This window comes from Cupressus sempervirens, chromosome 10, assembly GCF_028749045.1.
Source record: "Cupressus sempervirens isolate cs-2001-9-10 chromosome 10, ASM2874904v1, whole genome shotgun sequence".
NCBI lineage: Eukaryota > Viridiplantae > Streptophyta > Pinopsida > Cupressales > Cupressaceae > Cupressus > Cupressus sempervirens.
Genome location: NC_143127.1, coordinates 535,055,168 through 535,127,256, shown reverse-complemented (window position 1 = coordinate 535,127,256; position 72,089 = coordinate 535,055,168). Strand labels below are relative to the sequence as shown.

Genomic DNA, 72,089 nt, shown 5'->3' with positions numbered 1-72,089 from the left:
TCTTTGAATCTCTCATTCTATGGTACACCTTGCAAGAGTTGCATAGTTTGGTTCATTTGAGAGCCACCATCTCATGGCCTTTGCATGTCATAGATAGAGAGCTATAAATTGCCTCTTGAGATGCCCTTCATCATGGGTATTCTTGAGAATAATGATTTATAGAATTGTTACACTTTTTGTACACACACCGACACACACAAAGTCCTTCCCAAAAATTATACTTGCTCTAGTACCAATATGATGCAAAGGTCTCAGATATCAAACATGGATATTCTTGTGCAACTAAGACACCAACCCTCTTGCAAATATCAAACATGAACATTTGACTCATTTATTATCTTCTAAGGCTCAAATACATCTTAAAAAAATCTCCCCAAATCCATCATATGACCATGATAATATTTTCTTACCAAGCCTTATATACACCCAAATCATCAACATAGGGATTACACGAAAAATTTGGATAAGTGGTTATTGAGACCATGGATATAATGTGAGATAATTCCAACTACTTAGATACTGTTGGAAATATAGATGGAGTAACTGAGAGGGGGGGTGAATCAGTTACCACAAAATAAATCCACAGATCCCTTAGATGTCTTATAAAACTAGTTACTATTGTCACTCAGTAGCTATATAGAAAAATGCTATAACTCAGTAGATGCAATGTATGTTATTTTTAATAGAACTTAAATATTCACAAAGATTAACATGCAATCATAAAAGAAATAACATGAACACATGAGACACCAGATTTAACATGGAAACCCAATATTGGAAAAACCACCAAGTAACTAGCTACTGATTTTCACTCCTCTGAAGTGAGCCCTATTAGGAGCCAACCCTGTTAAAGGTTACAAAACATACTAGAGGATTTAATCACCCTATTAGGAGTGGCCTTGCTAGAGTACTTTAGAACAATTCAATAGAACTGTCACCTTGTTAGAGGATCTACAAAATGGTTGTTAGACCAACTCTATTAAGATATTTAGAAATCACTGCTTCAATGGTGAGAAAGTAACAATGAATTGACCTAAATGAGATACAACTGAATTGTTGATATAGATCTTAGTTCTGCTTCACTAGATCCTCTGTGATCGAATAAAACTTTGTTTCTCGTTAAGGATACCTGACCATCCTTAAAAATTCACTCACACTTTCTTCTTCAATCAATACACTTGCATGCTTGCTTATACATACATACTTTATAATTCTTAGCTTGACTCTTCATTTATACCTCACAAATTGTCAAGTCAGCCCAATTACAAATTACAATTATTAATAATCATTACATTAGTCAACTACAGTTATTGCATGAAACAATTAAACTTTATTTTCAAAAACAATAAAATCCTTCATTGACCAACCTTGCTTGGTAAACACTACTCCATAAATGATTTCCAATGTTAACCAACTAAAGCTCAATTAACACTGCGAACTCTGCAAAATCCTTTGGAGACCGAGTGAACTTGGTAAACATTGACTTTCCTTTGCTAACCTTGTGAGCTTAGTTACCATTGACTTCTACCACAAAATCCTTCAATGCCTGAGTGAAATCGATAGACATAGTTTCCATAGAGTAATATTTAGGAATGCTTTGTAGACTTTGGAATTTCCTTTGCTGACCAATTGAGCTCAGTAGACTCTGTCTGCCAACTAATATGAAATTTGTGTAACATCAAAGATAACACAAAATTGAACAGTTGTATCCAACAATCTCCCTCTTTGGCATTGATGGCAACACAACATGTCATAGCACAATGAAATTTGAGAACTAGTCTTTTCTTGACAGGACATTTCTCCCTCTTAGATTTTATGCCACAAACTTCTCTAATGTAGTAATCTCCCTTTGTGAAGAATTTACATAGCTTCTTTTCCAAACAACAAACTCTCCAAAAAAAAATTCAAATTTCAGAAAGATATGACAGTAAACTCTCCCTCTTTAACAACACATGCCAAAGACAACACAAACCAAATCAGTAGCAATGTACCTTAAGTACTGATTCACATGCAATGTTCCCATGACTATGCTACATCAATTGATAGATCTTCAACTTGGTTCCTGTTGATGCATCACTAAAACTTTATTTTAGTGAGCTTCAGATAGGGGAATGACCCCTAGCTTACCTCTTAGATACAATAATGCATCCTTAGGTAATGGCTTGGTAAATATGTCAGCAATTTGTTCTTTTGTATGGACATATTCCAATCTGATCTCCTTATCCTACACCAATTCTTTGACAAAGTGATACGTTATTGCAATGTGCTTGGTTTTGAAATGCATTACTGGATTCTTTGATATGTTGATTGCATTTATATTATCACAAAACATAACAAATGGTTCTTTGATTTCAACCTTCATGCCTTCCAATAACTGCTTAAACCAAACAATATTAGAACAGTTTATTGTTGTTGCAACATACTCTACTTCTGCTGTAGATTGGGATGTACAAATTTTTTTTTTACTTGTCCAAGATACCAACCTCTTTCCAAGAAAGAATGCTCCACCACTTGTACTCTTTCTATCATCAATGTTTCCTGCCCAATCAACATCAGTAAACACTTTCAAGTCCAAATTTCCTCCAAATTTATACCACAATCCATAATCTTGAGTGCCTTTCAAGTATCTCAAGATTCTCTTGATTGCCATCATGTAATTTTCTCTAGGTTCTGTTGAAAATCTTACCACTATACCAACTGCAAGAGCAATATTAGGCCTTGTATGAACCACATTCTGCAACTTTCCAATCATTGATCTGTATAAGGTCTGATCTACCTCTTTTGATTCATCATCCTTAGCAAGCTTTAGTCTAGTACACATGGGAGTTCCAAATGGTTTATAATCTTCCATACCAAACTTCTTGAGTATCTACTTGATGTACTTAGACTGAGTGATGTAGATACCATTCTTGCTTTGTTGAATCTAAAGACTAACAAAGAATTTAATCTCACCAAACATTGACATCTCAAATTCCTTGTTCATTTTCTTTGAAAATTCTTTGCATAGATCATCATTCCCTATAAACAAAGTATCATCCACAATATTTCTACCAAAATAATCTTGTTATCTAGTCCTTCCTTGATGTACAAGCAACTGTTATCATTAGTTCTCTTAAAACCAATCTGAAAAAGAAAGTTATACAATCTTTCATGCCATGCTCTAGGGGCTTGTTTTAGACCATATAATGCTTTATGTAATTTGCAAACTATGTCATTTTTGTCTAGATCAACAAAACCTTCAAGTTGCTCAATGTAGACTTCTTCATCTAGAATACCATTGAGAAATGCATATTTGACATCCATATGATATACCTTAAATCCTTTGTGTGTAGCATATGGAAGTAAGGTCCTAACACCTTCCAGTCTTGCAATAGGAGCAAAAGTATCTCCATAATTTATTTATTCTTCTTGAGAGTAGCCTTTACATACCAGTTTAGCTTTTTTCCTTAATGCCTTACCATCTTCATTCAACTTATTTCTAAATACCCACTAAGTTCCAATCACATTTTTATCTTTACGCCTAGGTATGAGAGTCCATGTTTTGTTCTTCTCTATTTTCTCTATCTCTTCATTCATAGCTTCAATCCAAATTTCATTTTTCAATGCATCTTTGACATTTCTAGATTCAAAATTAGCAAGTAAACAAGTAATTTTTAGCTTACTTCTTGTCATAGTACCTTCTAATTTGTCTCCAATAATTTGATCTGGTGCATGATGTCTCCGACATACTTAACCAATACAAGTTCCTTGCCTTTTAAATGAATTGCATTGTCATCCTCTTGCACTTCAACTTCAAGTTCTGGCTACTATGGCTCGGTAGCCATTAGCTCGGTAGCATCTGAATGTAACTTAGGTTCCTGCAATTCAGTTTGAACTTCTTGTAACTCAATGACTGAAGATTCAGGAGTAGAGGTTCCCTAATTGATAGATGTATTTGGCACTGTCTCAGGTTCAATGCGAACAAATCTCCTATAGTCTTCTAGTTCCTTTTTGCTTTCTTCTTTAGTCCTTTCTACAAACTCATCAACTTTCACATGTGCACTTTCTATGATTTTGTGAGTAGACAAATTCAAACATCTATATGCCTTACTCTTGCAAGAATATCCCAAAAATATACCTTCATCACCCTTCACATCAAATTTTCCTTTTTCTAGATTCTTTCAAGATATAATATTTGCTTCCAAATACTTTTAGGTAACTTACATTAAGTTTATAGCCATACCATAACTCATAGGGGGTTTTGAATGAGTCCTTCTTCAGTTGTACTTGGTTCAAGGTATGAATTGTAGTGTTGATAGCTTCCTTCCAATATTTGATAGCAATGTTCTTTTCAATCATTAGAGTCATTGCACAATCCATGATAGATATATTCCTTCTTCAGCTATTCCATTCTGCTCGAGAGTTCTAGAAGCTGATACATATCTTTTGATTCCTCTTTCAATGCAAAAGTTGTTGAATTTATGGGAGATAAATTCACCACCTTTTTTTGATCTCAAACATTTCAATCTTTTCCCTGTTTCCTTCTCTACTCTAGCCAAATACCATTTGAACTTCTCAAATGCTTCTGATTTCTCTCTCAAATACATAGCAGTCATCATTCTTGAGTAGTCATCAACAAAAAGAATGAAGAACTTTTCTCTAGTATAGCTCTCAATTCCAATAGGTCCACACAAATCAGTATGCACAATTTTCAAAATTTCTTCAGATTGATAGTTTTTACTTTTAAAGCTAGTCTTTCCCATCTTACCAATTTGACAATTCTTGCATAGACCAACATTAGGTTTCTTTATACTAGGAATGCCTCTTACTTTCCTGAATTTTCTTATCTTTACCATGTTATCAAAATTCACATGACATAGCCTTTTGTGCCATAACCAAATTTCTTCAACTTGATCAATAAAACATGAGCACTCACCAAGTTCAAGATAAAACAAGTTACCTTTTATCTGTATGCCTGATCCAATCAGTTTTCCTTTGTCATCCAGCAATCTTGCCTTTCCATGCATGAATTCCACCTTGAATCCAATATTGATTAGTTCTGCCACACTCAACAGATTATGTCTTAGTCCTTCAACCCAATAAGCATTATCACATACAAGCTCTTTGGTTAGTGAGATTCTTCCTCTTCCTTTTATGCAAGAAGGTTTATTATTACCAAACCTCACACTACCACCATCATAGTCTTCAAAATGTTCAAACTTAGTTTTGTCACCAGTCATATGATGAGAAAAACCATTGTCTATGATCCATGTATCATATTTTCTCACATGAGAGATCAGTGCCATCTTATCTTCCTCAGCATTATCAGATTCATCTTTTACAGCAATGTAAACAATTTCATCTTCACTATCATCAAAATCCTTAGAATCCTTAGCCATGAAACATGTTTTCTTACCTTTTTCCTTGAATGATTTGAAATATTTCTTGCCATTGCACTTATGACCTTTCTTTTCATCCTTGTTTTTCTTGTTTGGTCATCTAGCAACAATATGACCAATTTCCTCACATGAAAAACAGATTAGGGGAACCTTACCTTTGTATTTTCCTTTGCCTCTAGAATATTTCCTTGCTAGTAGAGCTTCAACTACTTCAAGATCACTGTTAGAACTTTCTTCTAATTCTTCTTCACTTTTCTTTTATCTTCCTGCCCTTTTCTTTGAGTGAAAGCTTGGCTTCAAATGCTGATTCAATGTTCTTGGAAGATGGAACATAATTGTCATAGTTATCTAGCTCAAATGATGTCAACCTTCCTACTATGACCTCCAAGTTTATCTTATGATTTTCTTCACATCTTCTTTCTTGAATTACAGAGACTCTAATTGCATAAATGGGAAGCAATGTTCTAAGAACTTTACTTACAATTGTTTCCTCTTTGATGTCTCCTCCAGAAGCTTTGATTATACTGACACTTGCTTTGACTCTTTCAACATATTTGGCAAATTTTTCATCCTCTCTCATTCTCATCTGATCAAATTGTCCTCTTAGACTTTCTTCTTTGGCTCTTCTTACATTATCATCACCTCCATATATTTTTGTTAGCTTGTTCCACATTTCAAATGCACTTTTGTAGTCCTTGATACCATCAAATTCTTTATAGCTTAGAGTAGATGCAATGTGTATCATCATGGTATTATGAATCTTCTTCTCAACAATGTCATTAATAGATAATGTACCAGAAGGAGTTGTATATTCTTCATCAAGATATTTCAATCCTATGTCTCTAATAGAAGCTAGATGAAGTCTCATCAGTCCTTGCCATGCTAAAAAGTTATCCCTGTTAAGCCTTGGAATTGCCCTCTTGTAAGACATCTTGATCTTTAGCGTAGATCCTTGAAATCCTTCTTGCAAGCACCAAAAGCTCTAATACCAATTGTTGGAAATATAGATGGAGTAATTGAGGGGGGTGGTGGGTGGGGGGTGTGGGGGGGGGGGGGGTGAATCAGTTACCACAAAATAAATCCATAGATCCCTTAAATGTCTTATAAAACTAGTTACTGCTGTCACTCAGTAGCTATACAAAAAAATGCTGTAACTTGGTAGATGCAATGTATGTTATTTTTAACAGAACTTAAATATTCATAGAGATTAACATGCAATCATAAAAGAAATAACATGAACACATGAGACACTAGATTTAACATGGAAATCCAATATGGAAAAAACCACCAAGTAACTAGCTACTGATTTTCACTCTTCTAAGGTGAGCCCTGTTAGGAGCCAACCCTGTTAAAGGTTACAAAACACACTGTTAGGTGTGACCTTGTTAGAGGATTTAATCACCCTGTTAGGAGTGGCCTTGCTAGAGGACTTTACAACAATTCAATAGAATTGTCACCTTGTTAGAGGATTTAGAAAATGGCTGTTAGACCAACTTTGTTAAGAGATTTAGAAATCACTGCTACAATGGTGAGAAAGTAACAATGAATTGACCTGAATGAGATGCAACTGAGTTGTTGATACAGATCTTAGTTCTACTTCATTAGATCCTCTATGATTGAATAAAACTTTACTGCTCCTTAAGGATATCTGACCATCCTTAAAAATTCACTCACACTTTCTTCTTCAATCAATACACTTGCATGCTCGCTCATACATGCATACTTTAGAATTCTCAACTTGACCCTTCATTTATACCTCACAAATTGTCAAGTCGGCCCAATTAAAACTTACAATTATCAATAATCATTATATCAGTCGGCTATAGTTATTGCATGAAACAATTAAACTTTATTTTCCAAAACAATAAAATCCTTCATTGGTCGACCCTGCTTAGTAAACATTGCTCCAGAAATGATTTCCAATGTTAACCAACTGAAGCTTGGTTAACACTGTAAACTCTGCAAAATCCTTTGGAGACCGAGTGAACTCGATAAACACTAACTTTCCTTTGCTAACCTTGTGAGCTCGATTACCATTGACTTTTGCCACAAAATCCTTCAATGCTCGAGTGAACTCGATAGACACATTTTCCACAGAGTATTTTTTAGGAACGCTCGGTAGACTTTGGAACCCAACCATGGTTATGTGATGGAATGCTCTATGTAATGTTTGTAATTACTAATTTTTATAGTTGAGATTACCAATTGAGCTTGGTAGACTCTATCTACCAATTGATATGACATTTGTGTAACATCAAAGACAACACACAATTAAACAATTGTATCCAACAAGATACAATAATCAATCACTTGTTCAACCCCAAAATAATATTTTAGTTAGATCTTGCTATTAGCCCATATTAGGCCGAATAACTATAATTAGCAATATCAAGTGGGTTTTTGGACAATAATATTTGACCTCCAGATTATATTTATAGACTAAGGGCCATTTAAGATATCCATCTAGGGATTTTAAAATATGCTCCAAAACCAAATTTGTGTCTCTTCAACTATTTGGTCAACCTGGTCCTAATTGTTAGGACCTAATAAGGCATTTGGGTCTAATATATGAAACAAATACTCTTTAAATGTTTCAAACAACCCAATATCCACTTGTAAACCTTTTGTCTAGTCTCCAAACCATCAAATCCAACAAAAATCTATACGTAAAGCTCTCAAATTTAGGTTCATGACTCAACCTTCACTCAAACCTGTACTACTCAATCTACCACATATAGATGTCACACCTTAATTTGTAATTTTGGTTGTGGAAACCATAAGAGTTTTCTCTATAATCTTTAGAATCTTAAACATAGCCCCAAACTCTAACATTTCACCAAAAAATAGAATCTTCTACTAGTGGAATGAAGAGTTAAGGGTATTTTTATGTCCAAATCCTAAACAAATAGGGTTTCAAATTTGTAGTTGCTAATTTTCTTATAGCTCTTGCACATGTGAATGAATTTCATTCAAACCAACACCAAATGAACTATATGTTAATTATCTACATATTCACGTGGGTCATTGTCTCTTGCCAATCTATACTAAGTTGGATAAGGAACTGATTACAAGAAAACAATTTTAATGCAATAGAAAGCAAAGAAAACTTGTGCACCTCAACCAAAAGAGGCTTTTATAACCTTGCTAGAATTAGTTCAACTAAAATCAACCTCTTTTTGAACAAGGTGACAATTGGATCTCCAAATTACAACTTTTTGCAAGAAAACTTGCACAAGCAACATTTTGCAACTTTGATAACTTTTGTCATTTCTTGACATGATGACTTCCTAGACCCCTAAACCTTTGCCAATATTAAATTTAGGCTTATAGATATGGAAAACATAAAAAGTGCTCTATTTCCACATTTTAAAGTTTTTAATCATAGTTTGATCAAGTATGTCCTGATTAGGTATATTAAGCAATTTGGCTAGAAAGTCTTAAAAATTGATTATACAATGTTTAGATATGGTCCAAGGGACATTCTTACATCAATAGACAACTCCTACACATTCCTAATCCATCAAATTGAAGAATTATGGGTGCTCCTGCACCACTCTCCTTCCTTAATAGCTATTGAAACCAAACTAGGTACATGTTTGTGGTACCATTGATTGTCTTAATATTTACACAAATGATCATTCAAATAAAAAAATACATCCAAAAATAATCTTAGATCATTTGAACATATTCAATAATTACACGAAGTTCATTTAGTTTAAAACTCTAAAAGGAATTGACACATGCATTGAAATTCACATTTAAGCCATTACATGCTTACTATTTGTCAACACTTGTTATGATTGTAAAGATAATCTTGTAAGGAACAAAATGCAAAGGACTTGAATTCTTGAAATTCAATAATGCTCTATATCCATATTTTTAATACTACTAGTTCTAATATGTCAATAAATAAAAATATGCATAAAAAGTCCCCAAAAAGGTATTTTTCCCCTAGAATCAATACCATGCATCAAAGATCAAATCTTTATATCATGAGATCAATCCCAAGTTGCAATATCAATTGACATATAACTTTAAGTTTGTACATTTTTCATGATAATTAACACTTGTTCATGAGTGTCTTAAATAAAACTTTACAATAAATACATAGAGTGTAACAATGTTCCTCTGTAATTTTGCCTTTTCTCAAACTGAGAAATGTGCAAGCCTATACATTTGCCAACTAGAATCTCACAAATCAACTTCTAATCTTCGATGATTAAAACATGATTAGTTTCTTATATTAAATATTTCAATAAAATTTAACAAAAACAAAAACAAAATTGACTACACCATAAAAAATCAGATATTGGCCACCCTATTATAATTCTATTGACACGAACACTATCGTGAAAAAATGAAACAGGAGTTGCATGTAGTTGGAGGGCCATCATTTGGTAAAAAATATGGAAGAGTTGTGTTGCTACAATAGAGATGCCTATTTGTAAACATAATTATAAAATCAACATGACTCCTCATATACATATATACATATACATATACATATACACATACACATATACATATACAGATACACATATACATATACATATATACATATACATATACACATACACATATACATATACATATACACATATACATATACATATATACATATACATATATATATGTATATATATATGTATATGTATATGTGTATGTGTATATGTATATGTATATATGTATATGTATATACATATACATATACATATATACATATATATATACATATACATATATATATATATACATATATATATGTATATGTATATACATATACATATATACATATACATATATACATACACATATACATATACACATACACATACACATATACATATACACATACACATACACATACACATACACATACACATACACATACACATACACATACACATACACATACACATACACATACACATACACACACACACATATATATATATATATATATATATGATTACTTCTTATGTATGTTCAATGCAGACATGTTTAATAGAGCATTTGCTTATTTATTTTTTTGTAGCTTTTGAAAATTTTATGGAAAATTTCATGCTTACTATATATCCAGAGTATCTAGAGTAGGTAAGATAATATGTTCTAATTTTGAGGAAACAAAAAATAGAGTTGCTTTAAGCACCACAACTCTTGTGTATCTCTTAACATATTGAGATTTCATGCATATAAATTATTGCATAGTCAATGCAATGAATCTTAAATTTGAGTCACTCTAGCAATTGACAGATAACTAATCTAGTAGTTTAAAGTCTTGACCATAAATTGTGGCCTAATCAAAGAATGTAAAATGAAAATTTTTATTTTACATATTGAGCATGCCAAAAGTTTTCTACTACCAAACAATAGAGCATTTGAAATGTTGGAAGATATATTTAGAAGTGTTGCGAGGTATATCCCAAAAGCCATTCATCTCCAACAAAAGTTAAAATAAACATTTAAAACAAAAACACATTTTCCAAAACATTTATAAATGCAGTTGCAAAAATAATAGATCTCCAACTTTACATAAACAAGTTGTTTTTCATGTCTAAACATCCAAAATACTACTCCAAACCCTTGGAAAAACTATAAGCCATATAGATTTCATGAAAATCCTCATACAAATCAACAACTAAGTAAGTAGGTAAAACATTCAAAACTAAACCTTGAAATGGTTATAATAAAATGACTAACCTATTTCTGTCAGTTTTGTCCCATATTTGTGCTTTACTACTTTTATCTTCAATAACAAGCGTCCTCGTCTAAAATTCAACTTTCCAAGATGAACTCATTCCTCACAAATCTCGATAAAATTTGTGACTTTTCAAGGACAAAATCTCCTATCACAATAACCTTAAACATAATAAATTTTATGACCATAATATCCATATGCACTTGCAATCTTTGAAAACAAAATAACCCCAAAAGTACTCTCCATAAGAAAAACCTTGAACATTATCTTCCAAAAGGCAAATAATCTAGAGAACATTTTGAAATTTATCAATCTTGAGAGCACCACTGAATTCTTCGCCAAAATAGTCAAATTTGCAAAATGTTTTCTAAATCCATAAGAAAACATACTCATAAGCACTCGTTTAACATTAATGCAAAAAATCAAAGGTATAGGGAAATGCAAGTATCCTACTAAAAGTCCAAAATTTTTGCTAAATTTAGAGTTGTTCTGCAAAAATGAAAGCTCACTAATTTTAATGCAACAAAATTGATAAGAACCAATTTTTTTAGAGAATTTAGGAACAAATATTCAATAACTCAACCTTAAATTGGTATATTTATTCTCTAGAGACTTACCACTCTAGCAACAAAAAAAGGATGATGTTATTTCACTTCAATGGACACTATGAAGAATCTGAAACTACTTCTGCAAATAATCAGATAAGCATCCCATTGGTTGATTAAATAGGTCATCAAGTCATTTTTACTTGAACCATACACTAAAACTTATTTATTCACTAATTAAATGAAATTAATTTTCATGATAGTTTTTTTTAGTGTTGCATAGGTAGGAAGGAAAAATATAACATAACAATGGAGCCCAAGCTGTTTTAGAAACTAAATCCCCATTTTCCTGTTGTCACATATAAACAATAACCAACATTGTGATATTGCTATCAAGATTTAACTGTGTGATTTTGAGTTAAACTCATTGACCCATGTTTCATGAGTAGTGATTCAACATGAATCCATCTCTCATGAGAATAAATGGAACACTTAGCACTCAATGGATCTAGGTGATGCTCACAGGGGTGAAGCATCGGGACTTCCCGAGAGGTCATACATCTCAGTACTACTCCAACCTGAGCATGCTTAACTACGAAGTTTCCTCCATGGTTTAACCCAAAGCTTGCAAAGCCATTTGCAAAACCTTCACCAAGTGTTGTGCCTTATGAACCATTCATTAGAAAGCCCCTTAAGCTCATCAATTGATAAGTAGGAGATAATTTCCACAACAAGTCAAATTGTGATATTGCTATCAGGATTTAACTGTGTGATTTTGAGTCAAACTCATCGACCCATGTTTCATGAGTAATGATTCAACATGAATCCATCTCTCATGAGAATAAATGGAACACTTAGCACTCAATGGATTTAGGTGATGCTCATAGGGGTGAAGCATTGGGACTTCTCGGGAGGTCACCCATCCCAATACTACTCTAGCCTGAGCATGTTTAACTACAGAGTTTAAGGGGCTTTCTAATTATCAATTGATGAGCTTAAGGGACTTTATAATGAATGGTTCATAAGGAACAACACTTAATTACTCACTAATTAAATGAAATTAATTTTCATGATAGTTGTTTTTAGTGTTGCATAGGTAGGAAGGAAAAATATAACATAACAACGAAGCCTTAGTTGTTTATGAAACTAAATCCCCATTTTCCCATTGCCACGTATAAACAATAGCCAACATGTGAAAATAAAGTTAAGACACGTGGGTTGGAGAATAAATGCCATTTTTCAATTTTCTAATCTTACAAAAAATTCATTTTTTTTCTAACTTTTGTACGAGGAGAAAGGAAAAATACGATTGACCAAAAGGAGGACAACTAATAGGAAAAAAGAATAAAAGATAATAATTTTAGGTTAATTAAAAAAAGTGCAAAAACCATAGGATAAACATAAGAATTGGGATTTCTCATGCACAATTTTTTTCTATAATCACCCTACATGACAATCTATGCATCTTTCTTGAATTTCCCAATGACTTTGGCATGTTATACTGCAAATATCTATAATCCTCATATGAATATTTCTTGATTTAAAAGGTCTGTTAAAAAAATGTAAAATGAGAATTCATATCTAATTCAAACATTAATAATTGGAGGTGGGCTTATCATACTAAAGTTAGAATTATGGGAACAAAGTTGATAATAGTGTTACAAAAGCATCATAAGTAAAAAAAACCTATAAAATCAAGAATTTATAGAAAAAAGTACAACACATGTAGAGGTAATATGTTTTGATATCTATAAATTATCATCATTAGCACAACATAAGTGTGAAAAAACTATTTATTTCCACATGGGTTTTCCAAATAAAGAAACATTAAAAAGATCAAATAATCTACACAAAAGCATTATAGAAAATTTCAAACTCAAGAAAAATCACCTCATGTATCATCATAGGTTGATGCTTAGTATAAGTGAAATGAATGTATTATTCAACAACTTTACAGTAAGTCATTCTTTTAATGAAATGCCTGGTTGTTTTCTTACCATGAAGAAATGATTGTATTTCACAAAAATGGATGCCGAAGTCTCTACTCCATCTTTTTCCATGTTGCAACCACATAATCAACTACACCTTTTTTGTCAAAATATTGGAAGGAAATATAATGAAGCAGACAAAAGTACAATGCTTGTCCATCTGTCATCTTAAACTTTTGCCTCCTTTCAAGAGCATGCACACTAAATGACACGTGAAGGTTTGGCAAATGCTATTTACCAAATTTTGCAAAAATCAGTCTTGAATTTTGTCTAATTTTCCAAGCTAAAATTAAAAAATGGTACCAGAAAAATTCATTGAAAATAATAGAAAAAATAAATTAAAAAATTTAATTTAATTTAACAAGAGCTCTGGAAGAGCTTAAGTCCCTGCCTTATGGTATGATTATGGTTAAAAGATAGTTTTTTTGATGTCTTAGTTACTCATTCTATTTTGTTTGAAATGTAATAGTATTCTAGAAAATATATATTTATGTTTTAATAACTCAAAATGAATGTAGTAAAGGAATTTGTTTATGAATTTTGAAACAAAAGTTTTGGAAAAGGAAAAACAATTGTGATCTAATGCTTACAATTCATATTGTAAGGAAAGCATTTGTCATATTTGTGTTGCAAAGGTTAGTATAGTGAGAACGGATATTGGTTTTGAAAAATAGAGCTTAGTCTATGAGACTTTAATATTAGAAATTAAGATAATAAATTTGTGCCATACAATAGCTATAAGATTGAAAATTTTGATTTCATATAATTTTTTTATATAAATACAATAATAAAAATATATACAATTTACTAATTAAAAGCCTTCTAAAAAAGAATCAAAATTAAGAGCTACATTATTACATGTAAAAAGATATGTAAAAACTTGCAGCAAATATATACAAGGGATCTACATTATTACATGTACAAAGATATGTAAAAAATTGCAGCAAATATATACAAGTGATCTATCGACTATATCTCATTCTTAAAACCTTTACACAGATATTTTTACAAATGATAGAGTCATTTATAGAGTCAATAAAACATTTATAACGTAGCTGTGACATTTAATGTATTGCCTTGTTACCATGTTGTCATTGTGTGAGAGGGAAAATTGATTTACAAATAGAACTAATTTTACCGATATTGCTGTTAAATAAATTGTACATTGAATAATGATTTTTTTACTCCAACGCAATCTCTCGCGTCATTAAAAAGTGAAGAATATTTGTTAGTGAAGAATATTTGTTTTTGCATGGACATGGAGTTCTGTATAGTTATTCAGCATATGCTCAGACCTGTTCAGGTAAATGCGCCTCATAAAAATATTAGATTTTCATGCCAATCTGAATGCTTTGTTCACTATGCATGTTTAAAGTCCTTCCCACATATGTATATTTCACATGCGTATTTTGTATTTTGAGGAAGACGAGGCATTTGGGGAAGATTCTAGAACACCACAACCTTTTAATTTTTTTAATTTTTTACTTAGAAAAATCAAAATAACTCTCAAGAAATGTCGGCCAATCAAAAAATAAAAATTTGTTCATTGTAATTGATTTTTTAAATCATACCTTAAAAACTTTTAATTATGACTTTGGTTTAATACATGAAAAAATTAATATTGATAGCTTGAGAGGGGCTATGGGGAACATTAGTTCCATGCCTTATAGGACTAATAATAAGAAAAAATGTATAGACCATAGTATAAGAAAGAATTGCACAATTCTCAAAAGACAATTTGGAGCATGTAACCTTCAGTCTCCGCCTCTAGTAGGCCTCTCGTAGGCGGGACTACCAATTCAAGACTCGAGTATGAAAAAATTGCATACTAATCTAATGAAGAGCTTAAAAAATTGCACGCTAATTTAGCTAAGAGCTCACTATTCCAGAACCCTTAGCCGGACACATGAGTTCATTCAATCTTGGAGGGACAAATGGTAATTTACCCACAAACACTTTGAGCTTATCACAAGCCAGCGGACCACTCACAGGAGGTAACTACATCTATGTGAATGCCAAACAATATAAAAGAATAATTAGACGGAGAAAGATACGAAAGTTTAAAAATGCAAAAAGAGGGAAGTTAGCAGCTTTACTTCCAAAATCGATTCCACAAACCCCAGACAGCACAAGGGAGGGAGAACAAAGTCTGAGGCCGACTGAAATCTCTAAAACAATTAAGCAGTTTGATAATATCAGAGATATTAACGGTAAAGGGAAGCCAGATAATTCTCAGGTGATAGACACAGTGGAGGAAGGGCTACCGAATAATTACAGCCCCACAAGGACACCTATGATGTGGTATCCAGACATTTTCGTGAACGATTTAGTAGCTATGAAGGAAAGGGTGTGGGCACTTGAAGAGAGGAGCCAAATAGAAAGTATCACAATGAAAAGAGTTACTGAAGATAACTGGAAGCTAGCAGCGGAGGTCAAGTCACTTAGAGAACAAATTCAAAAATTGCAATTTAATATGGAAAAAGGAGAGTATGAATTAATATTGTTAAAGAAAGAAGTAGGGGAAAAGAGGACGGCAACAAGTACTACGGGAGAAGGAGAGGCTACAGAAGCAGACAAAAACTCGCAAATGAAAAATATACAAGATGCCATGGCCAATATGGAAATAAAAGAGAATCAACTCAGAGAATAGATCGAAGAAGTTAGATCATGGGCCAACATAGTAAAGGGGCCAGCAAACACTCCTATTGACAACATAGAAAAACAAGTTCGGAGACAGATTAGAGAGGAAAAAGAAAGAAATGAGAAAGCAACAAATATCGTTGTCAAAGGGCTACGAGACTATGGAGAACAGGAGAAAACAACGGATTTAGTTAAAAACTTCTTTAAAGACCAATTAGACTGGCATGGAACAACCATACAAGCTCAAAGAATCGAAAAATGGATTAGAGGAGGCAAAGATAGACATGTTAGAGTGACAATGAGGAATATAGGAGATAAAAATAACATTTTCAGCAAGAGGAAGTTTCTTAGAGGCACACACATATATCTTGATGATGACCTCACTATAACTCAGCAAGAAGAAAGGAGGAAGGAATGGGAAAAAGTGAAAACAGCAAGAGGAAAAGGCAAGTGGGCGTGGCTACAAGATGGCAAAGCCCAAATCAGCGACAAAATCACACGCAATAAATAGGAACTCGGGCCCACCCAGGAACATTTAACTATAGTTAGCTGGAACTGTAGAGGTTATCCTTGGAGAAAAGGACCTGGGTTAGGGCCGATAGCTAAAGATAATGACATCATTATGCTTACCGAGACTCATGAACACGATGGATGTAGAGTTCCAGATTTTAAAGGGTATAAGAAGGTATCACTGTGGAATGAAAAGATAGATAATGGTAAGGGGCATGGAGGCATCACCGTTCTAATAAAAGAAACTTGGAGTAGATTTGTAAACTTAGAAAAAGAAGATGTAAACAAGCAGTATATTTGGATAAAAATAACAGAGAATCAGATTTCTACAAGGGTGGCTATATGTTACTTCGCTCCAAAAGGCTAAAAAATATATAAAAAACATAGATTGGATCGAGAAGATCCGTTCATTGCGCTAAAAAAAGACATAGCAGCCTTTAGCTCTTTAGGGGAAATAATGTTAATAGGGGATTTCAATGCTAGAACAACAAACAACCAAACTCTCAATCTTAAGGAGAGTGACAATGAAGGCAGAGATCCAGTTTGGCTCGAAGAAGAAGGGACACAAAAATGGGAAAAATCTTCACAAGATAGCATGGGAAAGATTAATCATTTTGGTGTTGAATTACTAGGCTTATGCTACCTATACAACATGGTTATATGCAATGGTATGGAAAAGTGGCCTAAATCAAGAGGCATCACATGCAAAAGACACAATGGACAAAGTGTTGTTGATTATGTTATATGCTCGCAAGACTATGTCGCAAAGATTATTAACTTTGAGATAGAAGATTGCCCCATAGAGTTAAAATCTGATCATAACCCCATCTTGATAAGGGTGACTACTCACTTTAAAGATCAACATATTGTTCCAAAACTTTTACAGAAAAGGAAGATGATTCCGACTGACAAAGTTTTAATGACACAAGAAAACCATGATACTTTTCAAGACTCTCTTTTGCGGCTGTCTAGGGTTCCAGGAAACCATCTAGAGTCTGAAAAACAACATTTTATGGACAAGGATAATCTTGTTCTTACTATCATTAAAGCATTGGAGGAGTGTAAAAGATCTAGGGCCACAAAAGAAGCCAAGAACACTTTTTCGGCCAATCCTTGGTTTGATGAGGAGTGCAAAATGGCAAAAAGGAATTGGAAAAAGAACATGAACAAAGAAAGTAGAAAAGAGTATGATCAACTGATTAAAAAGAAGAAAGAAGAGTATGTGAACAAGAGAAGAATAGAGTTGATTAATCTTGGTAAAAACAACCCCAGAAAATTTTGGAAAGAGCTTCAGCAGAGAAAAACTCAGATAGTGAATAACATAACAGGAACCAAATGGCTGGAATATGCCAAGACTCTCTACGAATGTGATCTAAGAGAGCATAGTACCATGAAAACAGAGACTACAGGGGAGTTATTCAGCGAAAATGATATTATTCAAGGCATTAGGAGGTTAGCTGCCGGTAAAGCGCAAGATATAGATGGGCTACAAGCGGAATACTTAAAATGGGGTGCTGAAATCCTCACACCACACATCACTAAGATTTTCAATAGTGTCAATAGAGAAGGTTTCCCTATAAAATGGACTACAAGTGTGGTGATCCCACTCCACAAAAGTGGAGATATAAACAATCCTTCTAATTACCGAACCATCATGATCAATCCACTGTTTGACAAGTTATCTGGTAGTTTGGTAGAACAAAAAATCAGCAACTGGGCTGAAACAGAAGGCAAACGTGCAAAAGGGCAAGTAGGCTTTAGACCAAAACACTCTACTATAGATCACGGCATCACTCTCAGGCATTTGATAGAGAAAGTTTGGGACACTCTGGGGAACGAGGCTTTTTGTTGTTTCGTGGACTTTAAAAAAGCTTTCGACATAGTGCCACGTAATAAACTATGGGATAGAATGGTAGAGCTGGATGTCCCTAAAGAACTTAGGTCAGCGGTTTACAGATTATATGAGCAGGTCAAAGCTAAAATTAGAATGACAGAAGGGATATCAGAAAATTTTGACAGCAACATCGGGGTTAAGCAAGGGTGTCCGCTTTCTCCAACGCTATTCGGGCTCTATATTGACAAGTTAGAAGAGTGGATAAACAAGACCAACGGTAAAGGGGTGCAGCTGGCCCACTTCGTGATAAGATTGCTCTTATATGTAATGATCTCATAATTCTTGCCAGAACAGCTAAAGGTTTGAAAGAGCACTTGAAAGCTCTAGAATTTTTTTGTCATGAGATAGGAATGCAAGTTAACACTAGCAAAACCAAAATTATGATCTTCTCACTAAAGAAGAATAGGGGCATACAAGACAAGTTTCTATTTGAAAATAGCCCCCTTGAGATTGTGGAAGAGTACAAATACTTGGGCATCGATTTTCATAAAAAACTCAAGTGGGATACTTGTAGATCGAAAAGGATCCAAGGGGGCTGGAAGGCGTTATACTCTTTACAAAACAAGTGCAGGAACGCAGAATTATGGGATTGGACGACCATGAAAACTCTGTTTGGTTTGCTGGTCACTCCGGTTATTCTATACGGATGTGAAGTGTGGGGCAGTAGTATGTCCAAATAGAAATGGCGGCAAGTAGAAAGAATTCAAAAACACTTTATCACATGCAATCTTAAAGTCAAGACCACAGTTCCGTATGAAATCCTTTTGGTGGAGGTGGGTTCCTTTCCATTAGAAGCCGTCACATTGATTCGAATGCTAAGCTATTTAAAGAAAACCCAAGGTCTAGAAACACATCGTTGACCCAAGTTGGTAATAGAGGAAAAACTTGTGAGGCGGAAAAGCACATGGATGAAACAAAATGACAAATGGATGCAAAAATGGGATATCAATATCCAAGCTTGCCCGGATAACATTAAAGAAATAAAAAAGTTTGTCAATGAAAAATTTCGCAATATTCTGTGGACAAGACACATAGGGAGGAAAAAATCTTATTACATTAAAGAATTTAATCCCACTTCTAGTCATGATGAAAAGGCCTATATAAGGGCACCTATTAACTGGAAAGCAAAAATGTTGATGGCACAAATTAGAACTAGTTCACATCAGCTGCGATGTGAAACTGGTAGATGGCAAGTTCCAAAGGAAGAGTGGGCAGACAGAACATGTTTATTCTGCAATATGGGAACAGTGGAGACAGAGCAACACTTTGTCATGGAATGCTTGGCTTACAACGACATCAGATCTGATTATACAAAAATTCTGCAGAACAAGGACTTCAACTATTTATTTGAGGAAGATCAAGTGAAGAGAACAACGGATTTGATTATCAAAATTCAGAGAAGAAGAGACAAGTTTACCAAAATTTTGCAACTGACTAGTTTGGCTCTTGACTCGGGAGGGCGATTGCATGGGTCCCACAGACTACTTTAGTCTCGTGGACGTCATTAAAATCTATCATATCATCCTATCATTTCTTCATTTTGTTGATTTCAGTAACACGAACCCCTCAATATTTTATCCTTCAATAAGAAAAACAAGGCACATGGCGATTTGAGCATGTTCAGATAACACGCTTGAAGGCCAAAGCATCGACGAGTAGAGGGGAGAACGCAAATGGTTTGGTGGGCTCAAACAGGTTTTGTGACTTCCGGGAGAACATTGAACTTAAGAAAAAGATGCTTGGCCGCGCAGTACAGACGGGTTTAGATTTGACAGTGGCGATATTGTCACTGTGGTGCGCCCTCTGGATTTTTGCGTTTATCGCATCCATTTTTTGCTCTATCGCCTTCTTTATCAATGCCAAGGATGCTTCCTGATCGCTCTTCATTCTTCACTTTTTGGGTATTCAACAGTTACAATATGCTATTTGTTTACTCCCTCCAAGCACATAATATTTAAGCTGCTTTTGTTTTGATTGAAACATAGGCGTAACATTTTGAAAACTAGTTTCATTTGGTTTCAACTTTTCTTTTATTGTTTTGAAAATGCAGCAGTCCTATAATGCCATGCAAATGATGTTTTCTGTAAATGAATAACAAGATGCAGTTCCTTCTACTGTTAAATAAGTTAGATTATTGAACAAAGGATGCATATTATGTCATCTTCTTTGAAGATACGGCAGTTGGCTGGAGCAAATTGACAAAGTTGTCAATAATCTACCCTATCGATTTGATACATCTGCATAACCTTTTAATCAAAGCATCCGTTTTGACATAAACTGGAGGGATACTGACCATCGCAGGAGAGGTTGAATTTACACCAGCCGAATGCTGAAAACACTCCAAAGCCATACCGGCAACAATTGTAGACCACGAGGATATATTGCAAAAGATTTTTGACAGTTAGTTCTTACTACACGAGTCATAAAGCTAGGGGATCTTAAGCCATTCATAATCATTACACTCGATGCCTAAGATCTCACTTCTGGCTATAATTTGGACCAAACCGGGACTAGTAAATATGTGCGCTGTCCAGCAATTTGCTGGTTTATTAGCTTCCTAGAAGCAATTATAAAAAGAAATCTAATTGGATTGGGAAAGGCAGTGTTTCGCGTCACCCAGAATATCGACTTGTTTCCAGCTCGAATTTTGACCCTAAACTTATAGCCCGTATCACACAGAGCGGTCAGAGCACTCCTTTCCAATGAAAAGAGGGATTTTGAGTTTGGCCCATTATTCATAGCCTAATCATCAACAAGATCAGATCAAATTTGAATTTTCCTTCATGAATTCATGCCTCCAATGCATTCTGATTAATCCTATAAACAACATAATGCATTGATTTGCACCCAATACTATTCGCTAAAATCTATTGTGTGATCTCTTAGAGTAATTGGCCAAACTCAAAATCCCTATGGTGAAGGACCATTTATGCAATCTTGCCATGTTAGGGGAGGTGGTTTGCCCTACACAATCTCTATGAAGTATGTGATGGACATGTTTGAACATGTATATAAGTTCAATCATTTGCAGATCTGTACATTGTGCATTGACCAACATATTAACAAAAAATGCTGGGCATAAAAGTGTATAAGGTGGCTAGTTGTATCTAATCTGATGGCCATGACTTGGAAATTCGATTGCTTATGAGTTGATAGGGAGCAAGTGTGCATTTCACAATACTGTTTGTAGCCTTTAAAGTGAGAGCTTTGATGATCATTTTCTTCACAACAAATTGGAAAGATAAGCATACACATTTATAAGGATGAACCACCTCCAACAACAAAGGAGAGAGCCTGAACAGAAAATGACAAGGAGGTAGAAGTTGGTGGAAGGATTAGAGAGTTTGATAATGGGTGCTTATATTGGAAGAAGCACCATTGATGTGTGTAGACATTGCTTCAATGTAGCACATTTCTAAGACAAGCCACATTGCCTAGGGATGTTATGCAAGAGTGGTGTGATCAACACTAAGCAATTTCAAGACAAGAGTGCAGAACCAATGGTCTAAGCCTAGAAGGCTGTGAAACCACGCAACTGATTCCAACAAATGACAAATTGACATTGTCTATGAGGCAAGAAAAATGAGGCAGTACATCTAGAGAGATGGTAAATGGGCCAACAAAGCCCAAAGTAGAAGTAGGTGGAAGGAAAAGTAGATATGGAAATGGGTGCTTGCATTGGATGGAGGACCATTTATGCATGTAGACACCACACCATTGTAGTGCATTTCCAAGACAAGTCACATGGCCTGGGGATGTTATGCAAGATCAACACTATGCAACTTAAGGATGAGTCTAGGGAGCCAATGGTTTAAGTCGAGAGGGGTATGAAACCAAGGCCACTATTCCAACAAATGACAAATCAACCAAGTTTTTGGTGCAAAAAAATTGAGACAACCCAACAAGGTACATGAAGAGAGATAGTAGATGGATCAACTAAGTCTATGTGATGAAGTACATGGCATGTCAAAGCCAAAACCAAAAATAAAGGCAGTCACAAAGTTTAGGGTGTTCAAATGAAGATGAATGACACTTGAATACGAGAGGACATAAGGAAAAAATTTGCAAGGGATATTTTTTTGAGAAACAAAGACTTGCTATGAAGCCAAAGTGGTTGGTTTTGGCTCTATGCAACAAGGGATCCCATTGCAAAAGGAGCAAAAACAATGGGACCACGCCTTCTAAACACAAATGCCACTTTGGTGACTTGCATAAAAAGTAAGTGAATGGGTATGCATGTATAACATCCAACATTCAAGATGCTTATATAGGTATTTGAGGAGGCAACAAATGAATAATGTGCGGTAGGTTGATTTGATGCATCCTCTACAATAGGTTTTGTTGGCACTCACAAGATATAATCAAAGCTAGTTTGTGCTTCCCACAATATTGCAATCTAGCACCTTTAGGACCAAATTACATAACTTAGGCTATAGAAGATGAACACAAAGACACAACCTTCAGTGTCAAAAGGAGCTGTGCACAACATGTGTACAGTTTTGGAGATTGTGAGGCTAAATCTGCGGGAGGACCTAGACATGAGTGGGTTGGATTCACTTCGACATGGGTTGTTTTGAATTAGTTTATAGCATGAGAATGACAAAGGATGGTGGGATGTGTTTCCAGGTCAGGTAGGTTTCTTTTAGGGCCATTCTTAAAGGATGGTAGGAGAACATTATCAAGGAAATTTTTAAGTATAAGGAAATTTCAAAAATTCATGTGATAGTATTTATCAAGCATCCGTCGTAGACAATATATAACCTTTGCAAGCATGCATAATTGAACAAGATTTTTGGTTTTCTTCATAGATACGTGTGTACGTATTTATTTATATACATCATATATGAGATGCTTAATGTGTGTTTGTGTGTATACAGATGCATATATGTTTGTGCCTATGTATGTATATGAGCATGAGTTAAATAAAAACGTGTAAGGTTTGTTTATATAGTTAGTTTAGGGATTTATTTTGGAGTTATCCTAAACATTTCAGGATTGCATCTTTCTTTGTCAAACTCATTGACGAGGAGGAATGATTTAGTAAAAAGATAATTGGTTATGTTCCAAATAAACCTCAACCAGGAGGCTAACATATGGGAGTGTTCTATGAGTTGTTTGTGTAGGGCGTGATAGATACCTTTTTGCATTATGAAAATGCCATTTCCTTTTAACTATTATTTAACTTGTATTTGGTAGTATAATAGCTATAGCATGCTAACTTTGTTTGTGTAGTGCTTGTAAATTGAACAAGTTTTTCTTGATTGCGAAGATGCATAGATCTACAATAAGGGATAAGCATATGGTAGATTTAGTGATCATGATTAATCATTGGTTGATTACTTCGATATTTGGCAGGGGTGGCTGCGCCTCTTGTGGGTTTTGGAGATAACAACTTGGCTATGTTGCTTTTCATGACAGATGATATTGTCAAAGGGTGGAGACCCACTACCCAAGCCAAATGGCGAAATTCAAAACTACATAGACCTTTGTGGTGCACACCATTTTCATAATATTCGTAAATCTTAAATGGGAGTGTCTAAACCAAATAGGCAATTGAATGGTTGTAAGCTTAGAAAAGGAACAAAAATGTGTATGATTATGGTAGGGGATGGCTAGCTCTCCTTGCAACATGTAGGGGATGGTTGAACATCCCCCAACCATTCCCAAACGTACCTAGGTGCATCCTACAATATGGCTGACATCCTAGGATGTATCAGAGATTTTGAAAAAAAAGGGTTCAAGGTGGGGAAACTTAGAACTTGACCCCATGGGCTTGCAATGTTCCCTATTGGAGATGGGTCATTTTGGGTAAGGAATGTTTTCCTTGGGAGCATAAAATTAAATTTATTGGGGACCTATTTCCTCATTTCCTGTAGGTTAGTAGCTAAAAAATTATTATACTAATATTTTAAGTTGGGCCCAATAACTTTATTTTTTAAAGACAATTAAATATTATTAATTTAATAAAGTGACCTTCTAAATTGGATATAATAAAACCTCATGTAATATTTAATTTAAGATTTGTTTTTTAACACTTCTGGAGTGAGTTTTTGTAGGGAACAAAGGAAATATAGAAGCCCAAAAGGAATTTTTACAAGGAGGGAAAATTGATAGAAGGGACCATCTTTTATTTTTTGTCATGAAACCCTTTTTTAGAGATTGAGCACTTGTGTTCATTGCCATGCCCAAGGATGAAGGCCCCTTGGTACAGGGAATTTGGAGGACAAAAACCCTCATGGTATTTTGGAGTGAAGCACAAAAACTCTTCTTGTCCATTTGAGGCAATTCCATCTAGGGATTGCTATGGTGTAGAAAGATTGAAGTTCATTCCGAGGTTCAAGGGCATATGAGATTCTTTGGATAGTGCAAAGGATTTTAGGTCACGTTTTAGTTTTGGGGAGTTTTTTTCAATATATTTATATTCCGTTTTTTGTGGAGCAGCAAATCATCAATGATATAGTTGGTATTATCTGGCATTATAGATTCCAACAAGGGTTTCGTACATCTATGTACTGTCATACCTACCTATTTTTACTTTGCAGAAATTCATAATCATTATAGAATGGTCTTGGACGTTTATTATTATTGTTGGGTTCTAGGTTCATGCTGCTGTACTTTCTTTTGGGTGCCATATCTTTCATGAAGTTTTTGATACTATCTTTGGTGTTGGAGATTGTAGCTGCGATAGAGATCTTTATCTTTGGAAATATGGATGTTATAAAAACATGTGCCATTCGACATGCATTGAGGCATGGAAATACGAAGAGTTGTATTTGAACATAAAGAATTATGTTTTGGGAAATTAAAGAGACCTTCAATTAGAATGAGAAGAGTCTCTCTTTATGTTTTATATCTCGCTTCAAGCAAAAGGCATTGTACACTTGAATTTCATTATCAATAAATTATAAAATGATATTTTGTTGTGTGCTAGGTTTTTCCCTTCATTCTTGAAGGGTTTACCTAGGATATTTCTGTGTGTTTCTTGCATATTTTTTGGCTATTTGTTATTGTTGATTATCTGATTTCTGGGTTAAAATCTAACATATGGTATCCATTATCTTATAAATATCAATATTGTACTTGCTACTGCGTAATAATTGTTAGTCTTCAATTCAGACAAACCTTGTTGTTCGAAATATAAGAGGAGTAACTGAGAGGGGAGGGGTGAATCTATTACTATTAAAATAAATCCTAGATCCCTTAGATGTCAAATATAAAATTTAGATTAATAAAATTGATTATTGTTGATACTAGGTAAGCATACATAAATTGTTGTAACTCGGTAAATACAGAATGTGTTTAAGTTAGCAGATCTTAAGATATTGTCAGTAATTTACTTGCAAGCATGAAAGAAACTACATGAGCACATATGACACCAAGATTTAACATGGAAACCCAATTTGGGAAAAACCACTGATTGTAACTAGTTACTGTTTTTCACTCTGCTGAAGTGAGCCTTGTTCGGAGCCAACCCTGTTAAAAGTTACAAAACACGCTGTTAAGTGTGACCCTGTTAAAGGATTTGATCACCTTGTTAGGAGTGGCCTTGTAGAGGTCTTAAAACAATTCAATGGAATTGCCACCTTGTTAGAGGATTTACAAATGGTTGTTAAACCAACTCTGGTGAGAGATTTTAGATCACTGCTACAATGGTTAGAGAGTAACAATGAAATGACCTGATTGAGATGCAACTGAATTGCTGATTACAAATTTTTGTTCTAGCTTATACTTGATCCTTCCTGATTGAATAACACTTTTCTGCTCCACAAGGATACCTGCTTATCTCTCAAGTTTGCTTCCTCTCATCTTATCTCTTCCAATTCATTCAACTTGCATACTCTGAAATCACAAATTGACCTTTTACTTATACCTTCTAGATTGTCAAGTCGGCTCAAATACAAATTAGAATAACCAATATTCATTACCATAGTCAGCTAGAATCAATAGGTAAAATAATTAAGCTTTATATGCCAAAATAAGAAAATCCTTTGGTAGCCGACCCAACTTGGTAGAAACTAATTCTAAAGCGATTCCCTGTGTTAACCAACAGGAGCTCGGATAACACTGCGAACTTACAAAATTCCTTTGGTAACTGAGTGAACTTGGTTAATACTAGCTCCGTGCAATTTTCCTTTGTTAACAGAGTGAGCTCGGTTAACGTTCTTTTCTACATAAATTCCTTCGACGCTCGATTGAGCTCAGTAGATACTGCCTTTTGTACAGAGCAGACTCAAGAACGCTCAATAGATAAGGAAAATTGTCTTCACTGACCAAGTGAGCTCGGCATGTACTGACTGTCAACTGATATGACATTTGTGTAACATCAAAGACAACACACAATTAATCAATTGTATCCAACAATCTCCCTCTTTGGCATTGATGGCAACACAACATGTCATAGCACAATGAAATTTTGAGAACAAGACTCCCTCTGTCAGAAAGTTTATCTCTCTTTGATTTTACATAGAAAATTTTTCCTATAGTATTCTCCCTCTGTGAAGGAACTACTTAACTTCTCCTTCTTGGGATTACAAAATTTCAGAAAGATATGATAGTAAACTTCTCTCTTTTTGACAACACATGCCAAAGACAATTTTGATTAGTGTCAATGTACCTTGAGTAGAGATTCATCTGCAATATGTCCTTGTCAATACTACATCAACTGATTGATCTTCAACTTAGTTCCTGTTGATGCATCACTATACTTTATTTAGTGAGCTTCGGATAGGGAAATGACCCCTAGCTTACCTCTTAGATACAAAAATGCATCTTTAGGTAATGGCTTGGTGAATATATCTGCAATTTGTTCTTTTGTATGCACATATTCCAATCTGATTTCTTTGTCCTATACTAGTTCTCTTACAAGGTGATATTTTATAACAATGTGCTTTGTTTTGGAATGCATAACTGGATTCTTTGATATGTTGATTGCACTAGTGTTATCACAATACATGACTATTGGCTCTTTGATTTCAACCTTCATTCCTTCCAACAATTGTTTGAACCAAACAATGTTAGAGCAATTTATTGTTGCAGCCACATATTCTGCTTCTGTTGTGAATTGAGATGTGCAGTTTTGCTTCTTGCTTGTCCAAGATATTAGCCTTTTACCAAGAAAGAATGCTCCACCACTAGTGCTTTTTCTGTCATCAAGATTTCCTGCCCAATCAGCATCAGTAAATACTTTTAAGTCAAGATTACCTCCAAGTTTGTACCATAAGCCATATTCTTTAGTACCTTTTAGATATCTCAAGATTCTTTTTATTGCCATCATGTGGTTTTCGCTAGGTTTTGCTGAGAATCTTGCTTTTATCCCAATTGCTAAGGCAATATCAGGCCTTGTATGTACTACATACTGTAATTTTTCAATCATTGATCTGTATAAGGTCTAATCTACTTCTTTGGAGTCATCATCTATGATAAGCTTAAGTCCAATACACATGGGGGTTCCAACTGGTTTTGAATCCTCCATTCCAAAGTTCTTGAGTATCTCTTTGATATACTTAGATTGAGTGATATAGATACCATTTTTATTTTGTTGTATTTGTAATTCAACAAAGAATTTTATTTCACCAAATATGGACATCTCAAATTCTTTGTTCATTTGTTCTGAGAATGCTTTGCATAAGTCATCATTTCCTGTAAATAGAGTATCATCAACAAATATTTTTGCCAATACAATCTTATTATCTGGTCCTTCCTTGATATACAGACTACTGTTATTATTTGTTGTTTGAAAACCAATCTGTATCAAATAGTTATGTTATCTTTCATACTAGGCTCTAGGGGCTTGTTTTAGACCATATAGTGCTTTGTGTAATTTGCAAACCATGTCCCTTTTGTCAGGATCAACAAAACTTTTTGGCTGTTCAATGTAGACTTCCTCATCAAGAATTCCATTCAAGACTACAGATTTAATATCCATTTGATATACTTTGAATCCTTTGTGAGCTGCATATGCCAGTAAAGTCCTTACACCTTCTAATCTTCCAACAAGGGCAAAAGTCTCACCGTAATCAATACCTTCTTCTTGAGAATAGCCTTTACATACCAACCTTGCTTTGTTTCTTGACATTTTTCTATCTTCATTTAGCTTATTTCTGAATACTCATTTTGTATCAATCACATTTTTATCTTTGGGCCTAGGAACAAGAGTCCAAGTTTTATTCTTTTCTTTTTGTTCTATTTCTTCATTCATAGCCTCAATCCAACTTTCGTTTTTCAGTGAATCCTTAACACTTCTAGGTTCAAATTCAGCAAGTAAACATGTACCTTTTAGTTTGCTTCTTGTCACTGTTCCATTTGATTTGTCTCCAATGATTTGATCAAGTGCATGATGCCTTCTGACATATTTAGCCAATATAAGTTCTTTGGCCTTTGGTTGAATTACACTCTCTTGATTTTGATTCTCAACTTTAGGCTTGGGTCGTTCTATCTGTGGCTTGGGTCCTTCAGACTCGGCATGCATTAACTCAGTAGCCTCTGAATGTGATTCGGGTCCCTGTGACACAGTTTGCACTTCCTGCAACTCGGTAAGTGTTGGAGACTTGGAGAGCTCGGGAGATGAAGTCTCCTTTTTGTCAAATGTGTTTCGCAGTGTATCAAGTTCATAGTAAACAAATCTTCTATAATTTTCTGGCTCCTTTTTGCTTTCTTTTTTACTCATTTTTGCAAACTTATCAATTCTCACATGTGCACTTTCTATGATTTTGTGAGTGGACAAATTCAAACATTTGTATGCTTTACTTCTGCAAGAATATCCTAGAAATACACCTTCATCACCTTTTACATCAAATTTGCCTTTTTTAGATTCTTTCAAGATATAACATTTGCTGCTAAATACTTTTAAGTAACTTACATTGGGTTTGTAGCCATACCATAGTTCATAGGGAGTTTTGTTTGAGTCCTTCAACTGAACTCGGTTCAAAGTATGAACTGCAGTACTAATAGTTTCCTTCCAATATTTGATAGCAACATTCTTTTCAATCATAAGTGTCCTTGCACAATCCATGATGGATTTGTTTCTTCTTTCAGCTATTCCATTTTGCTCAGGAGTACTAGGGGTTGATACTTGTCTTTTGATTCCTCTTTCAATGCAGAAATTGTTGAATTCATTTGAGATGAATTCACCACCTCTATCTGATCTTAAGCATTTTAATTTTTTTCCAGTTTCTTTTTCTACTCTAGCCAAATACCATTTGAATTTTTCAAAAGCTTCTGATTTTTCTTTCAAATACATAATAGTCATCAACAAAAAGAATGAAATTTTTTTCTCCACTATAAATTTCTATTCCAATGGGTCCACATAAATCAGTATGCACAATTTCCAAGACATCTTTTGATTGATAGTTTTTGCTCTTAAAACTAGTCTTTCCCATTTTACCAATTTGGCAATTTTTGAATAATCCAACATTAGGTTTCTTCAAACTAGGGATACCTCTTATTCTTTTGAGTTTTTTTATCTTGACCAGATTATCAAAGCTTACATGACATAGTCTTCTGTGCCATAACCAACTTTTTTCTACTTGAGCAATAAAACATGAGCAATCACTAAGATCAAGATAAAATAGGTTACCTTTTGTTTGCTTGCCTGATCCAATCAGATTTCCTTTGTTATCCAGCAGTCTTTTCTTGCCATTCATGAACTCTACCTTGAATCCAATGTTGTTCAACTATGCCACACTCAGTAAATTATGTTTTAGTCCTTCAACCCAATAGGCATTGTCACATACAAGTTCATTGGTTAATGAGATACGGCCTTTTCCTTTTATGCAACCAGGTTCATTGTTTCCAAACCTTACACTACCTCCATCATAGTGTTCAAAATGTTCAAACTTAGTTTTATCTCCAGTCATATGGTGAGAACATCTACTATCTATGATCCAAGTATCATTTTTACTAACATGAGAGACAAGTGCCGTCTTATCTCCATCATTAGATTCATCTTTTACAGCAATATACACTATTTCATCTTCACTGTTATCATAATCTTTAGCTATAAAACAAGTTTTCTTACCTTTGTCCATGTAGGATTTGTGACCTTTGAATTCCTTCTTGCCTTTGTACTTATGGCTTTTCTTCTCTTCCTTGCTTTCTTTGTTTGGACACCTAGCAGCAATATGACCAATTTCTTCACAAGAAAAACAGATTAGAGGAATTTTACTTTTGTACTTCCCTCCGCTCCTAGAATATTTCTTTGCAAGTAGGGCTTCAACAATTTCAAGATCACTATCAGAACTTTCTTCAATTTCTTCCTCACTTCCTGATAAATTGTCTTTTATTTTCTTGCCCTTTTCTTTGAGTGAGAGTTTAGTTTCAAATGTAGACTCAATATTCTTGGAAGCAGGAACATAATTGTCAAAGTTGTCTAGTTCAAAAGCTGTCAATCTTCCTACTAGGGCATCCAAGCCTATCTTGTTATTTGGATCACATCTCTTTTCTTGAATAGCAGACACTCTGATTGCATAGATGGGAAGCAAAGTTCTGAGTATTTTTCTTACAACAGTTTCCTCTTTGATTTCTCCTCTAGATGCTCTGATTGCACTGATACTAGCCTTAATCCTTTCCACATATTTTGCAACGTTTTCATCTTCTCTCATTCTCATTTGATCAAATTGTCCGGTTTTCTGCTTTGGCTCTTCTTACATTGTCATCTCCTCCATAGATTTCTTTCAGTTTGTTCGACATATCAAAAGCAGTTTTACAGTCTTTGACCTCATCAAATTGAGCATAACTAAGAGCAGATGCAATATCAATCATCATGATGTTATGGTTCTTTTTCTCGGCAATATCTTCAATTGAGAATGTTCTAGTGGGAGTTTTGTATTTTTCATCAAGATATTTGTAGCCTGAATCATTGATGGTAGCTAGATGAAGCCTCATAAGTCCTTGCCATGCTGCAAAGTTGTCTCTGTTTAGCTTTGGAATCTCTCTTTTGTAAGACATCGTGATCTTTAGCTTAGGTCTTTGAAACCTTCTTTGCAAGCACCAAAAGCTCTAATACCAATTGTTGGAAATATAAGAGGAGTGACTGAGAGGGGAGGGGTGAATCAGTTACTACTAAAATAAATCCTAGATCCCTTAGATGTCAAATATAAAATTCAGACTGATAAAATTGATTACTGTTGATACTAGGTAAGCATACAAAAATTGCTATAACTCGGTAAATGTAGAATGTGTTTAAGTTAGCAGATCTTAAGATATTGTTAGTAATTTACTTGCAAGCATGAAAGAAACAACATGAACACATATGACACTAGGATTTAACGTGGAAACCCAATTTTGGGAAAACCACCATTTGTAACTAGTTACTGTTTTTCACTCTTCTGAAGTGAGCCTTGTTAGGAGCCAACCCTGTTAAAAGTTACAAAACACACTGTTAGGTGTGACCCTGTTAAAAGATTTGATCACCCTGTTAGGAGTGGCCTTGTAAGAGGTCTTAAAACAATTCAATGGAATTGCCACCTTGTTAGAGGATTTACAAATGGTTGTTAAACCAACTCTGCTAAGAGATTTTAGATCACTGCTACAATGGTTAGAGTAACAATGAAATGACCTGATTGAGATGCAACTGAATTGCTGATTACAGATCTCTGTTTTGACTTATACTTGATCCTTCTTGATTGAATAACACTTTTCTGCTTCACAAGGATACTTGCTTATCCTTCAAGTTCGCTTTCTCTCTTCTTATCTCTTCCAATTCATTCAACTTGCATACTCCGGAATCACAAATTGACCTTTTACTTATACCTTCCAAATTGTCAAGTCGGCTCAAATACAAATTAGAATAACCAATATTCATTACCATAGTCGGCTAGAATCAATAGGTAAAATAATTAAGCTTTACATGCCAAAATAAGAAAATCCTTTGGTAGCCGACCCAGCTTGGTAGAAGCTAATTCTGAAGCGATTCCCTGTGTTAACCAATAGAAGCTCTGTTAACACTGCGAACTTACAAAATTCCTTTGGTAATTGAGTGAACTCGGTTAATACTAGCTTTGTTCAATTTTCCATTGTTAATCGAGTGAGCTTGGTTAACACTCTTTTCTGCATAAATTCCTTCGATGCCCTAGTGAGCTCGGTAGACACTGCCTTCTGAACAGAGTAGACTCAGAAATGCTCGGTAGACAAGGAAAATTGTCTTCATTGGCCAAGTGAGCTCGGCATGCACTGACAATCAACTGATATGACATTTGTGTAACATCAAAGACAACACACAATTAATCAATTGTATCCAACACTTGTAAGTTGATATCCATCACAACATTTGTAAGCTGAAATTTATAATGTTCCCATATAAAGAAAACTTGATTTGTAAGCAATTAGCCTAGCTTTTGAGTTTTCCCATAAGCTCATTGGTGTGTTGGGGAGAACTCCAAGATTTTTGGAGTTCAAGGATGTGTCTTGTGGACATGTTATTTGCAACAAGCTCAATTGGTCATGGGTGAGCCTTATGTTGCTTTCAAAATTGATTTCCTACTTAGGATCTCTCCAAAATTCTCGCAGTCCTTAACTAGAATGTTGATATTTGCAATCCCAATTCCTTCTTTTATTATCACATTTCATGAAGTCTTCATATTGTTGTTGAGAGTGTTGACTTGGTGGTCAGCACCGACTTGGAGATTTGTACCGTGGATCTGGGCGAGTCTCGGCATTTGTATCGGATATTAACAGTTCGAGCTTTTGGTGCAATGACAAATGCTACCAACAATTGGTATCAGAGCCTTTGGGTCATAGGTTCAAGTCTCCCTTCAGTTGGAGTTGAAGGCTCAACAAGTGCTGAGGGGGAGATTGTTGAGAGTTTTGACTTGGTGGTCAGCACCTCCTTGGAGATTTGTGCCGTGGATCTGGGTAAGTCTCAGCATTGCAGCAAATGCTACCTACAACCATCCTCTCTTCATGTCATATGATTCCTCTCTTAAGCTTGATCCTTAAAGTCCCTTAGTGCATTTTCTTGATCATCACCTTCTACAATCATCTTTACTCCTCCATGCATGAATCCTTGCAAAACAATATAAATTGTTTGTAACAAAATTGAATACAAACAGATTTTATTTTTGATCGATAAATGGCATAAGCCTTTTTTTAATATTTTTAAAATTTACATTCTTTAGCCCCTGTTCAAAGTGCAGGCACCAGGGGAAAAGAATGGGGAAGAAACCCCCGGTCTAGCCTGGGGCATTGTTGCCCTGTATTCTAAGTTGATACAATTGCCTCGTATCTTGAGGTCTTAGAGGAAAGTTCCTTCCTTTACATCTTTTGATTTGATTCTGTCTATGCAAGTACAATAGCCTCACAATTTGGAGGTCATAGGAGGGCATGCCCTCCTTTACGTTGTTGAAGATTACTCATATCCAAATAAAGCTTAATCCTGAGACAAGAGCCTCCTGCTTAATGAAGACTGTAACTCAATCCATAGCCAGGATTCTCTTAATCCTGCAAGCTGCCTTGACTAAGATCCTTCACTAGTTTATATTTGCGAAAGCCAAAAGATCTAAGCAATCACTAATAAAGGATTTACCTGTTTTAATGCTTTAACCTTACCCCCGTATTAGAATGACATATCATCTGTGCCTCAGTTTGAAAAAGAACCCATTTCACATAGCATATACAACCGAACAGAGGATCTCTGGTTGTCATAGAGATATCAAAAAACTACTCCTACTTCTCCGGCATTGTCTAAAGTCATTAATAAATTTGGTCTACCATAAGAAACAGAGAATACAATTAAATCATACAATATACCAGTTGAATTATCCTTTTCCAGGTTCAGCTTAGTTTCAAATCACAATCAGTAGTTATGATTACGAGAAGCTAATGCAATATGCTGAGAGTGCCTAACTACTTCTTACTATTTTAATTCACAGGTCCCTATTTGCTGAAACAGTCTAAACAAGATGATTAAAGAATAACTATTGTATCATGCCAGATTTGATTATTTTGGGGATAAAATAGGAAGGTTGTTAAATACCAATCCATCTATAAATGTGTAAACATCGAACTGGCAAATAAGGTAAATTAGTCTAGTTTAACCACTTGTCGCCACTACTATTCTAACAGATTTTGAAGTGCTTGAAATAATTCATTTTCAAACATCCTTTTCGAAAGAACATAGTTTTAGCTTCCAATTTACATAAAATGAACTAATTCAATTTCTGATCATCATTGATAATGCTATGCACACCCAGAGAATTCGTGTTTTTAACACAATTCACTGTTGAAATGGCATTTCTGTTTTCTGAATTTGAATTTTTTTTCAGACCCTTAATCTGATTTAAATTCTTTCCTTTGATCTGGGAATTTTACTTCCACGTCTGCTGGTTACTCACCTTAATTCTGGAAAAATCACTTGTTCTTGCTGGAAATCGCACCCTAAGCCTGGAAAATTGTTAGGGTCTGTCAGGCATTTGCTCATTATGTGTGCTAATTTGTATTCAATCTGATTTTAATCTCACCTTCAAGTCTGGAAATGCATCCCATTGGTTTTGCATCTGTGGTCGAATTCTGATTTTCCCCTTGATTCACATTTGAAAATGATGTCTCTGATTGCCTAAGTTCAATGTCTCAATTTCTGATCTCCCCGCCTTGCTCAAATTTGAATTTCCTCTGCCATGCCTTCACGAATCTAATGTGACTTCCTCTCTTGTGAATTTGTTTGGATAACTTCAATTAACTGCCTGATTTGAAACTTCAAATTGCTTCTTCCTGACGGATCCCTATTTTTTAGGCCTTCATTTGGGCAAACATGCTGCACATCTATGCTAAGGATCTAAAGAATTTTCATTATGCATCCTTCACAATGAGTGGATATAATATGTCCTTATCAGGCAAGTTCAATAAGAGAATGTTTTGTCGGTTGACAAGACGAGGGAGACTAGAGCTTCTCATGAGGAACTTCTCAATATTAGACAACAGCAGATCAGTGACTAGACATAGGACATCTTGAAAGGTGTTACTGATTAAGTGTTGATTGTTCTGAAGAAATGACATGATGAAGGGCAATCATTATCTATTGGTGCTCATGACAAAAAGTTGAGAGACACACATATCCAAACTGATAGTATACCGTGAACCAGTTTATTAAGGAGATATGTTTCACTAGCAATTCAGCATAAAACAGTGAAGCAAATTAATTGCAGAAGAGTAAAAACAACTAAGATACTCAAATCCTTATATGCACAGGCCATTGGGAACAAGTGAAACAAAGCAGTGCCTTCAACAACTACAAAGACGATGACTTTACCAGGCATCCACCATATCAGAAATGGAAAGCATTGAGACTTTCAGCATGAATCATTGTTATAATCTAAAAGCAAACTGAAAATGAGTCTGATTCATTATGCAAAAGTATGAAGTTGACTTCAGTATATTGTACATTCACAGACTCACAGTATACAAATAGTGCATAGAGTTTGGTCTGAAAAAGTTTCGCACAACTTGGGAGGATGTACAGATATCTCATGAGGGAGGATGAACTTTGATCTCATTATTTTTATCTACAGATGGTCTGGCCTTAGGGTCTCTATCACAAGGATCACAAAATGTCCAAAGTAATCCGCATACTAAGAAAAGGATGTTTCTCCTTCATTTTCAGATGCTCTAAATAAGGGATCGAAATATCTACATTTATAATATGTACAAAAAGAAAGGGAATTATGTTGGCACCGATAATATCGAAGCCGATGCATTCATAATCTCCCATTTTGTTTTGAGACGGCAAGAGCTATATGGAGTGCGAACAAACAAATGCTACTTAGAGCACCCAATACAGATCATTCGACAGTCAATTAATAGGCAGTCCATCAGAAATGTTTTAACAAATTGAGCAAATAAATAAGTTGTGTTGCGGAGGAGGCATTACCAGCCGAACTGGGCTTCTAGACCAAGTATCGGCAGCCAAGGAATGGGAAACGAATTTACTCTTGTCCTGAGGGCAGAGTGCTATTGTCTCAAATATTTGTTGGAGTGAATAACCAGTTTCGTGGAAGTAGATATCTAATAGTGCTCTGTGTTATTGTAGGTGAGCGTGTGTATGTTCAAGTTGGAGATTAAAAATATGCTCGTGCACTAGAAATCTTTGCCGTATCCTTTTTGTGATGAGAAGCAATGAAGAGAGGGAGCAATTGCACCCAATTCGATCACGGGTAGGCACGCAGAAGAAAAGCTTATGCAAATCGCTCGAACCATAGAGTGGAATTTCCAGTACAAACACGGAGAAGAAAATATAGAAGTTGTGGGATGTTTGACATTCAAACACTTGACAGATGGAGGAACTGTCATAAATTGGAAGAACAATGCACACCTGGGTGGATAAATGACAGGCAACGAGAATAATCTAGTCTGAACCACTCCATAGTGTCAGATTGGTTATGGATATAAGGGTGACATAATGCATTGATGATTATTAATCAGATAATGGTCGTGTGTTGTTACAAGGTGCTTGAAGAAAACTATATAAACCTGCACTATTTTGTGTGGTTATCATATATTATATTAAACCGTTGGTCACATAATACCAAAATTATGTTAACAACTTATGTAAAAGATGATTGGTTACGAGTTAGGAAGAGGTGCAATGTTTGGAAATGCAACCGATGCCTCTTGTTACTCTATAAATATATGATGTGAAATCAAATAAGGGTGGCAATTACCATTCATTATATTTTCAAAAATCCTTTGCATTCGTGAAGCATATATGTTATTATAATTCCTTTTTTGGAAGAGATTGAGTTGAACTAAGCTCTTGGATATCAAAATTATTGGGCATATATTTCGCTATTGTGTGATATAAAATTGTGTTGAGTGGAGCATCAACATTTGAGTGTCCTCAACACGAACTTCTCCAGAGTATAATCAGTAAGATTTTTATTTGCTTTAGAGTTAAATTACTATATAGTTCGTCCTTTGTGATCATTTTTATTTTCTATTAATAATCTACTATTAGGACAAGTGGATCAAATTGTTCGTTGCTATTTAAACCCAATAAATGCAAATATCGTAAAATATTATTATTGTTTTCTTTATATGTATCTATTTTGTTTATATAAGGGTTAAAACATCATTGACTAGTTTAAATATGCATAAAACGAAATAATTTGACGCATCCTAATAATTGAATTGTTTGTAGATTTAATATACATAATATCATAAAATTGTATGTGAAAACATATAGTTTTGACCCTATCGCCCTTTTAAATTTCAGCATTGATCATTAATTCGCTCATATTTCTTAATCTATATGCTGGCAATATTCTAATATTTTTCTTTTATGGGTTTGATATCTATTTGTTTTAGTAATCTGCTTTTAATCTTATTTCAGCATTCTCAAGTTTATTAAAGTAATTGTATTTTGAAGATTAATACTCACAGTTATCAATCCAGAAATTTCCTTAAAATCTTGCCATTTAGGGAAATTGTCTTTGCATTGAATCTATCTGCTATAAACGTCTTGGATCCAAGTTTGTTGTCTAGGATCAGGTGTACAGGCCTTAGTTTTGCAGAGCCAAAAGCGTAGAGGATCTATATTGAATTGATTGATCCTGTCAAGTTGGCCACAACCGATTAGATATCCTAGCATCGAGCAGAAAAGGCTTGTAGGATTCTAATCTACGGTTTTGGGAACCAACACTTCCAATAACAGATTTCCTATGCTCCACGAAGTTTCAGGGATGGGGTCATTTTAGGGGATGGGAACGTGTTTCCGGTACGGGTACGGGTCGAAGCCAAATTTTAGGGGAGGGGGGACCTCAGGGGATGGCTATAAAATATAGGGGATTTTAAATTTTTTATATATGGAGTAATAGATTTTAGAGATATATTTCAAATATGCATATCATAACATTGATATACCATTCACCATAGAATACATGGAAATTGAAAACTGTCAAGATTAAAATCAAAATGAGAATATGATATGATGTATCCGAATATTGCATACAAATAGCAAAATTGCCCAAAGGCTCCAAGTATCAATGTATCATCATCATGCATGAAATCAAAATGACATATTGAAAGTAAATACTAGAAGTGTAAATGAGATGTCCAATTCCGTAATAATCAAAAGCAATAATGTATCTGAGTATCTACAAAGCGGAAAGCCAAATATATGGCTGTCCTCTAGGAAGCTAAATCTATATCGAAATCAAGATCAATGCCAGTCTCTTCCTCTGAATCACTAGTAGGGGTAGGCAGAGGGTCCTCATCCAATGGAACACCAAGCAGCCCTGGAGGTGTGTCATCCTCATCAATCTGCAATGCATCCTTAGGATTAACATCCCAATGTAGTGCTGGAGTCTGTCGATACTCAAGGCTCTGTCGCTCCTGTAGTCGCAATACACTGTGAACATCCACAAGCTTCTCCGATCGTCTAGAGGTAAGGTTGTTCCTCTTGACCGATTGGATGAAGCTATATGTAGACCAATTCCTCTCTGCAACAGAGAAACTCGCAACTTGTGAGAGAAGATGGATGGCAAGACCTTTCAGCTCACGTGCGTCTCTACCATGTCATGTCCACCATCCAATTGGGTCCCTTTGAGCTAATGTAGCTTTATCAGTCCCTGCCTTTGGTCTACCAAATGTTGGACCACAAAGATTGGCAAAGTCAAGCCATTGGCCTGGAATTTTTGCAACATCCTTTGCATTATTCATTTTTGAAAGGGCCTTGAAGAAGCCCTCCTTCACCTATATTGAACAAACAAAAATTTAGAAGTTTTTATAAACTTCACAAATAAAATCAAAATTTTAAAAACATATTATAAAATCAGAAATCTTAAACATAAATTAAACTCACCTCCTCATCACTAGATGGAGGCACTCTCCCAGGCCTTGGTGCGTACCATTTTGGATTGACTGCATATGCTGCCATATGAAGTGGGGTGTTCATAGTGTTCCACCGTTTCGTTACAATGGGCTTAAGATGCTCCTCATAGAACTCCAAAGTAGGTTCCTTCTTTTTAATAGCTTGCTTGATCTGCCCAAGCACGCTATCAAAGGTTTCATAAATCTCTCCAAGTCTAGGAGAGTCAGTATTAACATATTAAATGACTTGCACAATAGGGTCAATGAAGGAGCAAATGTATCTGCAAATGAAAGAAAATTGCAAGTGAGAAACATCATATGTTTAAAAAATCAACATGTGCTTAAATCAGAAATATTTTTATTAAATCAGCAATAACAATTATGATGTCAATTATTTAAGTTTCTTACTTCATTGTGGTCCACCAGTTCTCATCAAAGATTCTTTGTTTGGCAAGTCTTCCATCCGGGGTGCTTGATTCATGCCATCTATTCCACTTTGCATTGACCACCATGGATTGTAAGGCCTCTTGGACCTCAAGCATCCTCTCCAACAAAATAAAGTAGCTAGCATATCTAGTGTCCACAGGATTGAGGAATTCTTTTTTGGAAAATGTCCTAAATGATGCAAGAGATGTGCGATGATTGCAAATAAACATTTGCACGTCTCTAGCCTCAGACACCATAGCCTTTATCTAATCAATTTTTCCAAAGTTCTTCAAGGTGTTATTCAATGCATGTACACAACATGGGGTCCAAAAAATGTGTCTATAGGTGCTCTCTACTATCAATCCAGCTGATTTACACACCCAAGCTGAATCAGTGACTGTTTGCACAACATTTGGAGCCCCTACCTCTTCTATAGCATCCTTCAAAATCTGAAATTAGAAGGATGCATCCTTCTTTTAAGGCGAACAATCAATGGCTCTAAGAAAATAGGCCCTTACTGTACTAGTGACAATAAGATTGATGAGTGGCCAATGTTTGATATCAGTCCAACCATCCATGATGATAGAACATCCATCACTCATCCATGTTTGTCTTATATCCTCCATCAAAATGTTTACTTTTTAGTACTCTTTGTCAAGGACAGTGTTGCGTAATTTAGTCTCTCCTAGTGGTACAAATGAGGGACCAGCAGCATAAATATATTTGCACATTTGTTTATAGAACGAGGAACGAAAAACATGGTATGGTATTATGCCATGAGCAACAAGAAATCTGCCAATGGACTCTTCAGCTCTCTCTTTTGCTTGTATGTTAAATAAATCAGCCACATTGGTATCTCTCTTGGCCTTTCCCTTCCCTTTACTAGTAGTGCTAGTGGGAGTGAATTAGGGTGTGGGTGTGGTACCTGTAGGACCCCTGGATTTCAATAACTCCCCCTCCACATACAACTTATTGGCCTCAAGTTTTTCATCATCTTTAATTTTTTTGCAACCTTTCACCCCTTGCCCACCTATCCATAAAAGATGACAATACACTCGTGTAGCTCCAAAAATAATGTTTCTTACATATATGGCACTCCCATTCCCTACTACCCTTCTTATTGTTGTCTACTTTTGTGGCAAATTGTAGGAGAGGTTTCTTATTGTTGAATGGACATTTGACATATTTTTTTAAGACTTTGGAAGGGCATTCAAACGAATTAGACATTGCATCTTCCATAGGGACATTTATATTATGCTCAAATGAAGAATCATCCATGACTGCCCTTTGTCTTTTTCTTGGTCTTTGTAAATGTGACACTTGAGTTTCTTGCATGGCAACATCCATGCTATCACTACTTTCCTCACTCTTACTGCTGCTCATGTTTTTGCCTTTGGATTATACAATGTATTATACTGCTACAAGTTATGGGAAAAAACATTTCAATATTCCATTCAACATGCCCTCTCTATGTCATTTGAAAAAATGAAAAATGGCAACAAACAATAATAAAGTTTGAATCAAATAAAAATAAAATAAAAAACATATCTGGAATGAAGAAGAAATGAAGGCAAAACCTTCTCTTGCATCCAAAATGCACTTCTCTTTGGCTGCTACTGTTTTCCTCTTCATCTTCCCAACTTGCAAATAACTCAAATGAAGAAAAGACTTGACTCTTTTGTGTTTTAAAGCCAAAGTAGGGTTTGCTTTATTTTATCAATACCTAATGTCCATGTGGGGCCCGTGCGGATGGGAGACAGCCCAAAAATAATTTTTTAAAAACATTTTTGACTGTTGATTGCATGCTGGGAAAAAGGGGATGGGATGAGGTTTTGGGAACACTCAAGGGACGGTAATGGCATCCCTGGTATGGATTTCCGTACCCGAGTTTCTTGCGAATCACGAAATGGCATTTCGAGGATGGTACCCAAAATTGGGAATTTGGTATGGCAAGGGGGACGGCCAAAAGAGGTACCCGCATCCCCATTTCGTATCCGGTACGGGTACGAGGTAAAAACCCAGGGGATGTGTCCCTGTGGAACGTAGAAAAAATAAGAGAAACGTGCCTATTTACAAAGGTTAGTCATTTCATAGTTTGAATATATGTTGCTTGATCATTTATCAATGCCAAATGTCAAAGATATGCATAAAATACCCGCTCATTAATTTATGTTCATAATTGTAAAGAAAATCACTATGAAGCCAAGTTCGCACCTTGCAGCCTGGATTTGGGTCTGGGTTCGTATGGGTCTAGATTCGAATCTAGGTTCACTATGGGTCTGGCCAGGTCCAGATTTCGGACTGTAGGTCCGTCTGGGTCCTTGTTGGCATGAATCTAGGTGAACCCAAGAGGACTTGCAAAAGTAGGGTCCAAAAAATGAGATAAAACAACTTACAATAATGTTTTTAAAAATATTTTTTAATGTAACCCTAAAAGGAGCCTAATAGGAAACATTTCACTCATCTAATCTCTCATTTGGTCTCTCATTTTGGTGTGCCCATTTTGCAAGTTTTAAGAGAAGGTTGTAGAGATTGTTTGTTCCAATGATGAGGATCTAGATATAGTTGTAGTTGGGGATGAAGCCATTGATCCCTCATTGTTTGATGACCCATTTGATCCTTGAAAGCATTTGATACTATGATCATTGATAAACTATTTAACACTTGTCATTTATCATTATGTTTCAAACTTTATTATTTGATGAACTACACTATGTTTTGAAATTTCATTTTGCAATTTAATAATTCAATGTATTGTTTCCCTAGATGGTATTGTTTCTTCGACATCCAATATGTTGGTAAAAGCCATATTGTAGCCGACGGGTTGAATTGGTATCTGAAAGGTTGCATGACAGTTGAGTCACCCCTTATTAATCAGCATTCTTAATATATAGATATGCGGTAGTATTTATTCGAGATATCTTTTATTATAAGTAGGGTTGTACTCCATGTTGTCTAAAAAAACTTCCTTGGTGTCTATACTATTCTTTTGACACAATTTCATTAAGATATTTGTGTGGTAATAGTTCTCTTACATTTACAGTCCTACTTTGATACCATGTTGAGTTTTTAGGATCATTGCAAATGTAATAACATTATCTATGTTTTATGTGTTTTCCAATTGTAGACCCGAAAACACACACACACACACACATATATATGAGTAGACATGACTCATGAAGAGACATGTCTCTATGTTAATCAATATTGGTTATTGTAAGTTAATTTCTGTTAGACATTATTAACAACAATATATATATATATATATATATATATATATATATATATATATATATATATATATATATATATATATATATATATATATATATATATATATATGATTTATGATTAATCAAATATAATAATGTTTAACCAATAACCACAAGGGATTAATTCTAGATCATTTCAATTCGATTGAAGCTACAACAGTAACATGAATCTCTTGTAAATTGTGTTACTCCATATTGAGAAATAATTTGGCTGTAATGTTCCTGTCATAAAATAAATAATTAATCAAACTTTTGTTTATGGGCCAATTGATTTAGTATATCTTGGAGCCTTGTTTATGGGCCGATTGATTTAGTATATCTTGGACCCATTTTTATTTTATTGTTTCCATAGGTGTGGCCGTCGACTATATTTGTAAACCCTCGGGAAGTTCTTTCGAAGGGTATTTAAGCACGACATGTAGGTAGTAATTGGTATGCGATTTAGATTATTTCTTTGTACTACGAATTCTTATCAGAGTTCTAGATTGTTCGTCATTTCGGAAGTGAAAGATCTTCCCTACTTGGCTTTTCGGTTTCGGTGGGACTCAACCCTCACCCTATTTCGTTCAAGATTCCTGTCTCGGATCTAGCAAATTGGAGCATCATTATTGTTTACAAGTCACATTATTTCTGGAATATCTTTATGTCTGGACTACATTTATATCTATCATTGTTCTGTGTATTGATAAGATTGCATTCGGAATATTTCTGCATGGAAAGTGGTTAATCGTCCTCGCCCCAAGCCATTACTGTATGACCTCCAATCCATTACCCTACAGCCACCCCACACTCACCGTACAACCTCTACATAAGCATCGTACGACCTCCAACGACTACTGTACGGTACGCCATCCATTAGTCAGTCTGTACATCACCCATTGTCTACTGTACGGCCCATTCAGACTGCTCCGTATGGCTACTAGGACCTAGTGCACGCATTGTTTGGATTTGGATTGTGGTGATTGCTAGGCTCACACATAGGCAACCAAACTCTTGAAGGTAAATCAGACATTGGAACATTACAGTGGTATTAGAGCTACTGATCTTGCCAGCCTGTGGACAGTGAATGAAAGTTTATAGACGGAAAAAAAGGAGATCCCATTTAGTTGATAGAATGGCAGATCAAGAATCCACTCCTGTTGAACTTGATGGAGCCCTTTTTTTTGGAAAAAATTCAGTGCTTCCATTCATGATGTTGGAGATTTAAAGAGAATATTGTCATGGGTGTCATTAACCTGAAGAATATCATTTCCATTGGTAATAATTGATGATGAACTTAAGTCTTATAAAGACTCAAAAGAAGAGTTGTATACTTACAAAGTGAAAGTTACTTAGGTGCTATCAGCAGCATGCCTTGACTATTCCTAATGAATAAAAGCAATGACTAATGTGACCAATGCATCAACTAATGAAGATGACTAAAAGATCGAAACATATTAATGTATAGCAAAGTTTTTCTTGAGGAAATATATACTCTTTAGTAAGATATAAAAGGAAATATGAAGATGGGCATTACTTTTTGAAAATCGTTCAATAGGGGCATCATATTTTCATCAATTTATTAAGAGATTTGTACAGTTTGAGACTGGAGTAAGAGATAGATATCATTGTTGCTGAAGATTATTATCCTAAGGACTGCAGACTAAGTGTAATCAGACATTTCATTGTCTCTGGTTTTACCAATCCTGGGAGGCTAGCTAGGAATGGGAACTGCTCTAGGAACATTTTGTGGACAGGCTTTTGGAACGAGGCAATTCCATATGCTTGGCATTTACATACAACAATCTATTGTGATACTTTCAGCAACTGCAGTTCTCTTGTTTATACCAAGCATTTTTTCAGAGCCTATATTGAAATTGTTGCGACAATCCACCATCATTGCTGCTAAGTCTGGAGTTCTCTTGAACTGGATGCTTCCTCAACCGTTTGCATTTGCCACAAATTCATTTCTGCAAAAGTTTTTGCATGAACAGGATTTAATTTTACCAATAGTCTGAATTTCTGGAAAAGTGCTAATCTTCCATTTTGTGGTCTGTTGGATAACTTCTTTCACATATATATTAAGTCTCCCTAGTACTGTTATTGCACAGAATATATCATGCTGATTTGGTGCTATCAGATCTTGTTATTTGGTGGGACTACCGCTAGGCATACTCATTTGTTACAAGTTAGGAATAATTGGCATCTGGTCTGGAATGATAGCTAGCATTTCATTGCAGTGCCTAATCCTTTGCTACTCTGCATGGAATATAGATGAGAAGAGAGCTATAGTTGTCAATATTGTGCATTCCAAATTCCAAGAAATGTTCAGATGAAATAAGTGGCAACATTCGATATAAGACAGTGATACCAGCAAGGCTGGGGTGTGCAAATGACTCTTAGAAATGTCCCAAATTGGATTGATGCTAGTCTAATAAATATTTAGGGGCTCAGAGCTATTCATTAACTCCCGCCAAGGTCAGGGGGTGCAGATAAAGCTATTGAACTGTAGCAGCAACAATGTTTTAAGAGCAATGAGCGATAAGAATGGACATGAAGCTTACAGTCAGACACGTGAAGTAATAGTGGCAATATCTGCTTGCTTCTCAAGATGATTTTGGTACCGCTATCCACAACAAAAGCAAAACCAGAGGTCTCGAAAGGAATTCAAATAATTTACCTTTACTCATTAACATCTAACTCTTCTTTCTTTGTTTGTAGGCATTGAAGCATGGATACCACTTTTAGCACCATGAATGATGTACTTGTGCGAGGAGAAAAAGTCTTCAACGGATGCTCGATATCTATTTGGAACATGACAATTAGTCCACACAGTGATATTAACATGAGTGTTTGGGTTTAGAGGAAAATATACAGAACTAACTTTGAACGGTGATACCTCCCAATGATGAAAGTTTTAATGTGCGCTAAGAGTAGATCCAGTCACCAAAAATCTTCATTGACGACACCAGAAGAATGCTACAGCTTAACAAACAGAGAAATGTCGGGTATTCTAAATTTCATGATGATTATATATCTTCAGGATGCTGATGGATGATTGTTGGTGTTTTTCGAATTGTGAACCATGCCACCATCTATATCATGAGAAAAAGAATGAGAAGAACGGGTTTGCATTAGAAGTTAACACTCTCGCCAATTTGGAAAAGGAAATTGACCCATAGGTATACTTTGGAGATTCATTAATGTTTATAATCCATGGTTGAGGCAACGGTTTTGAATTGTTGGCCTTAATACGTTATGTTAAATAGGAGTTATGTAATTAGTTTTTTATTTTGAAAAGTCACATTGGTTGGCACTAACCGAGTGACTCTACACATTTATAAATATAGATGTAAATCAAAGGGGTGATAGATAGATACAATTCCCTAAATTTCTAGCATTCTCATACTATTATGCATCTATGATGTATTATATTCTCCAATTGGTGGAGAAATGATTTTTTGAACAAAGCTCGTGGATTTGAATTATTGGGTGAATTTTATGCCGTTTGGATAGATATGCAGTAGATAGATCATCTGTAAGGAGTGTCTTTATTGCGGTTTTATTTCCGACATAATTATTTATTTTTAAATTTTGGAGTTGAAATATTATCAAGTTGTGTCCTTTATTTTTATTATCTTTAAAATTCTATAAATGTTTTAATATTTAGACAAGTGGACTAGGTCATTATTGCATTTTAAACTTGATAAACATAAATATTGTAAAATATTTAATTATTTCCATATTTATGTCTAGTTTGTCTCCATATCACAAGAGTTAAAGTGCATCCTAGACTAGTTTAAAATTGCATTCGTATAATTGATCCGTCATGTCTGGATTATTAATTTGTCTATAGTTTAAGTACATTGAACTATATAAAGTTGTACGTGTCAACTTATAATATTCACTCTGATTGCCCATTTAATTAAGCATTGGTCTTTATATTACTCTTGATTCATAATCCATATGCTGGCAACTGTTTCATTTCTTTCCATTGAGGAATTAATATATTAATTTGTTGTGTTCGTTCTTTATTTAAAACATTATCACATTAATTTATTAATTCATAATTTTCAAGTTTAAAGTTTTTCTATAATTCTTGCCGTTAAGAAAACTTTCAATACATTCGCATTCTAATCAATTTTCTATAAGCGTCTTGGATCTAAGTGTTTTGGCTAGGATTAGGTACACCCGCCTTGGCCTTGCGGAGCTAGAAGTGCAGGGAACAATGTTTAGTTCCGTCAAGTTGGCCATAACTAGTTGGATATCCCAACATCAAGCAAGAAAGGCCCTTAGGATTCCAATCTGCGGATTTGGGAACCAACAGAGCTTATGGCACTAGTAAGGGATCTTTCGAGGAATCAAGCGCAAATCAATGATACTTAGTGACTTATGGAAGAAACTCTCAAGAAACTGGTAGAAAATAAGATACCTGGTGAACAAAATGGACACAACACGGACTTGGTGTCGGGTAAGGCAAGTGCTCATCCAACACGCTCTAGACCTTCCATGCCGACCTTTCCTCCACGTACGAAGGTGCTGCAAAGAGAAAGGGAACCAACTTTCGTGGAAATACCAAGAACAACTGAGAGAAGAGTGGAGGAATGCCAATTTGGAAGGAGACATTTCATATAAAGATTACACGGAATTTGAGAATGGGTTATTTTGGAACTGGAAATAAAGGATATTTTAATGATGATCTCAAAAGGAAGTTGAGGAAAGTAAACCTATCGTCATTTGATGGATTGGGATCTATGAGTGCACAAGCTTGGGTAATGAAGGTAGACACTTACTTCCAGCTCAATCTGATGCCAGAAGAAGCAATTAAGTTTGCCGCTCTCCATTTAGAAGGAATAGTGCATGAATGGTGGCAACACGAATCACACTTGGACATGACCAGAGCAACATGTATGCGGAATTTACTGAAATATTAATAGAGAGGTTCCATAACCAAGATTTGGAACTCGAATTCAAGGAGTTGACACAGTTGAGGCAAACAAGATTCGTGGATTAAGACATCACTGAATTCCAGAAACTTTTTGTAGTGGTCATTGATATTTCAGAACGACGTCAGATGGATTGATGGAAGCATTAAAGGGATGGGTTAAAGGGTTGAATCGAGCTACCCTTTTGGAAGCAATCAAAAGACTCGAAGCATGGCACTTTTGTCATCTTCTTCCCATCCGAAGCAACTTTCACTCCAAGCCTCCATTAGCACCAAAAGAAAGCTGACCTCCGCCAAGGAAACCCCCAATGGATGAAGCCACTGGGCAAGATCTACGAAGGAAGAAATTATGTTTTAGTTGTAAGGAACTGTAGGAGCCAGGACACAGATGCCTTGGAAAGGGGAAAGTACACTACATTGAGGTCATGCCAGATGACGAGCAAGAGGACTCTTATATCGAAGATGAACACCAACAGGAGGTCCCTGAATACATTGGTCTCAATAGTACGGAGAGAGTAGGAGCATTGGTGAAACGTGGAGGAACCATTGCCCTTGTTGGCAGCCCAAGATATACAGTTTTTAAGGTAAGGGGAACTCTCCAAGGTCAAAGGTTGATTTTAATGCTGGACAACAGAGCTACCTTGAATTTCATAAACTCATCACTCGTGAAGTGAAGGGGATTGCCTACAAAAGCTCACATAGGGTTCCAAGTCAAAGTTTCTGGTGGATCAATGTTATCATGCACACACTTTGTTCCCCAGTTAAGCATTACCATGGGTAACCACACAATAACAAAAGACTTCTTTTTAGTAGACCTGGCAGATATAGAAGTCATTTTAGGAATACAATGGATGGAATCTCTAGATGAGTACACAGTTTCAAGTGAATGGATTTCACTTTTGTTGTCGATGGAAAAAAGGTGGTTCTAAGATGGATGACGAATGAGGGTTCGAAGGAAGTATCTGCACAGAAAATGGAAGCTATTTTCCAACATGATGACATTGTGTGGGTCGCACAGTGCTTCGTGTCTACAGAGCCAATCAAGGGTCAACAGGCGTACCATCTAGATAATAAACTTCAAAACATTTTGGATAAGTATGAGCAAGTTTTTTTCGACATTCCGTCAGGTATACCTCCCCATTGAGGTTTTGAGCATATCATCGATTTAGAAACAGGAGCGAATTCGGTTATCACCACTCCATACCGCCATCCAAAAAAATTCAAAGATGAAATCGAGAGGACGATTCAAGAACTGCTTGAGAAAGGATGGATTCGTCCCCGTTCCAGCCCTTTTGTATCATCAGTAGTATTGGTTAAAAAGGAGGACAAAATGATGTGCATGTGTGTGGACTACCGTGCATTAAATAAGCAAACAATAAAAAATAGATACCCTATTCCCAGGATGTATGAATTGTTGGATGAATTGCATGGTGCGGTTTATTTTTCTAAAATAAATCTCTATTCGGTATACCATCAGATCCGCATGAAGGAAGAGGACGTGGAGAAGATAGCCTTTTGTTGTCACTACGGGCATTACGAGTTCCTGGTCATGCAATTTGGATTAAGAAATGCACCAACTACCTTCTAGTCTTGCATGAATCGCATCTTCAACAAACAATTGCATAAGTACTTGTTGGTATTCTTTGACGATATCCTTATTTATAGCAAAAATTGGGAGAAACACCTAAAGCATCAAGATGAAGTCCTAGGGATCATGAAGGCTCAGTCTTTGTTCGCCAAGCAATCCAAGTGTGAATTCGAGATGAAAAAAATGTTGTACCTAGGGAACGTTGTCAGTAAATTTGGGGTGCAGGTTCATCAGGAGAAGATTCAAGCTATCCTTGATTGGTCCCCACCAAAATCGCTCTTTGAGTTGCAAGGGTTCTTTGGATTGTGTAGTTATTACCAGAGGTTTGTAAAAAGATTCTCTTAGCTCAGCGCACCCTTAACAGATGTGACGAAGAAAGGCTCCTTCTAGTGGAATGAAAGAGTGCAACACACTTTTGATAACTTAAAAGAAGCAATGAGCACTTGCCTGGTTATCACCTTACCTAATTTCACTTGAACATTCATTCTAGAATGTGATGCATTCAGAGAAGGCATTGGCGCAGTATTAATGCAAGATAGACACCCTATAGCCTATGAAAGTCGGAAGCTTACACAAGCGGAGCATTTATATTCCATTTATGACAAAGAAATGTTGGCCATTGTACATGCACTGACCAAATTCTGACAGTATCTAGTAGGTCCAAGTTTGTTGTCCATATCGATCATAATAGTTTGAAATATTTTCTGGAGCAACAAGATCTGAACGAGAGGCAACAAAAATGGGTAAGATTCAGGCTTTTGATTTCGACATTGAATATGTGAAGGGAAAGAACAATGTGGTTGTAGATGCTTTGTCAAGGAAATCCACCATTTGCTTTGTCAAGGAAACCCGCCATCTACTTATTGTTTCAGATTTTAGCCAACTGAAAAGCACACTTATTGGTGGAATATTCTAAAAACACATTTGTATGTAAGCTAATGGATGACGACACTTAGGATGACTGATACAAGGTGGTGGATGACATCATTTACAATAAAGATCGGATATACTTAGTGCCTGAATCCAAACTGAAGCAGAAAATCTTGAAGGAAATACACACCTCACCCTTGGTCGGGCACCTAGGGTTTCTCAAAACCTATAGACAGCTCAGGGAGAGGTTTTCGTGGAAAGGACTTAAAGATGTATTGCAATACATACGAGAATGTGTAGTCTATCAGCAAAACAAATCCGAACATACTTTACTTGCTGGGTTACTGCAACCCTTGCCTATATCAGAACAAAAGTGGGAAAGCATCTCCATGGACTTCATCACCGGACTTCCTAAAACATAAAGGATTGTCTTTGTGGTGGTCAACAGACTGACGAAGTATGCACACTTCTTCGCCATCTCAGATTTTTAGGCTGCATTGGTAGCCAACATATTTTTCAAAGAAGTTTTTCTTTTGCATGGGTTACCATGAAACATTGTTAGTGATAGGGATGGTCGGTTTCTTAGTATTTTCTAGATAGAATTGTTTCGATTGGCAGGAACAAAATTGTCACCAAGTACTAGCTACCACTCTCAGATAGACAGACAGACGAAGATTGTGAACAAGTGGCTAGAGGGCTATCTTCGGAACTATGTTTCGGCACAACAATGGGCATGGGTCAAATGGATGCATCTGGGGGAATACTATTACAATGTCACTTATCACATGTCCATCGGGATGACACCCTTCAAAGCACTATATAGGTATGAACCCCTTTCATTTATTAACATGGTACTGGGTGATAGCCGCGCACCAAGGGCGAGGGATTGGCTTCAGGAAGGGCAAGACATCTTGAGATTCTTGAAGGAGAACTTACAAAGGGCGCAAAATCAACAAAAAATCTACTCCGACAGACACCGGATCGAGAGAAGTTTCGAAGTGGGAGACTTGGTCTATCTCATACTCCAGCCATACAGGCAGTCCTCATTGAAGGCAGGGGGAAAGAAAAGTTGAAGCCACGTTTTTATGGTCCTTATCATGTAGCTCACCGCATCAGTGAAGTTGCCTATGAACTGGAACTTCCTGAGGGAAGCCACATCCATAATGTCTTTCATGTCTCTTGACTGAAGAAAGCCGTGGGACAGAACATCGCAGTAACCACTTATCTTCTGCTGCTCAATGAAGAAGGGAAGCTCGTGTTAGAACCGACGAAGATCCTTGATGTACAAGAGAAGACTTTGCAGAACCATACCCTAAGGGAATACTTGGTACATTAGAAACATTTGTTGTTGGACGACACGACTTGGGAAGGTGAACGCATTCTGCAGCATTCGACACTGCATTTGCTTGAGGACAAGCAAATTTTGGGACAGGAAGACTGTAATGTTCCCGTCATAAAATAAATAATTAATCAAACCTTTGTTTATGGGCCGATTGATTTAGTATATCTCGGACCCATTTTTATTTTATTGTTTCCGTAGGTGTGGCTGTCGGCTATATCTGTAAACCTTTGGGAAGTTCCTCCGAAGGGTATTTAAGCACGACATGCAGGTAGTAGTTAGAATGCGATTTGGATTATTTCCTTGTGCTGCGAATTCCTATTGGAGTTTTGGATTGTTCGCCATTTCGAAAGTGAAAGATCTTCCCTACTTGGCTTTCCGGTTTCGATGGGACTTAACCCTCACCCTATTTTGTTCAAGATTCCTGACTCGGATCTGACAAATCGGAGCATCATTATTACAAGTAACATTATTTCTGGAATATCTTTGTGTCTAGACTACATTTATATCTATCATTGTTTTGTGTATTGACAAGATTGCATTCTAAATATTTCTGCATAGAAAGTGGTTAATCGTCCTTGCCCCAAGCCATTACCATACGACCATCAAACAATCACCATACGACCTGCAATCCATTACCCTACGACCACCCCACACTCACCGTACAACTTCCAAACTATTGCTGTACAACCTCTACATAAGCACCGTACAACCTCCAACAACTACCGTACGACCAAACCCATAACACCTATGCCATCCATCAGTCAGTATGTACATCACTCATTGTCCATCATACGGTCCATTCAGGCTGCTCCATACAGCTACTGGGACATAGTGCATGCATTGTCTAGAATTGGATTTCGGCAATCGCTAGGCTCACACGGGCAACCCAACTCCTGAAGGTAAATCGGACATCGAAACATTACATTGGCTCAAAAATGTCAAACTCTATCATTGACTTCTAGCTGATGTGAATCTGGAAATTATATTGCACAAGTCAAACTGTAATTTGCTTGCTATGCTATCAAGAACTCTCAATCCTAAGCCTATTTTCTTTAATGTACTTTTACTTACTTGAGGACTATGAACCATCAATATCATTAGGAACCTTCTATTCATATGCTCAATGCAGTAATTCTTCCAGATTTAAATATTGGGAACAAATCCCTTAAGATACCCATCCACATGCACTTTTGAATTATTACTCTTGGTGTGACTATAAGTCTTTAATTGGGTTAAAGAGTGGCAGTAACAAAACATGAAGATAAGTTGAATAAAATAGTACATGTAGTTGAACCATACCACTAATGGAGGTTTACCTCTTCTTAACTACAATAATAGATGAGATAGTATCGGTACGTATTGGTTTACCTCACGAAATTCTGAATTTAGAACTACCGATTTGAATCACAATAAGAGGCAATTGGAATTGCAGACCTGTACTAAAAAAAAACTACTTAGGAGGGTATTCCTTAGCCAAAGGTCAAGCGGGAAGGGTGAGATGTTGACTCCATGTTAATTAAATCCTTGGCCAAGGTACATGTTAATGGTAGTTAGAATGAGGGCATCGGATACAACTGTAGTCAGGTATTGTACCAGAGTAGCGGTTGGCTATAGGGTATAGATGACTAAGTTGTAGGTATCCTTACACTAGGTACCAAAAGTCTTGATGCCAACATCTACCATCCCTCGGGTAGGGCCGGGTTTGCTTCAGGTGATGAAGTAGGCAAGGGTGATTGAGTATGATCCATGGGTGGATAAATGCCCTAGTTATACATTTTCCCCCTGTTCGAGACATGGACAAGATTTACAAGGCACACTTCATACTCAGGACCTGCATAATAGAAAACCATCAATCACATCTAAACATTGCGAGTTCTTATTCACATTCTTGCTTCAAGGTTTTGTAATTTAATTTCATAAGTTAGGGTGAGTTTGAAAATGTTAATTCTATAACTTGTAACCATATTGATCTAATAAACAGATCGATTTGGTCTGATATCACATGATAAATATAGAACTAAGTCTTTGCATTGTTCTCTTTATGATATCGACATCTATCCTTGTGTGTTAATTTAAAACTAATCTAAACTTCTTTGTTTATGTTTGTGTTTAAAATTTATTTAATTCAGGGAAAGTCGCCGACTTCTAGAGGTTAGGCAAATAAACTTTGGAAGAGACATGTCCTTTCTAAGGACATGTCCCTTGATTCCTATATTTATAGAGGGTAAGGTTGAAGTCTAAGAGCACACAAGAACACAAATAGTCTGCTCCTTAGTCAATACTGCCCACATACGACTTGTAGAAATAAAAGACAGATTTCTGAATTATATTTCTAATTCAATTGAAGGCAATACTTTGAAGTTATTCACAACAAGTCTCAAGGAGAGGAAGAAGGTAGAATCTAGTCTATATTTAGTCATAGAATTTGCAGAAAGTTTACATGGTATTAGAACTCTAGTAGTTGAACCCAAGCTTTGCAAAATTTAGTAATTAGACTTTATATATATGTAGCAACTATCTCCTATCTTTAATGGCATACACAATTATACCTGAGGACAGATTTGATGGGAAAGAACACTTTGATGCCTGGAAATTCAAAATCATGATGATTCTTGAAGAAAATGATGTAAAACAATTTGTTGATAGAGCATTCAAACAACCTAGTATCGAATCTCATAAAACTATATGGAGTAAAGGAAATAGAAAAGCCATCCAGATCATATTACATGGAGTAAAGAATGATATTGTACCTATGCTAACAAAACATCAGACATCATTTGATATGACGAATGCATTACTATATACATATGAGGTCAATAATGCAACTAGAGTTCTTGCACTAAAAAGACAACTAAATCACATACAAATAAAGAAAGAAGAATCAATGAATTCTTATTTCCTAAGGGTTGCCGGCATTAGAGATGAACTCTCAAGTATAGGAACCATTATTAGTGACACGAAACTAACACTAATGGCTATAGATGGATTGCCAGATTTATGGGAAACTTTTGCACAAGGAATAAATGCTAGAGATAAACTCCCTGACTTAAATAGACTTAAGGGGGATTGTCTGCAAGAAGAATCCAAAAAATTAATGATGCAGGAGCATCCTGGGTTGCCTCGTTATTTTGCTCATTTTTGTTCATTCTGCGATTCCTTCATGTGGCTAGCAGTCCTTCATGTGCTTAACAGTTCCTTCATGTGCCTAGCAGTCCAGTTCCTTCATGTGTCTAACAATCCAATTCTTTTTTGTGCCTAGCAATCCTTCATGTGCCGAGTTACCTAGTTTATGTCGAGTGACTCTTCATGTGTCAAGTTATCCAGTGTATGTCGAGTGGCTCTTCATGTGCCGAGTTACCCAGTTTATGCCAACTGTTTTTTCATGTGCCGAGTTACCCAGTATATGCTTAGTGTCAGTATTTGGACATGATTTCTACGAGCTGACTTGCAGGATTTATTTCGATCGTGACATTTATGTTAAGATCTTTTCTTGGGATGTGTCCAGACCGTTGTTGGGTCGGCCTTCCTCTTATATAAATGTTCTAGAATAATTTGTAAGCCGTTTTGGCAAATATATATAGAGTGTTTAGGCTTAGAGTTGGGAAAGTTTTAAGAAGATGAGAGAGCAGAACTGAAAGTGCAAATTTTCAGTTGGATCTTTGAATGTGAATGTATTTGTAATTGGCCGTAACCCAGAAGGTCTTACAGCTAGGCATGTATGAAGATATTTTGATGAATTAATAAAAGTATTTCACTCTTCTTCCTCTTTTGGTTGCTATTCCTTGTGTTTGCTTCCGTTGTGTTAACTCTTGCAGGGTGGTTTGGATAGCTGGGTGAGCCTTTGGCCCTAGTTATTTGCCTTTTGCCTGCATCAGTTGGTATCAGAGATTGAGGTTCATCCTTGTGGAGATTGGATCGTGTAGAACCCTGATTCAGATTTGGTTGTAGGGTTGCAGATTTATGGATTTGACCTATAACTTGCAAAGGGTTGCGATCTTGCAGGAACCTGATTTGTAAAGATGGTTTGTGGTAGAAGAAATGCTGATAATGCTATATTGGATCAGTTGAGACAAATTGTAGCCAAATTAGATGCTGTGGAGACAGCCTAGAGGAGAGGAGCACATCTTGATGAAGCAGTAGCACCAAACCATAATCTAGAACCTGAAGAAGATCAAGATGAGGAAAGATTGTTGCAAGTGTTGTCTAGGGAAAATTCAAAGCCTACTGTAGAAGTTGTTCTTTATGATGGAAAATTGGACACCAATGTTGTGTTGGATTGGATAATATGGAGAAGTTCTTTGAGTATGAAAACACTCCTGATAACAGAAAGGTGAAGATTGCAGTCACTAGGCTAAAAGGTCATGCATCACTATGGTGGGAGCACTTGCAAACGGATAGACAAAGGAGAGGAAAGGAGAAGATCAAAATTTGGCCAAAGATGGTGAACAAGGTAAAGAACAAATTCCTCCCGCTGATTACCAAGTTAGCTTGTTGAGAAAGATGCAAAATTTAAAACAAAAGGAAATGATTGTGAAAGAATATACCGAAGAATTCTATAGATTGGACATCAGATCTGGACATGTGGATGATGATGTTGAGAAAATTGCAAGTTACATTAATGGATTGAGATTTGGAATACAAGATGAAATAAGTTTTATGAAGTTGGAAAGTATAGAAGAAGCATATCAATATGCCTTGAAAGCTGAGGAGATCTTGACAAAGAAGCATGAACAAAGACAAAGAGGTAGAGGTGGTAGATTCCAGAGAGGCAGAGGTAGATCTTATGGAGAAAGTGGAAGATCTGACAGTTCTATGCAGGATAAAGGCAAATCTGAATGGAAGAATGATGACAAAGGCAAAATCGAATGGAAAAGTGTAATTCTTACCAAGGAAGAGGTAATTCCTATTCTAGAGGTGGATTTCATGGTAATTGTTTTAGATGTGGTAAAGAGGGACATAGATCTTTTGAATGTAGATCCTCTGAAAGTAGGCAAGGTAACAGAAACGCTGTGATTCAAGAAGATGATGAGGGTTCACCAAGTGGACCTGAGGTTGGAGAAAATTTGATGGTGAGAAGAACCTTATGTAATAAGGGAAGTGATGAGGAATCTGTTTTAAGGAGAAGTCTTTTCAAGACAAGATGTAAAATGGCTGAAAATTGCTGCAAAGTGATCATTGACAGTGGAAGTTCTACAAATCTGGCATCAGAAGAGCTGGTTACCAAGTTGTAGTTGCAAAGGCTGAAACATCCCAAACCTTATCATGTTTCATGGATCAAAGATGAGCATAAGATATTGGTAAGTGAGCAATGCCTTGTGAAGTTCAAAATTGGACATTACTTTGATGAAGTTTTGTGTGCTATTATGCCCATGGATTGTTGTCATATTTTGTAGGGTAGATCTTGGCAATATGATAGATATGCTGTACATGATGGAAGATTGAATCAATATACTCTTTGGGTAAATGGGAAGAAACAAATATTGCTGCCTTTAATTGAAAGTCTAGATAAGGTTAATTGTACTACTGTAAAAATTTGCATGGTTAATGGGAAACAATTTGAAAAGGAAATGAAAAAGAATCAAGTCTGTTTCACCATAGTTCCTAGAGGACCGAGTGTTGGTAGTAATGACCGAGCAGCAGAAGCTAGTAATGACCGAGTGACAACAGATAGTGATAGCCGAGTACCAGTAGAAATTACAGAATTGCTGAATGAGTATAAAGACATTATTGCAGTAAGAAGCATAAGTCATTGTATGGATTTGATTCCTGGAGCTAGTTTGCCAAACAAAGCACCATATAGATTGACACCTGCAAAGAATGAAGAACTTAACAGACAAGTGCATGAGTTGTTGCAGAAAGGTTTGATCAGAGAAAGCTTGAGTCCATGTGCTGTACCTGCTGTATTAGCACCTAAAAGAATGGAGAATGGAGAATGTGTATTGATTTCAGAGCTATTAACAAGATAACAGTGAAATATAGATTTCCTATGTCAAGGATGGATGACATAATGGGTTTTTTGAGTGGAGCAAAGTATTTTACCAAGATTGATTTGAAGAGTGGCTATCATTAGCTCAGAATTAGAAAAGGTGATGAATGGAAGACTGCTTTCAAGACAAAAGATGGTTTGTATGAATGGTTGGTTATGCTTTTTGGTTTGACTAATGCACCTAGTACTTTCATGAGGCTGATGAATGAAGTTCTGAAATTTTTTTTGGGTAAGTTTGTGATTGTTTATTTGGATGATATTCTAATATTTAGTAAGACTAAAGAAAAACATCTTGAGCATATTAGACAAGTATTGCAGAGGTTGAAAGAGGAAAAGTTGTTGATTAATTTGAAAAAGTGTTCTTTTATGCAAGAGGAGATTGTGTATTTGGGATTTGTGATTTTAGCTGATGGATTGAAGATGGATCTTGAGAAGGTTAAAGCAATTTTGGAATGGCCTACACCTAAGAATGTGGGTGAGGTAAGATCATTTTATGGTTTGGCTAGTTTTTACAGAAAGTTTATCAACAATTTTAGTTCTGTTTGTAATCCTATGACTGAGACAATGAGGGGAGATAAAAAGGAATTCAAATGGACACACGGAACTGATAAGAGTTTTGACACTTTGAAACAAAAGGTTGCTGAATTACCTGTATTAGCTTTATCTGATTTTAACAAAATATTTCAAGTTAAATATGATGCAAGTGGTAATGCAAAAGGAGTTGTATTAAGTCAAGAAGGTAAGCCTGTTGCTTTCTTTAGTGAAAAGTTGAATGATGCTAAAAGGAAGTATTCTGCGTATGATCAAGAATTTTATGCCATTGTTCAAGTATTGAAGAAGTGGAGACATTATTTGATTCCTAAGGAGTGTTTGTTGTATACTGATCATAAAGCTTTACAATACTTGTGAAGTCAACATAAATTGAATCGGAGACATATGAAGTGGGTTGAGTGCTTGCAGAGTTTTACATTTGTCATTAAGCATAAGAGTGGAGTTACTAATAGAGTTGATGATGCATTGAGTAGAAGACGTTCTTTGTTGATTGAAATGAAGGTTGAAGTTCTTGGTTTTGATGAAATGAAAGAGTTGTATGATGCTGATCCTGATTTTTTTGAGGTGTGGAGAGAGTGCAGAGCACCAAATCTGACAAATCACATAAGTAAGTATAATGAATATTTCATTCAAGAAGGTGTGTTGTTCAAAGGTATTCAATTGTGTATTCCTAGAAGTTCTATAAAGTTGAATCTGGTTAAAGAAAAACACAGTGGTGGATTGGCTGGACATTTTGGAATTGATAAAACATAGAGTTTTCTGAAAGAGAAGTATTATTGGCCACAAATGTATAAGGATGTTCAAAAATTTGTAAAGAGTTGCGGAGTTTGTCAAGTTGCAAAAGGGGTGAGTCAAAATACTGGTTTGTATACACCTATTATTGTTCCTGAGAAACCTTGGACTGACATCAGTATGGATTTTGTTCTTGGATTGCCTAAGACAGTGAAAGGGTATGATTCCATATTTGTTGTAGTGGACAATTTTTCTAAGATGGCTCATTTCATACCATGTAAGAAGACATCAGATGCTGAGCATGTTGCTGAACTTTTCTTTAAAGAGATTGTGAGATTGCATGGATTACCAAGAAGTATTATTTCTGATAGAGACAATAAGTTTGTTGGCTACTTTTGGAAGACTGTGGAAGAACATGGGTACTGAATTGAAGTTTAGTTCTACATTCCATCCACAAACAGATGGTCAGATAGAGGTTGTGAATTGAAGCTTGGGTAATTTGCTGAGATGTTTAGTTGGGAATAAGTCAAGTAATTGGGAGATGGTATTAGCACAAGCTGAATTTGCATATAATAATTTTGTGAATAGGAGTATAGGGAAGACACCTTTTGAGATTGTTACTGGAATGCATCCTATAGGTATATCAGATTTGAGATATGTTGCTGGTGAACAAAAGAGAAGTGCTGTAGGAGAAGAATTTGCTGATTTTATGGAGTCTTTGCGTAAGGAAGTGAAGTTGAGGTTGGAACAAAGTAATCAAAAGTAGAAGGAGAATGCTGATTAGTCTAGAAGACACCATGATTTTCAATTTGGTGATGAGGTGATGGTTTATTTGAAGAAAGGAAGATTCCCAGTTGGAACATATAGTAAGCTGAAGATGAAGAAATTTGGACCTTGTAAGATCTTGAAGAAGTTTGATAGTGGTAATGCTTATGAAGTTAAGTTATCTGTGACATGGATATATCTCCTATATTCAATATTGCTGATTGGTATAAGTATTATGAGTTAGAGCATGAAGTTGTTGTATTAGATGATTATCCTAAGAAGCAGATTGAAGAAGTTGAACAGATATTGGATCAGAGAGTTGGCAAGAGCACAAGAGGAAAAGATTACTATGAATATTTGGTGAAGTGGAAGAACAGACCTATTGAAGATGCTTCATGGATTTCTCAATTTGAGTTAGATTTAGCTCAGGTTGTGACACTGATGCAGGCAAAAGACGAATAACTAGGGCCAAAGGCTCACCTAGCTATCCAAACCACCCTGCAAGAGTTAACAGAACGGAAGCAAACACAAGGAACAACAACCAAAGGAGGAAGAAGAGTGAAATACTTTTATTGATTTATCAAAATATCTTTATGCATGCCCAGCTGTAAGGCCTTCTGGGTTACGGCCAATTACAAATACATTCACGTTCAAAGATCCAACTAGAAATTTGCACTTTCAGTTCTGCTCCCTCATCTTCTTCTTAAAACTTTCCTAACTCTAAGCCTAAACACTCTATATATACTTGCCAAAATGGCTTATAGATTATTTTAGAACATTACATAAGAGGAAGGTCGACCCAACAATGGTCTAGACACATCCTAAGAAAAGATCTTAACATAAATGTCGCGATCAAAATAAATCCCACAAGTCGGCTCGCAGAAATCACGTCCAAATACTGACACTTGACATACACTGGATAACTCAGCACATGAAGAAATACTCGGCATACACTGGGTAACTCGCCACATGAAGAAACACTCCGCATACACTGGGTAACTCGGCACATGAAGAGTCACTTGACATACATTGGATAACTTGGCACATGAAGAGTCACTCGGCATACACTGGGTAACTCGGCACATGAAGGACTGCTAGGCACATGAAGGAACTAAATTGCTAGGCACATGAAGGAACTGGACTGCTAGGCACATGAAGGAATTGTAGAATGAACAAAAATGAGTAGGATAATAAGGCAACCCAAGATGCTTCTGCATCAATTAAAGAAAGGAGGGAAACTGAAAACAGAAGATGAAGAACTTCATGTTCTTAATACAAACTCCTATAAGGGCAAGAAGAAGCATTTCAAGAAGAAAAAGGGAAATCAAAAGAATGGAAAACCCAAGAAAGATCTATCCAAGATAAAATGTTTCAGATGTGAAAAGCTTGGACCCTATAGATCTAATTGTCTTGAGAATTCTAAACAACAAGCGAATTGTACAAATGTTACTAGGGAAGAAGATAACTATGATCCTGAGAATCATGTATTATATTCGTCATTATCAAATGAAATCTCAAGTAAAACATGGGTAATTGATAGTGGATCTTCTAGACATATAACAGGATACAAAGAACTAGACTCTATATTTGAAAAGGTTAATGGCAAAGTCACCATCGGTGACATTTCAACACATTCTGTCGAAGGAATTGGAAATTGCATGTTGAAACTAAAATCAGGAAATTCTCTTCTTCTCAAAGGTGTACTCTACGTACTAGGAATAAAAAGAAATCTAATCTCAATTACAACACTTGAAAATGATGGGCATAATGTTGCATTCGTAGACGATAAAGTAATAACTTGGGCAAAGAACTCCTCAATTAAGAAAGCGAAGTTGACTAGTCAGAGAAAAGGATATTTGTATGAATTAAATTTAGAATCTAGTCGACCTATTCAAGCCTTAATTCATGAAGCTATAGACATAAATGAAATATGGCACATAAGATTAGGGCATCTAAATTTCAAAACCTTATCAACTATGGAGAAGATGGTTACTAGCCTACCTAAACTAAATAAAGACCACTCAAACATATGCAAAGGGTGTGTACTGGGTAAGAACACCAAAAGTCCATTTCATGATAGCACTAGAAAACAAATAATGTTTTGAAATTAATTCATTCAGATTTATGTGGACCTATGTCTGTTCCTTCTCTTGGAGGATTCTGGTACTATATTTTGTTCATAGATGACTTCTCTAGGAAAGCATGGATTTACTTCTTAAAGTGCAAAGAATCAGAAGAAATCCTAAAGAGATTTAAAGAATTCAAAACATTAATTAAAAACTTATCAGGACATAAAATTAGAACTCTTAGAACTGATAATGGAAGAGAATACACCTCATATTTGTTTAAAAGGTTTTGTAAAGAAATAAGAATTAAGAGGGATTAAACTGTTCCTTATAATCCAGAACAAAATGGGGTAGCAAAAAGAAAGAATAGAACAATTATAGAAGCTGCTAGAGCTATGGTATTTGATCAAAATCTAGAATATTATCTTTGGGCAGAAGCCTCTTGTACTGCTGTCTATATTCAAAATCGAAGCCCTCACTTTTACCTTAGAGATAAAACTCTTGAAGAAGTCTTTACTAAGGTTAAATCCAATATAAGTCATCTTAGGATTTTTGGGTACCCCGTATATATCCATGTTCCAAAAGAAAAGATAACCAAGTTAGAACCCTCTGGGAGAAAAGGTATTTTTGTAGGGTATAGTGAAACATCTAAAGCATATAGGATTTTCATACCTGGACTAAAAAGTATTCAACTTAGTAGGGATGTAATTTTTGAAGAAAATCTAGCGTTCAAATGAGCCCTAAGTTCTGAAGAACCTTCTCCTTTACCTAGTTCCGAAAGAAATAGTGAGTTTGAGTCTCAAAGGGAGAACATAGAAGAAATTGAAGATGAAATTCAAAATCTAAATCTTGGAGAAACTCAAAATTAAAAAAAAAGACCACTTTGGGTCATTGAGGAAGCAAAAGACTTTGCTGCACCTTCCGAAATAGTCAGAGAAAGCAAAAGACCTAAAAGATTTTTTAGTTATACAACAAACATGAATGATTTATCCAAAACAGAACCAACCAATCCTTCAGATGCTATTAATTGTTCAGCCTGGAAGGAAGGCTATGACAGAAGAATACCAATCTATTATGAAAAATGATGTTTAGGAAATTGTTCCAAGACTTAGCAACGTAGGCAGGGGGGGGCTAGGGGGCGGGGCGCAATAAAATAATAGGCCCTAGAATTTTATGGTAGGGGTTGCTGGTACGTATGTTTCTACTCCACTTCACTATGCCTATAGATAGTAGGGGAGGGCGGTGAGAATAAAGGAAATCCCGAACCCCCGCTCCCGGGGGGGGTCCACACACGGGCTTCCCACCCAACTTTGTTGTTTCTTCCAAGTGGATATTTAAAATAAAGTATGCTGCTGACAGTAGCATTGAGAAATATAAAGCCATATTTGTAGCTAGAAGATTTTCTCAAAAAGAAGGGATTGATTATGAAGAGACTTCTGCTCCTGTCACCACGTATTCCTTTGTAAGAGCAGTCCTAACAATTGCAGTATCGAAGGGATGGAAAGTACATCAGATGGGTGTAAAAACAACATTCCTAAATATAAAGATTGCAAAAGAAGTATATTTAGAGCAACCTGAAGGATTTGAAACTCATGATCCTAATGTTTTTGTTTGCAGGCTCAAGAAAACTCTCTATGGGCTTAACAGGCTCCAAGGGCTTGGTATGAAAGAATTGGTAAGTATCTCATCGGCTTAGGATTCTCCAAGAATGAAACCGATCCAAATTTATATTATAAAATAGATAAAGATGATATGGTAATTCTGATACTGTATGTTGATGATTTACTAATAATAGGTGATGATCATTTTATAGATCAATGCAAGAAAGATCTAATTAGAGAATTCAAGATGAAAGACTTGGGACTCCATTACTTCCTAGGATTGGAAGTACGGTAGAATTCTGATAGTATCATACTTAATCAAGGGAAGTATACATCAGACATTTTGAAGAGATTTGGAATGTGGAATTGCAAGTCTATGTCTTCTCCAATGTAGACTAATCTACATAAACTTAAAGAAGAAGCAACAAAATCACCTTCCATAGATTCTACTCTCTACAGACAGATGATTGGGTTCCTTATGTAAAGACCTGATATTTGCTATGTTGTTAATGCCTTAAGCCAGTTTATGTGTGAGCAAAAGGAGATTCACCTAGTTGTAGTTAAACACATTATTAAATACTTACAAGGCACTTTTAATTTTGGACTCAAATATGAGAAGGTTGGCTTAGATTTACATCGATTCAATGACTTAGATTGGGGTGGAAGTGTTAAAGATAGGAAAAGTACTTCAGGATGTTGTTTCAGTTTAGGATCAGCAATGATATCTTGGATATGTAGAAAGCAGTCTTCAGCAGCTCAAAGCTCCACAGAAGCCGAATATATTGCAGCAGCAATGGCCTCTCGAGAAGCAATTGGGCTAAGGAAGTCACTAGTGGGATTATTTGGGCAAGCCATGAATCCTATGATTATTCACTGTGATAATCAAAGTTCCATCAAACTTTCGGTGAATCCAGTTTTTCATAACAGGTCCAGGCATATTGAAATTCCTTACCATACCATTATATAAGAGATATGGTAGACAGAAATTCTGTAAAATTAGAATACATTTGCACTACAGATCAGATAGCAGACATACTCACCAAACCTCTATCTAGAGTGAAAATAGACCACTTCAAAAGAAGACTTGGTATGGTTGAAATGTAATCCATTTGTATTTTTTAAATTATTAATAAAATAATTTTATTTGTCAGGCTATTGATTGTTATGGGCTCCACCATTTGTATTCATTATTTAAGAGATGACGATCTCTGAGATAATAAACACTTGTATAAAAGACATTAGGAGAGATGACGATATCTTAGATTATGTACTAAACAGTAGAGTTTTTCTGTAAGATCTAGATGAGTTAAAGATCATATTGTGATGTATACATTATTATGTCTATAAGTCACAATTTGGATAAAGAAAGAATTTTATTATTCTCCAGGGTTTATTCTGTATTCTGGTAGATCTTAAAGCTCAGGATCATGTTGTGATATAAGAATTCCAGTATCTATGAGTCACAACATGGATGAATGAAGAACTTAAATTACTCTTCAGATTTATCTTGTACATGGCATTCTTTGCAATACTGTTATCACTAGTACCAGTGATTTGTCATATTACAGGTTTAGTAATATGACATTGTATCATGTGTTCTATGATACCACATGCTAAGAAGATTCAAATAGATATAGAGTATCAATTCTTGCTTGTTCATCTTATTGATGTTGCTAGATATGATATCTCTCAGTATGATTATCAAGTTAAGAGGGAGTGTTAATTCTGTAACTTGTAAATATATGGAATGATAAACAGATCGATCTGATCTGATATGGCATGATAAATATAGAACTTAGTCTTTGCATTGTTCTCTTTATGATATCGACATCTATCCTTGTGTATTAGTTTAAAACTAATCTAAACTCCTTTGTTTATGTTTGTGTTTAAACTTATTTAATTCATGGAAAGTCGCTGACTTCTAGAGGTTAGGCAAATAGACTTTGGAAGAGACATGTCCTTTCTAAGAACATGTCCCTTGATTCCTATATTTATAGAGGGTAAGGTTGAAGTCTAAGAGCACACAAGAACACAATTAGTCTGCTCTTTAGTCAATACTGCCCACATATGATTTGCAGAAATAAAAGACAGAGTTCTGAATTATATTTCTAATTCAATTGAAGGCAATACTTTGAAGTTATTCACAACAAGTCTCAAGGAGAGGAAGAAGGTCGAATCTAGTCTATATTCAGTCATAGAATTTGCAGAAACTTTACAGAAAATTGTATTTCAATTTTCTTGAAAGACATACTTGTTACTTCTTTCATTTCACGAAATAAATACATGTGTAAATATGTCTTTTATCAAGTGGAATTTTTGATACTTTTACCTTGAAAACTTTTTGTTATTTTTTGTTTTAGAAGTAGTCGTTTTATTTCAAATCGAAACTCAGAAAATTACATTTAGGAAACTAGTTGAATTTTTCTTATTAGATATTTTAGTATGTTACTTTAGGAATTGTTTCATGGTATGGTAAGCTTCAATACTTCATAGGTTTTGTTAGGACTGTAAATTTCTGGAAATTACCTTTGCATTCTCAAGTATTATGGGTTTTTTCAAATTTTTGACTAAATACCAAGTTGGTCTCTTTACCTAAATATATCATGCCCTAAGTGGTCTTTATGTTGACCCGAGTCAATTGGTGATTGCTTGTATCAGTAACAACTTATTTCTATAAACTTGTATTGATCGACCCCTTGTGCCAATAAAGTCTCTTTATTGGCCACCCTTTGTTGTTAGGTTTTATCACTCATCGAAGAGATGGTTCATTAGTCTCTTCATTGTAGCATATTTATAAGTTATAACAAATTGATTTATTTTTAGAACAGTTTCATTTTATTCATATTCACCTCATTACTTGCAGCCCTTGCACATATAGGCTTATAGCTGTAATGTCCCCGATTTAGCAGGTTTTTGAAGTATGGTTTTGTCAGCTCAACATCGCGACCCTCGTGAGCTGACGTTTGGGTTTGGGGGGTCCTTGTCGGGATATTGCTATTTTTGGACTTACTATTTTTAGTAAGCCACACTTGGTCAGTTACTATTTTGGGTGAGCAGTTCAAGGGGGGTGATTGTCTGGCTTTGATATTTGATCTCTCAATGAAATATTATTGAAGTCATATTTATTTGGAGGAATGTTGGTTATAATGATTATTTATTACACACTTAAATTATCATTGTGTTTTATAATATAAAGTGTTATGACTTTATATTGGAAAAGTTGCTTTTAAGTGAAAGGTGTGTGCGTGAAGCTAAATGGCTCAAATTTGTATTATAAATATGGCTTTTTGGAGAATGGGGATCCTCTTGATTATTACATTGAAATTTATATTTTCTCATTGAGAATCTGGCTGAGGGTTTCTGTGGAGTTTTCTGAGAATTGACAAAGTTGGGGTACAACTTGTTGCTGAGGTATAACAGGTTGTAAAGATCCTCCTATTGTCTTTACTGTTTCAAGGAGGTCAGAATTGGCTGATGGCTAGCTGATTAGAGGGAAGAGACGTTATTGCTTCATCAATAATTCTTTGTGGTGGAAGTCAAATTAACTGTAAGGCAGAGTTCCGAATTTGATTGCATTGTGAGTAAACATTTAATCGTTGTTAATTACTGGATTTGGGGCGGCTAGTTGTGGTTGAGCCTGCAATTACTAATCAGAGGGAAATCAAATTAAATGGAGAGCTAGCGGCTGAGATGGGGGCAGGTCGTCACTCCTAAATTAACCTGCATTTTCTTGGGGCCTGCATTCTGCAATAGGAAGGATCCATGCCAGTGAGCAGAGGCATCTATTGGGCATTCAAGGTGGACGTTAATCATCATTGGAGGTCTGCAAACTGGTAACAGCTGCATATTCTTTCCTGTGGCATTTGGATCTCAATTCGCCGGCTACAGGCATTGCAATTTGGAGGAAATTGCAGAACTTTGCATTGTGCAAAGTGGGAATGAAATTAAGGTTCCATTTGTCAATACTTTACAAATTGAGCAATCCGAATTATATATTTGTTTGGTTCATGGTGGCAAGAAAATTGTAATTAGTTTCAGTTATTTCTTCAAGCTTTAATACTTAACCAAAAAATACAAAAACAACATATATTCCAAAAAAATTTAAAAAGAAGGAAAAACAACCAAGTAAAATACAAGAATACCAGTGCTGTGATTGCTTTTCAGTTAGAAACCAGTTTGGAACTTTACAATAGCCATGATGCGGTTTATAAGTTTGTCCCCAGATTGACAGAAGGATTGAATTTAAATTTTGTCTCTCAAGAATTAACCATGTGATTATTTACCTCAGTATTGGCCTATCAATGACTAAACCACTTCGTTCTATTCTTTTTGTCAAATTTCAAGACAAACAAGGAGTTGTCTTGTGTTTTGGTTTCATCATAGGGGGGTTACGTAGTATAATGTTAGACTACTGGATGCAGAATTATATGCTTTGGGAATAGCTTTGTATGCATTTTAACATCAAATTTTCAGATCACACAATGATTTAATGTTAGGATGATGGAAAAATCATCTCGGTGATGGATATTGAGTGTATCTGACAAGTTGATGCAGAAATACTTGCACAATTATTATAGAAGCATATCAACTCGTTAACATGGACAGCGGAATAATCATGTCTACTACTGAACACGCTGTGTATAGGCATTTATTGCATGTATTGATAATGTTAATGACTCCACATTAGATATGTCTAAAAAATAACTCATGATTAGTTAAAACCAACAGTGCATTTTTTCTATTCATTAAATACAAGTATACACATTGGATTTTTAGAACTCAATCCATTCATTCTTCCAGCATTTAACTATCAAGAATGGCGTCTCCAACAATATTTAGATAAAGTAAGCGGCAAAAAAAGGAAGATTTCTTTATTTTCAATACATAAGGACTGCAAGGCAACAAATCAAATTATGCCTCTGGCTTTAGTCAGATGGAGTTCGCCTTTGAAACTCTGTGTAGCTTCACTTGTCCATTGGTCAGGGTCCTTTATTTTACTTTCATGTTAACCACTTTATGGATTCCCATATGGAAATAAAATGGCTAATTATTAATATGTATAATCAGTTCTGTTATTATTGGGTAAGCCTTTATCTAAGTATTTTATTTGATTATGGTTATTTATTCACGAACTCTGCTCGGTTGCTTTCAAGATGATGTTATAATCCATCAAGGATGGAAGATGTCACTGTGTGTGAGAACACAACTATTTTCTTATGTGGTAAAGAGTTTCAAGGGAATCAAAACTTGAGTGCTCTTCATAAAAATGAGTGGAATCCAATTTTTTCCTTCTTACACCCTTTTTTGCATTGTGCTAAGTCTAATGTTATTTTTCATCTCATCAAGTTGTTATCAATTGTGATTTCTGTGATTGTAATAGAGACGTCAAACTAAACATGACATTGTGATGCATTAAACAGGCAAATATCTTTATTTAGATGATATACATCCTATCACAATGATTTTTTACCAATTAATACATGTTTTAAATTTTATTGTGATGCTACCAGTGGACAAGAGATCTACTATATATGTCAGACATTGCATAGAGTCTGATTTCTTTATTTACAAACTTTCTTTTGCAAGTCTTTTCTAAATATTACTTTTACTCTGTTACAAGTATTGATAAGTTTTTGTTACAAGTATTTGATAAGTTTGAGTGATCTGAATTTTCTGAAATGCACTTAAATGACTGTCACATGCAAGGTGTAATTACAGGAGTAGGGAATTGGTGATGGTTATTTCATTTGATGTCACCAAGAGACAAAAAATCACCTTCTATATGCACGATGTCGGATAGAGTAAAATTTTTATCTTTGCTATTCTCAAACATTTTGGAAGTATTTTTTGAGTAGGATTTACTCTTACAAGTCTTTGATGAGTTTGAGTGATCTGAATTTGCTTCAATGCACTAAAAAATGATGGTCACATGCAAGGGCAGCTTCACAGAAGTAGGGAATTGGTGATTGACTATGTAGGAATCTAACTTGGTGGATATGAATGTTGCATGTAAGATATTTACAAACACAATGACCGACCATTGTGTGGATGGACATAATTATTGCTCTGTAATTTGTAGTACTGAATTAAGACTCAACATTATGAATCTTCTACTTCAAATGTATATGTTCTGATTTGTAGTTCTAGTAAAAGATGGTTATATTAGAGGATACTGATATATATACATTGTTAAAAACTTCTGTAATGTCTTATTGCATTCCCAATTTTCCTTTGTGATGCAGGAGCATTGTGACTGCCTCTGCCAAAATGGAAGCATCAGAATCGGGTATGGACATCCTTTGAATGGTTTTTTCCAGTGTTATCCGGGGATGCATTTCTGGCATAATTTGGCCTTTCCTAGAAGCGGGGATGTCCTCGACTTGGAAACTTCTGGAAACCTATCCCCTAGCTGTCACATATGATTAATGTTTCAGTTTTGATAATTTGTTCAATCTCCACTCTCATGTGAACTCTAAACTTAAATTATTTAACACTAACATTATATGTGAGGATTCTATAATGTATATAAGAATGCCTTATGAATGTTTTTATATGAATATTTAAAAATTTCCTATATATTTAAAATCTTTCCTATTTTTGTATATAGCTGTTCACAATGCCGTCTCCTGCTCTGGGGGAAAAGATCTGCTCCAGATACCTGTTTGCCCATTCCCTTGTTCTGGAAACCTAGGGTAACATAGTCTTTTTCTGACAGCTGGAAAATGAAACCATTGTGGTTGTGGAACTAATGAGAGGCAGATGCAATAAATTAAGACATGATATTTAGGGGGAGACACGTGGTAACTGCAGAGAAGAATAATGGCCCAGAGGAATGTTGAAACTAAATAAAGTGGGAAGGCATCAGTTATTTTGTGATTGAACAAATGCAGACTGTAACAGAGGTATGCATTAATAAGTTAAGGAAAATGAAGCCAAATAGGAGTAGTGGCTCAAAAATAAAGAAGCATAGAAAGAGTGTGGCTAAGGAGAAAGTATAGGGAGTGTGGCTGTGTAGCAAGAGTTAGCAGTAAAAAAGGAACGAAATAAACTTACCATTGCATGTGGGTGGCGTGTGGTGTGTAAGAAGTGGCCTAGAAAGTGAGACAATTGGCCTTGACGCAGTGAGGAATGGATGCAAAGGTTTGAGAGATTAGAGGCTTTTTGTCATGGCAGTGTATTGTTTGAAGGAATCAGCCCAAATAGGTGAGAGTGGGTGTAGAATACCTTAAAGGAATCTTGCCTGAATTAAGACTCTTTGGATGAACTCATCAATGAATCAGTATTCAGACATTTTGTTAAGCTAGAGAATAAAAGAAGTTCTCTATCATTCATCCCAGTGATGGATCACGGAGTGTGATCCGAAATGTTGATGCACAAAACAGCAACACAATTGAATCCAAAAACATACAAAGATTTTGTGAGGCTGTTTGTAAGCATGTAAAATGATATGTTGTGTGATATTTGGAAGGAAAATAATATCTTTTCATAGTAGCACACCCTTGACAAGATTCAATCTTGACTATTCAAAGGTTTTGTACCACTGGATGCATACAAATGATGAATAGGAGGAGTAATCACACTGGAGATCATATAGTTCATTGCAACAACTGTAGTACTCAGAAATCATTCGACAGCAATAATAATCGTTATCAAATATTATTAATGTTTAGCATTTCAGAGTGTGCTAACATTAATATATACAGTGTTTAAAAAACTTGAAAGCCACTCACAAAGTTTCCATAAGAGACCAAGCTATGCACCTTTGCACTGGGACCAACTTTCCAGAAATAGCTTCCTCGTGACACTAAAGAATGAATTGCGCTCAGGACTCCCACCAGAATATGGAGACGATTCTGATGATTCCCAACTCAACAGTTCATTTACTCATCATTTTGTGTCCCAGAACTCCTTATCGGTTTCCAACAAATTAAGAAGTACACTTTTTTGGTCTACACACTCTCTGTGCTCAGCAATATTCTGTTGATTAGTTTCTTTCCCATTGACCTCCTTTCGTGCCAAGTATCAAAGTTCTGTCTAAATAACACAACCATGGGTGCGGTGACATTTAAAGGCTGCCCCATAATCAAATAGCAGATGAAGAGTGCAGAACCCCTTCATTTCTCATGTAACCATGGTGCCAGACTTGATATTGAGTATATCCTGTATAGCCTTTGAACAGTCACCGTGCACTACAGAAAGTGTTTCAGTGTCTCACAACCCGTAAGAAGCTTTCTCAAATATTTTTGTTGGTAAATTTACACTGATTATAATCTTTCACAATAATGTTTATTCTCAAACATTAGAAATGGAAATATTATTTATGCCAGGTTCCGACTATAGTGAAAGCCTTAACTCGGGTCCCACAACATTTAAGCGGCTTAGATATGTTCACATATATTACAGGTTCCGACTATAGTGAAAGCCTTAACTCGGGTCCCACAACATTTAAGCGGCTTAGATATGTTCACATATATTATTTCCAAGTTGTGCCAAAGTACAATAGCCTGGAAAATTTA

The 72,089-nt window shown here is 35.6% G+C and overlaps 1 protein-coding gene across 1 annotated transcript; it reads left to right on the top strand.

The window, feature by feature from the left end:
• Positions 1 to 20,189: 20,189 nt before the first annotated feature.
• On the top strand, positions 20,190 to 70,175 carry LOC149535007 (chaperonin 60 subunit beta). Its single transcript, XM_089806736.1, has 2 exons — positions 20,190 to 20,554; positions 69,816 to 70,175. Exon 1 carries the CDS (start codon positions 20,389 to 20,391, stop codon positions 20,527 to 20,529), a length of 141 nt encoding a protein of 46 aa, XP_089662862.1. The 5' UTR covers positions 20,190 to 20,388; the 3' UTR covers positions 20,530 to 20,554; positions 69,816 to 70,175.
• Positions 70,176 to 72,089: the final 1,914 nt, after the last annotated feature.

Excerpts from the sequence above, each read along its gene's own strand:
- LOC149535007 (XM_089806736.1), top strand. The coding sequence starts at position 20,389 with ATGCTTGGCCGCGCAGTACAGACGGGTTTAGATTTGACAGTGGCGATA.